Source organism: Manis pentadactyla, chromosome 3 (assembly GCF_030020395.1).
Source record: "Manis pentadactyla isolate mManPen7 chromosome 3, mManPen7.hap1, whole genome shotgun sequence".
Lineage (NCBI taxonomy): Eukaryota > Metazoa > Chordata > Mammalia > Pholidota > Manidae > Manis > Manis pentadactyla.
In genome coordinates, this window is record NC_080021.1 from 58762064 (window position 1) to 58834152 (window position 72089).

Here is a 72089-nt window from a genome sequence, read left to right on the forward strand (position 1 = left end):
TTATATGTCTGAAAATATCTTTATTTTGCCTTCACATTTGATTGATCATTTGATGGTTATAGAATCCTGTACTATTTTCTCAAGACTTTAAAGACAACACTCCATTAGCTTTTAGCATTCAGAATTACCAAAAGGAGGTCAGAGGCAATCTGATTTTCCTTCCTTTGCAGGTAAATTATTTTTACCATTGTTAGTAATTGGGGTGGGATGTTTCAAAATTTCAACATTTGTATAGGTACAGTCTTTTTCCCTTCCCTCTGTTTAGCACTCAGTTGGTTCTCTCTTATCTGCTGGCTCATGTTGCGCTGTAGTGTTAGGAGATTTTCTTCTGTTCTTTTTTTTTTTTCTGATTTCTTTTTTCCCTATACAAACTTTTCCTCCTTCAAGTAATCTGGAAAAGCTCTTAGATGGGATGTTCTCTTTGCTCCTTAATTCCAGCTCATTAGTTTGCTTTTCAACTGTAGCTATTTTGCTATTTGACTCATTTATTGAGATTACTTTTTTTATAATAACATTTAAAATTTCAAATATTTGTATTTTTTAGTATCAACTATTCTTATTTAATGATAGTGATATGCTCTCTTATCCATTTGAGAATATTACTTATTAATTAGTAATTACTTATCATTAGTTTTTGTTTCTGCTTGTTTTGTTTTATTTTAGTGCCACTATTTTATGGTATTTATTTTCCTCAAACATTTTTGATCCTCAGTAGTGTGATATTCTTCCTTTATGAACTTTTATTTCTTTTTTTATTGAGACATAAGTGAAATATGACACTATATTAGCTTTAGGTGTACAACATTTGATATTTGTATCTATTGCAAAATGATCTCCACAATAATTCTAGTTAACATCCATCACCCCATACAGTTACAGTTTTTTTTCTTGTGATGAGAACTTCTAAGATTTACTCTCTTTTTGCAACTTTCAAATAATAATACAGTATTGTGAACTACAGTCACCATATTTTATGTTGTATCCCCAGGACTTATTTATCTTATAACTGGATGTTTGTACCTTTCTGATCCCCTTCACCCATTTCTTCCACCCCAACCCCCACCTCTGGTGACCAGCAATCTGTTTTCTATTTCCATGTGTTCATTATTAAAAAAGATTTCTATGTGTGAGCTCATACAGTGTTTGTCTTTTTATGTCTGTCTTATTTCACTTAGCATAATATCCTCAAGGTCTGTCTGTGTTGTTGAAATGGCAGGAGTTCCTTTCTTTTTTTAAATACGAAGTTAGTATTCTGCATAGTGAGCCACCTAGTCTCCAGGGACACCTTGTATTGAAAAGTAGGAAATGCCTATATTAAAAATGCCCACTCTTATAGAATGTCTACTACGGAACCACATGCAACCTTCCTCATTAAAGTAGCTTGTATTCTCTTGGCTATGTTTTCATTTTGTGAAATGAATCTAACATCAAATGTAGGAAAAAAGCAGGAAAAAAGTGTTAGAAATGGGACAGTCTTTTGTAAAGAAAAAAATCTTCACCACCTCCAGTCTGTTCTACCTATTCCAGCCAAGGTGGGGGTTCTAAAATTGATATCTGAGTGGGTCACTTCTCCACTTAAAATGTTTTGGTGACTTCTCTTTGCCCTCAGGAATGAATGGATGCTTCAGGCCTCAGAGACCGGGACTAGCTGCTGCCTGAGATGGCACGACTTGTGGGCAGAATCAGAAGCGTGGCTGGTGTGATGTGTTGGGACCAGTATTGGTTTGATGGTGTACAGCTGAAAGTTTTGGTGTTAAATTTCTAAGAGTTGCCCCAAGTGGTTTTATTTGGTTTTTCACTATGGTTAGATATTAGAAAGTTTTCCATTTTTCACAGAATCTTATTTTTCTGGTCATCTAAAATGATCCTTCATATGACCTAAAGCTTAACTTCAAGCCCAAATAATTTAAAACCAAGCAGATACTATCAGACTATAAAGGAAAGAAGATGGGAACTAATGTTTACAACTGAATACATATGCCAAGCACCACACTAAATATTTTTCTCATTTGAATTCATTAATTCATTTTGGTCATTCATTCATTAACTCGCCAAAAGTGTGTGTGTGTGTGAAATACTTGCTAAATACTAGGGATTCAACAGTAAATTAGAGACTCTGCCTTAGAGGAGCTTATGCTTAAATGAGGGAAACAGCTAAGCAAACAGAAATGATAATACAGTAGTGATATATGTTAATAATGATATACATTAATAATTAACAGTTATTGAATGTTTACTGTGCTGTGTGAAGGTCTTTTATATGAGCTCATTTAATCTTCTCAGACATTATATTAAACATCTCATAGTAATGTTGTGTTACAAACCATTTTAAATCTTGGTGGCTCATACTATTCACTTGCATTTTTTTTTTTATTCAGGCTGTCAGCCAGCTGGGCTTGGCTCCAGGCTTTTGACTGGGTCCAGGTCTGCTGATGTGTCTGCACACTCCCCTTGTTACAGCTGTTCCGCTATGACATGTTTTCCTGACAGATTATAGGAGTGTAAACTGGCAAGCTTCAGCACACTAAAAACTTTTACTAATGTCAAATCCATTATTATTCTATAGGCCAAAGTATGACACACAGTCAAAGTCAACATCAGTGGGGTAGGAAGATAGACTCTGCCTCCTCTGGCAAGAGGCAAAGACACATGGAGAGAGTGAAGAATTGAAGATAATGATTCAATCAACTACAAGCATTTACTGTCATATCATCCTCAATTTGCAGGTGAGGAAATTTAAAGAAGATAAACAACTTGTCCAGGGTCAGAAGCTAGGAAGCTTGAACCCCAGGGACCAGGCCCTTGATAACTACATTATTCGCACAAGGTGCCTGGGGAGCAGCCCATAGGAGAGGTGGCTCCCAAACCAAGTGGGGCTCTTAGGGAAGGGAGGACCTGGGGCTGACCTTAGCAGTATTTGGCCAGATGAGGAGTTTCTATTTGGTTTAACAATCAAGAGGCCATTGGTCTGGCGAGAGCAGTTTCACTGGAGAGCTGAGAGCAGAAAGCAGATGGTGGTAGGTGAAGGGTACATGGGAGGTGAAGGAAGAGAAACAGCTTCTAGAAATTTGAATAAGGTGGAGATGGATAGGAAAAAATATGATGATAGGTTTAGAATAGGATACGGGATAGTGTTTCTTCTTCAAAGACCTGAGTCCTTAATGCAAACCTGAAAGTTTGCAGAGAGGCCCAGTTGGATTTGGACCTGGCCCCCAAAATATCCATCACATGCTTGCCCCTTGGCGCAAGATGGACCTCACTGGACTGAGGGGGGTGAGGAAGAGAGAACAGCTGCGTGTGCCTCCAAAAGGGAGAGAAGGGATAAATCCAATGACTGTGTGGGTGCAGTCTGGCTCAGTGTCTGTCATTCTGCTATGGGACTAACCGATATATTTATTTATGGGTATTTAGGGTGTGAAGTAACCCATTTATCATAGGCAGATTTGAAAAGACTTTCTTGGAGTACCTGCCGATTGAAATGAAATGTTAGCAAACCTCTCCCCTCCCATTTTTTCCTTCTTATCCTTTAAGACAATGCAGGTGACTTATCTTTACCAACAATATAAGCCAATGAAGAGATACGATTTGTCTCTTAGTATCTGAGATGAATAGTTCCGTTGGTTAGATAGGGCCTCCCTCCCAGCATCCTGGCTTTGATTGATCTCTCTGGCTTTAGGGCTCAAATGAATTGAAGATACGTAAGTCGCTGGAAAGCTGCTGAAACACTTTGCTTCAGACTAGGGATGATGTGGCTGGCTAGACCTGCGTGGTGATGACAAGAGTTTCAATTCATTAATACTCACTGAGAAATAACAAATAACTCAAATTCAGGGGCTTAAACTAAGAAGAGCTTCTCTCTCTCATGCTGCGTGTCTCTGGCAGATGGGGGCTGTGCTCTTCATGCCTGGTCACAGCAGCCCAGGGAAAATGGCATGGTGAGCTATGAATATGCTCTTAAGCCTCCTCCTGAAGTGACCCACGTTACTTCTTACATTTCACTGACCGAAGCAAGCCCCACAACCTTACCCAACGCCAAGCGTTGGGAACACTCAATCCCAGAAGGAAGGAAGCTGAAAATATTTAGTGAACAAAGCTCATGACGAACAAGTGGTAAAGTATCAGCATTGTCATTAGTACTGTTCACCGAATCAGTCCGTGGTCTGTGCTGCTGGCTGCCAGACCCCTTGTTGGCCCCTCAGATGCTCTCTACCTTTATTCCTCTTGCTCAGCCCCAGAGGCTGACTTCCCACACTGCACTGACTGGGGCCCTTGTTTCTGGTTTCTTGTTAGATGTGGCTGACATGAGGCCTTGGCTAGAAATTGAAGGGTGAGAGAAGAAAGATGTGGGGACATTTATTTCCCAGATCCCTCCTTGCCAGGCTGCATTTGTTAGACACTGAATTCCTCTCCTGAAAGGCATAGCCCCTGGTTAGCACCTTCTTCTACAGTTACACCTGTTTCCTGGGTCTCCAGGCCTTGGGTAGGTAGGACACAGGCTCTTCTCTGTTGGCGCAGCCTACGTGCTTCACCAGCCTCTGTTGGTTTCTTTTAATCCACATACACCATTCTGCTACAATAGAATCTTCATTAAATTCCCTTCACCTGCCCCTTTGTCATAGTGTGTCGTCTGTTTCTTCCCAGAATCTGGACTAATATGATGATCAGAGAAAACGAATGATTCCTGGATCCACAAGTTTGGTGGGCAGCATGCTGGCTCTCAAGGCTGCTCATACTTCTGGAGGGCATGTTGTCCAGCGGCCCCTGTAAATGTGGTCAAGGAGCGTGAAGGAGCAGGAAGTCTGCCCAGAGGACAGAGCCAAGAGCCGTGGCCTGGGAGCTCCTCTCTTGGGGCAGAATGGAGATAGAAGCAAGGTAAGTTCTCCATCCCGAGTGTAGAGGGCCCTCACCGTGTCTGGCCTGAATTTCTACCATCAGTGAATGCCATGTAGTCCTTATTATTTCTCTTTAGAACAAGTATGTTTATTGTGATTATCCTCTTCCCAGTTTACCATTGTACATTGAATAAGCTGGGGAAGATAACTTGTCTTTTTATTTGTTTCTGGTCAGGAGGACTCATGCTCCCACTGATTAGAGAGAATCTTATGTGCACCACCCAGACCCTGAACACTCAACTTGCTGTCATGGCCAGATAGGACCTGGGGATTTTATCTTAGGGACAGTGTGAACACTTTATGTATGTGAATATTTGGTGACCAGTAGGGTGGTAGGCATTGATGCTGTTCACCAAGCATTTCTGGCTTTCCTCCTTCTGAGCTGATGATGGGACTGTGCTTTCCTGCTCATTTCCAGTTAAAATGTGCTTGTATCACTTGCTTCAGTCACATTTTGAAATGTGATGTGCTGCTTCTGGGTCGAAGCCTTAAGAGAGCCAGTGTGTGCTTTCCTGTGCTTCCACGGTCCCTCTTCCATGGTTCCCGCCATGTTCCAGACGGAGGCAGCTCCTCTGGCCTTCAGCCCCAGAGTGAGCAGTGTTCCCAGGGACCCATGTTGGACATGTATAGCAGGAAAAGGAAATGAACCTTTGTGGTTTTATTTCACTGAGATTTTGCAGGTTTTTACTTCAGCCTGATCTCCCACTGATATTGTAGTGAAGATAATTCTAGACAGAGAGTATAGCATGTGCATGGAGGCCAGAAATTTCATGTCATCACTATGTCAGAATGAATAGCTTGGTGTCCCAGGGGAGTAATGTCCTCGAGAAAAGAGGGGGATGGTGGGGTACTTTAGTGCCATGCAGAGGAGTGCAGACTTTATTCTGTGAGCACTGGACAGACTGACCCAAGTGTAGAGGAGGCTGCAGACTGGAGCAGAGACTTGTTAGTTGGTTGTTGTGAGAGTCTAATGGAACCCAAACTAGGGCTTGGTTATGGAAGCAGAAAAGAAGCCAGAAACGAGGAACAACTTGGAGGTCAACTTAATGCCACCTGATGATTAATTGGAGGTGGGTGGTGGGGACAGTGAGGAATCCAAGATGCCCCTGGGGAAATTAATGGGAGGAGGTCGGAGCCCTTAGTTTTGCTCTGGGCTCTGTGTTTGCCTTAGCAATTTCTCAGCAAATTACCTGTTTACAAGTCAAGGATAATCATCTTGTGCAGGGTTGGAATGCAACAGGTGATTGGTGATTTGGTTGCCAAAGTCAAGGATACCACGTTTCCACTTCTCATTCTCTCCCTTGGTGGCTGTGGTGGAGTGTGGCTCTCCATACATCTTTACCTCTGTTTTTTTTTCCCTAGTAGTGTTGTAAAGGCTGGTGCTTGCCTCCAAAGAAGAAACAGTGTTGGTCAACCCTCAGTTGTTCCATGTATTTTTGAACATAGAAACAGGAGAGAAGGATAAATCTTCAAACTAATGGGATTATGTGAATTTTCTTCACAGAACATTTCTAAGTCATGTACACAATTTAAACATAAGACTGTCTTTAAAAAGAAATCTTCAAGTGGAATCAGGCTAACAAACTGGATAATTCACAAAATGGCATCATAGTTCACCTCTTATAGTGTCAGAAGCATCTTCAGATACTTTAAGCTCTCTTGAAATATTATTTTGTGTGAGAGACACCTGGTCATTGGTGCCATGATTTGAATGTCTCTTAGTCCTACGCCAGCTCCTAGATGCTTTCTTGGCATTGGTTTATTATCCTGCAAGGTGTAGTTTGTCTTCTTGGATTGCTTTTGAATAAGATTGAATGAGTTCCCCTTCACGTCCCATCTGCAGGGAAACATGTCCTGACTGAAACAGATTGGCCAGTACAGCCATCACCAAGAACTCACACCCGTGGGCCAATTTCATTTCTGTAGTGGGCCCTCTCAGGTTAGGCTGCAGATAAGCAGCATATCAGCTGGAAACGTGATAGATGTGCACCCTCTCAGGCTTCCACACAGAACTGGGGGATCAGAAACTCTGCTGTTGGGGCTCTGCAACCTGTTTTTAACAAGCCTTCCAAGTGACTATGAATATGTATGCTAAAATACTAGGGCCACTGCTCCGAGGCAGCTTCATAGACATAACCCGTCTTCCCCAGTGTGGGGAGATTTGGGACGGCCTGCTGGGGAGCTCCTGCTGAGGAGGGCAACCCTGCAAAGGGGAAGCTGTGCCCTGCAGCCAATCCCTTGCCCCTCTGTGCCTTGGTTTCTCCGCCTCAGGACCAGGCGGTGGTTGGTCAGCAGTTCCAATGTAGGGACCCGCAAAGCAGTAAGGGAGGTTTGTCAACTATTTCTAGTACATCAGGAAGCTTAATTATGTGTTTCTCCTCAATGTGCTGCAAGGACAGACCCAAACAGCCCATGTGCTAGTTCTAGGCCAAAATGAACAAGTAGACGGTGAGCTTCTCATGATCATTTTTTTTCATATTTCCAGAGCTTAGTCACAGGATCTGGCCCAATGGAAGCCCTTCAATTAATGTTTTCTGAACTAAGTTATATAAAAATCAGTATGAAAATACAACTTATTGTATGCTAATCAGAAGCTTTGACTGACTTCCCAACGGAAAGCATGGAACTCATGTTTTTAAGCCTGTTTACCAATTGTTGCAGTGTTGAGAGTCCTACAAATAAAAGATACCTGAGATAGAGACAGGTGGCCTCAACTTGGCTTGTTAATGCTCCTATGGATTAAAGCCCAGTTTACTTATTCATAAGTCTGTGTGATTTCAATTATTTATGATTTTCTGCTAAAGCTGGATGTGGTTCCTTTGGTCCTGTAGGATCCATCTGGGTCACTGACAGGGCCCTGCTGTGTCCATGTGTGCAGTATGTTTATTGGCAGTGCAAAATTCAACAGTATGGCAGGAAAATCACATTTTAACTGGCTGGGGAAGGTGTCTTGTGGCCACATGGGAGGACAGGAGGTGGTGCCAGGAACCTTCCAAGTGGTTCGAAAGGGGCTCCCTTCCCTAGAATTTTGGGTCTGAACCTATGGTATCGCCTTCAGTTCTGAATGTTCTTAAGGGGAACAGATTGAAGACCTCTCCTGCTGTGTTGGCCTGCCAGAGGGAGGCAGAAAAGAGATGCTGCCTGCTGCTACAGAAGGGAAGTGAATCAGCAGGGCCCTGGTTTCCTTCAAACTGTAATTATTGTCTCTTTGCTTATGAGATTGTCTAATCCAATGACCGCCCTTTTAAAATCTGAGCACAAAGGGGCAAGAGAACAGACCAAACCTTTATTAGTTCACAGAACTCCAATTCTTTATTAATCACAGCTTGCTCACAATGACATACAGGAAAATAGCACTAATGAAGAGTAAATATGCAGGCAGCAACCTTCAGGAGTTGGGAGTTGGGGGAGAAACGACTTCAAAACTGCGATAGGTACTTATGGTAGGTGTCTGGTGAGTCTCTTAGTTGGCACAAATGCCCTGCCTAGCCCCCTTAACTGCGCCAGTCCTTACAGATGAAGTATTGTTTTTAATAGGCAGGATTGCCTCACACTGGGGAAGAAAGACCAGCTTGAGTGAAAGTCCGCAGTGTTTTTGATTTTGTTTGCGTGTGTGTTTTAATGCAACAACCAGCTCACAGTTTCCAAGTGGAAAAATATTCAGGCTCATCATGTACTTGTACTATAGGTAAGAGCTTAAAATGAACATCATCAATCATGGCATCCACAAATAAGCCACCTGACACATTAATTCATTCCATCAAAAGAACTTAAACTAGAGAATTAAGCCCACTTCATGAAGAGCGTTTCACAGCTGCTTGAACCGTTTGGATTGGGATCTGTGTACAGCACTTTAAAAGGTTCAACAGTTTGCTTCCACCCAGAATGATCTCAGATCTGTCTTCTCATCCATCCCTTTCGAAAGACAAAACACATTTGTAGCACATAATCTAATCAAAGCAGAAGTAAATGCTATGATTGGTAGCTTTTTCTTGGCCTGGCTTTGTTGTTAGGCAGATTATGAGCGAACAAATGTGGAGGTTGATGTGGAGTCTTACTACCTGTAATCTAGGTATGATCTTACCAAGTTCACAGACTACAAAGCCATCTAGGTCATTAGGCAGTGGTGGGTTTCTAGCACCAAAGACTGTCTACTGACCTCATTTTTCTGTTGGGATGAAAAGGGCAGGCAATGGAGTTAGACATGGGGAGCTTCAAAAAGAACAGACCTAGCAAATTCATTTGAGTGGAAAGACACAACATCAAAAGCCTGTTACAGGACATGTAAGATTATGAAATAACTTGCATAATGCAATACTTGTATTTTTTAACAAAAATGTAAGTATTTACAAAATAAGATCCAAGGTATTTTTTAAACATCAAGCAAAACATTCTGCAAAGAGACCGCATTGATTTTTTTTATTTTTGATTCTGTTTTGTTTTTCATAATGAGTTCTTTTTAAACCATGTCATACATTTCCCATACTGATATCGCATGATCCATTATAATATAGGCAGGGGGATTTACTAATGGTGGGGCGTGCCATACCCTCCATCTCTTCAGCCAGACAGTTCAACCTGGAGTTCCTTGTTCCGGCGCACCTCCACAGCGTGCCTCTCCTGAAAGACAGAAGGAGAAGCGATGTCACAGGGCCTCGCCACCTGCTCTGGAGAGTCAGGCTTGCCTATCCTTCACGTACAGTGCTCTTCACTGGGAGCCACCCAGTTTGATGTCTACCTTATGGTAGGTTTTTTATTTCACAAGGAAGGAAAACATGGGACCTGGTGAGTGTCACATTACAAAAGATCTTACAAGACTTAGGAGTGTCTAAAAAAATTTAACTATTTGATTAATACTGATCAGAAGGTCATATGACTAAGAGAATTCTGAATATTATGACTGCTGTATAAATCCAGAAGAGAGCAATAAAACATCACGTTGTTGTTTTCATTTCAATGTCAGTGTTTTCCTTTTCCCTAATATTTTAAGGGCTTTATAATTGCCGACGGACCCTTTGCCAGATTAGACGCAGGAAGAAGGCTTTTTGTGTGCTTCCTACACTCAGCCTGTTAGTCAAGGCCTTTCAAAACTTGAGTCCAAATGACATTTCCACTCTTGCCCTTCACCTTTATCCTACACATACTTGATATTTGAGTTTAACAGAATTGTCCTTCCATGCCATTTTCAATGCTTGAGATTCCTAGTCTTCCATCTCCATTTGGTCAGGATCAGCAACTCACTCTTCACACTCTGTAAAGTCACTTCTTTCTTCATGAAGATTTTTGTGAGACTGCAAACTGAAAGTAGTCTCACTTTGCATTTGATCAGCTGCATAAATCTTTCCTCTTATGGGGCAATGTAGTCATTTTATTTGAACTTGTACTCTGGGCATTTCTGCTCTTGTCTTATCTGCTATATTGAGCAGATGCTTATATGTAAGCTCAGGGAGGGCCAGGGCTGTGGTTTTCTCACTTTGGTTACATTTGAAGGGTAGAGATGAGTATTTGGCACATAGCACGTGACTGGTAGATGTTTACTTATGTGACAAACTTGGTTTGGGAACTGAACTTTCTGAGGAGGGAACTGATGGAGGGAAGATGGATCCAGTACTTTTCAGCACACACTTCTGCCTGGGTTAATCAGCCCATTGTTTAGCATATCATAGGTGCACATAATTTTTTGTGAATTTAAAATTAAAAATGATAATGATTATTAGAATTCTTTACTTTTAGACTTAAGAGTATTATTTATATTGCTATTTTTTCCCCTGTAGCTTCAGAAATTTCTTGTGGCTCTATAGATTCCTTTAGTTTAGGGGCAATGACCTTGACAATCTGTAAAGTAAATCTTTTTATTAAACTCTATTAATCTCAAGGGGATTACAGGGCTCTTTGTAATACTGAGCACTTACTAGGTACTGAGTATGTTCTAGTTCTGCGTAAATACGTATTTCACTTGTATAATTCCCTTCATCCTCACACCATCCTGCGGCTCCCGTTTTACAGAGGAAGAAAGGCTAAATCACTTGCCCCAGATCCCATAACTAGCAGGAGGCGGAGCTGGGACTCAAACCTGGGCGTCCTCGCTCTATAGCTCACCCTCCTACCCACGGCCATGGAACCTCAGTGTTAGCATGAAGAGAAAATTTTATAGTTTTGTGGAAAAATGTGCCTTTTCAAATGTACGTTCTGGGAGAAAAAGGCATTTCACCATATACTTCCTTCAAAGATACAGAATTTGAGTAAGCAGGAAGTTGACTCTAGAGAAAGAGTTTATAAAAACAATTTTACTTAATTGGTTTAAATGAGCTTTTTATGTATGTTCAAAATCCATGAAGAGAAGGGAAAAAAAGCATGTATATAGAGAATCATGTCCTGTTTGGAAATGTCACAGGGGAATTAGCAGGGATGTAGCTGACTCTTCCTTCTTTTCTGTTATTAGGAGGAAAAAGATGGACAGTCTTTTTCTCATGCAGGAAGAAACCGATCAGTGAGAGCTGAGCTCTGATCATGTTTGAGAAAAGGCCCAGACCATCACTAGGCTAGAAAGAGAAAGCCTCAAGTCTAAAGATTCACACAAACTCAAACTGATAATATAACAGGAAGCATTAAAATTAGTAATATTAGGCTACTTTGGAGCAAACTTAACTCAAAATTAGTTGTAAGAAAAGGATTTTGACATAGGGAAGAACAAAAATGTAATCTGTGAGTTTGAGATAACATGAAAAATAGAGAAATTGAAATAAGTTCTGAGTTTCTAGGAAAAAATATTATTTTCAAGTATTTCAGTAAATCTATTATTCGAAAACTTTGCATTCAAAGCATCAAATATATACTCATGAAATTAAAAAGTGACTTTATATCAAAATGTGAGATAGTTGAAGATAAACATGCAGTAGGCATGTAATTTTCAACAGTTTTTTTTTTTAATCAGCAAACTTCTTGCAAATGTCAGAGACCTACAGTCCAGAGGTTACTAAGGTAGTTTTGATATTCCAAGAAAGCTCATCAAGAAGTCAAGGCTATTTTTTTGATAAAATTCATTTCGTTGGGTTTCTAATATTTGCCAGGCACTGACAGACACATAGAGGGCTAGACAGACTGTAGAAGATGTACATTTACAATGTTCTTTGCAATTTATCCCCTTCCTCCCATCAATATATGAGAAGTGCAATAAATAGCATTTTACCATTGTAACTATCCATTGATATGCAAAAATGTATGAAAGGTGTTTTTTTTTTGAAAAATTCTGATTTTCTAAGAAAATACGATTAGAGAGATTTCTATACTGGACGCCAAGAAATATGAAATCTTTTATTTTTTTTCTTTACTTTTTAATGTCCCCCTTAATGCCTCTAAGGTATCAGCAATAAACAAGTGGCTAGAACTAGATGACCTAGGGTATCAATTTCACCTATAAAATTCTGCTACATGAGTCTATTTAAATGCAAGAAGAGGTCAACATCATTAGAAATTGTTCTTTTTACTAATAACTAGGCACTTGCAATACAAAAGAGGGGTCAGGAGTGAGTTGTGAGTGTCAGGAAAGCCCATTTTCATACATCCGGATGTTGGCAGTGGTCACTGGAGTATGAACTTTCAATGCTGCTGCTAAACCTGCTTACTGGGCAGTGTTTGATGATTGACAAAGAGTTGTGGCTTTAGCTTAGTATGAAAATCTGGAATCAAAGACACATGGGTTCAAATCTTGATTCTGTGCTCTCAGAACTTAATGAACTAGGGTAATAAGATTATCTCCTTTTAGAATTGTTTGGATTGAATGCAATTGTACATGTGAAATGCCTGTCCGATAGCAAGCCATCAATAAAGGCTAGTTTTATCTCCTTTTTCCTCTCATTATTCTTCTATCAGACATGTTCAATAGTAAGTAGTTATACAAATGGCATTCATGAATCAGAATAACAAAAAAAAATGTCAGATGAGAAAAACGAAATTTTATAATAGATGAGAATTGATAGATGTTGAAATCTGTATCTAAAGAGTTATACATCATCAATATCATTCCTTAGCAAAAGAATTACAGACTCTTATTCCCTTAAGAAAAATATTTTTAACCATTTTAAGCCACATCATCTTATATAATACGGTCATAACTAAAATTATGGCTATAATGTTTCCACTTGACCTTTTCTATATTGTTAGAGTTGAAACGATCAATTACTAAAACAATGTCTCTTATTTCCTAAGTACTGTACTTTGTGATTGGGTAGGGTAAAGCAGCTGTAAAGGCTGTCTGGATATTTTCTTCTCTTAATCCTGAACACTACTGAAAGCTCCTTTGGTATTTGGTACAATATTACGAGCTGGGTAGTCTTGACATTGGCTAGTGAATAGCACAGTAGAGTTATAAAAGCAAGAAAATGTGACATGATTTGGATTAAGTGGAAAATTTAACAAGGTTCAGGAGCAGTTCCTTTCAATGACCTGCTAAGATAATTAACATTCTCCCTTTCCTCTATTATCCTACCATCTGATATTTACTAAATGTTGGGTTCCTTGAGACTAGCAGGTTTTTCCGTGTTATTTCCACATATTTTTCCTCCCACTGCTTGAGTGATATGCTTTATTGCAGTCCATAATATTTCCAAGCCTATTCACTAGCTGCATTTGAAAATTTAACTACATAATTTCATTATGTATTACAGTAATGGAAAATTGTGAGGGTGGAGAGAAGCTTTAGAAATACTTGAGAAAATAAAGTATTATTAGACATTGGGTGGACCAACTGTAAAATTCAGGGGATAGTTGTACAGATTTTACATCCGGATTGCTCTGCAGATTTCTTTAGTCCTCAGTTTTAAAGAAATTGGACTGGTGGTCATGGCTAATGTGATATAGTTGTCAATAATGGGAGGCAAACAAAGACATGGGATCCCAATTAACTGATCCATTTCTGAAAAAGGTCCTGGCTGACATCAAAAGATTGGTAATTAGATGTACATTTATGGCATTGAAGTTGTAGGTTTAATGAATGTTATGTATTGCTGTTAAAATGATTAAACCTGCTATAACAGATTTTTCAAAATTAACTTCTAACTACAGATCCTGGTTGGGTCTGATGAGAGAGCTGCTGCTATTCAGGGTTCCTAAAGGGTCAGGGAGTGAATTTTCTGCAGGATACTGTTGAGTGTGTTAGGGGAAGAAAGTCATGTTAGAGGAGGAAGAAAGTGTCTCTTTAATCCCTTCTGCAAGGCAAGAAGGGGTGTTTTCCTTTCTGTCTCTGTCTGTATTTCTTATGCTAGTGTAAGAATAAGAATGCTTTCAGCTTCACTAGAGTGTCAGTCATATTCCACAGCCTACAGTTTTGAGTCCTGGATATGATTATGTCACTCAGCTTGAGTGGCATAGGCATATGTCTTGTGGCACAGGCATTCCTCCTCCACATGGGATTCTCTTCTATACAATAAGCTGGAGTGCTGAGATGAGGTGCTATGGAAACAAAAATGGAAATGAAAAAATAGGGTGCAAAATTCTTCTTGGAAGGAAGAAAAGCATTTAAATATAATTCATGACAATATAGCAAAGCATATTTAAGAAGCCTTTAGCTAAGTGGTTTCTCAACTCAAGCTAAGTATTAGTGTCTACTGGTTAGCTTTCAAAGCAATACTGATCTCAGGGTTCCACCCTAGGCAATTAACTTAGAATCTCTTATTTTCAAGAGCTCTTCAGTAGAATCTAAAGTGCGACTGCGATTGCTTTGGGCTTTCAGTTTTAGCTAAAGGCTGTGATCTACCACAGCTGGGACTCCAAGAGGTTTGGGGGGATTTATCACTGAATGACACTGAGGATACCATCATAGGTACCATGGGAGAATATGATCTGCTTACCTGCTCAATTCTCTTAATTGAGGAGGAGAAGGGCCGAGGGCTTGGGCGTTAGGCAGATGGCTGGCAAAAGCTCATGTGGGACTGTACCACATCTCTTGGGCTACAGGTAGGGCCAGTGAGGGCTGTGAAAATGGTGGGCACTTAGTGTGTTAGTCTTGATGTAGATTAATTTTTTTACTGACTTTCTTCAGTGCTTTTGTGTTTACCATCTACATTGGCCCATATCACATACTGTTTTATTCTCTAAATTTTGCTATGTTATTTTTTGCTGGATTTTATATTGCCTGCATTGGGAAAGAGATGGCTGGTAAACACCTTTGATATTACACTCCCTTCCAGGTCACTAAGCATATAGTAAGACTCAGTAAATACTCACTGAATGATTAACACATTAATAGGTGTCATTTCAGTAGTAATCATCTTTTGATGTGGCAGATTCCAGAACAGCTTAGGCTATGTTGGCAGTTTCATACATTTTCAGCATTACTGTTATTATTGATCCTTTTTAAAATTTCTATTTAATTGCAGTAATTTCATTCAAACAAAAGGCTAGATATTGATCATAATAAAAATCTTGCTTTGTCGTATTTTAGGAAAAAGCAAAGTAGTTGTAGTATACACATACACAATACGCAAACTATTTTTTTTGGAAAAACAAAATTTTTCATCATGTCTACAACATATTGTAAAATACATCAAATGGAAGTAAATTTGGGGTTCCCTAGTAAGTATCTCCACTTTATAAAGAAGTTTACAGATCTTGGGGGACACTGACCAAAGATCCCATTAGATTTGAAAACTGTCTCTGTAACCATGGAGTATAAGGGGAAAAGTATTCCTAAAAATGATCTGAGCTGCATGATTCAGTGTGGAATAGAATACTGTCAGCTGAGATTTATGTCAGAATAGGATATAAGCTACTAATTCTCAAACCCGGCTATAAGCTGGAATCATTTGGAGAGTTAAAAAAGATTGTGGTGCCTGTGTCCCACCATTGAGATACTGCATCTTGATGTCAGGGATGTTAAACACTCCACAGGTTGATTATTTCCTGGGCAAACTGTATGTACATATGCATGTGTGTATGAATGGGGGAAGAGACTGAATCTGGGGGACAGTGGGGAAAAGTGCAGAGAGGTGCTGGGCATGGGGTGGGTGAAAATACACAGAGAAAAATAAACTGCCTGTTAAAATCTAATGTTTCTAAGTGAAAGACATATACTCTGAAAACTACAAGACACTCATGAGAGAAATTAAAGATACCAATAAATGGAAACACATCCTGTGCTCATGGATAGGAAGAATTAATATTGTCAAAATGGCCATCCTGCCTAAAGCAATCTATTGATTCAATGCAATTCCTATCAAAATACCAACAGCATTTTTCAGCGAACTAGAGCAAATAGTTCAAAATTCATATGGAACCACAAAAGACCCTGAATAGCTAAAGCAATCCTGAGAAGGAAGAATAAAGTGGGGGGAATTATACTCCCTGAGTTCAAGCTCTACTATAAAGCCACAGTAATCAAGACAATTTGGTACTGGCACAAGAACAGACCCATAGACCAATGGAACAGACTAGAGATCCCAGATATAAACCCAAGCATATATGGTCAATTAATATACGATAAAGGAGCCATGGATATACAATGGGGAAATGATAGCCTCTTCAAGAGCTGGTGTTGGCAAAACTGGACAGCTACATGTAAGAGAATGAAACTGGATTATTGTCTAACCCCATACACAAAAGTAAACTCAAAATGGACCAAAGACCTGAATATAAGTCATGAATCTATAAAACTCTTTGAAAAAAACATAGGCAAAAATCTCCTGAATATAAGCATGAGCAACTTCTTCCTGAATGCATCTTCTTGAGCAAGGGAAACAAAAGCAAAAATGAACTCATGGTACTACATTAAACTAAAAAGTTTCTGTATGGCAAAGGACACCATCAACAGAGTAAAAAGGCATCCTACAGTATGGGAGAATATATTCATAAATGACATATCCGATAAAGGGTTGACATCCAAATTATATAAAGAGCTCATGCACCTCAACAAACAAAAAGCAAATAAGCCACTTAAAAAATGGGCAGAGGAGTTGAACAGACACTTCTCCAAAGAAGAAATTCAGATGGCCAACAGGCACATGAGAAGATGCTCCACATCTCTAATCATCAGAGAAATGCAAATTAAAACCACAATGAGATATCACCTCACACCAGTTAGGATGGCCAATATCCAAAAGACAAACAACAACAAATGTTGGCGAGGATGTGGAGAAAGGGGAATCCTCCTACACTGCTGGGGGGAATGTTAAATATTTCAACCATTGTGGAAAGCAGTACGGATGTTCCTCAAAAAACTGAAAATAGAAATACCATTTGACCCAGGAATTCCACTCCTAGGAATTTACCCTAAGAATGCAGGAGCCCAGTTTGAAAAAGACATATGCACCCCTATGTTTATCGCAGCACTATTTACAATAGCCAAGAAATGGAAACAACCTAAGTGTCCATCAGTAGATGAATAGATAAAGAAGATGTGGTACATATACACAATGGAATATTATTCAGCCATAAGAAAACAAATCCTGCCATTTGCAACAATATGGATGGAGCTAGAGGGTATTATGCTCAGTGAAATAAGCCAGGAAGAGAAAGACAAGTATCAAATGATTTCACTCATCTGTGGAGTATAACAACAAAGAAAAAACTGAAGGAACAAAACAGTAGCAGACTCACAGAACCCAAGAATGGACTAACAGTTACCAAAGGCAAAGGGATAGGGGAGGATGGGTGGGAAGGGAGGGATAAGAGGGAAAAAGGGGCATTACTTTTAGCACGTATAATGTAGGGGGAGGCACGGGGAAGGCAGTTTAACACAGAGAAGACAAGTAGTGATTCTATAGCATCATACTACGCTGATGGGACCATGACTATAATGGGTTATGTGATGGGGACTTGATAATAGGGGGAGTCTAGTAACCATAATGTTGTTGTTCATGTAATTGTGCATTAATGATAGCAAAAAGAAAATGGATACATATTAAAAAATGTATATATAACGTTTCTGGAAATAGCAGTTAAAAATACAAATTTTATGAAGTCTTTTATAATTGAAATTAAGAGGGATATGCTCTAAGTGTGCATATGTAATTTCAGAAGTAATAATGTTCCTCAACTGCTAATGATATAAAATCTTGCACTGAATACTTGTCTTTGAGAATCCCGGAATAGATCAGCATGCCACATTCCCAGCAAATGCACTTGATATTTGTGGGGCTAGGCTATGAGATGAAGGGCAAGTCACAATTATCCTGAATAAAAAACGTTAGAGGTTCTTTGCTATCCATGGTCAGCACTGGTCAGCAGGAATCTCCTCAGTCTTGTAGAGAAGTACCACTTAGTGTAAATGGAGGGAGACTGATTGGCTCAAGGTCAGGGGAGTAAATTTTACTGAATGCAACTTTGCTCTCCTGCATGTCTGCAAAGAACTTGCTATGCCCCCTCCAAATTCTGACCTGACACATTTAGGTGAAGCACAATGACAGTTCTAAGAGTGGATACATAGCATAGCATACATAACATAGAACCTATAAAAGGGAAAGAGAGAATATTTCCAAAGGATCTACAGCACAGCTCATCCTGATTGACAGGAATGTTCAGGTTGGCAAGAAGAGAGGCACTGGGTACCAGAACTGGAGGGAGTGAACGTTCCCTACTCACTCTCCTTTGCTTTGGTTCCATGCAATATTATTAAACCCTAGTTTTCCATGCAGATTTTCCTACATGGAGATAGTGGGTTTCCCACTGTTCATAATCTGTTCTTTTCTGACAAATACATTTTTCCAACTGATTTATACATTTTACTATTACATTATAATTATTAAAATGTTTTATTATGTAATATTATGTTATTTATTAGTACTATCTATCTGTAAGAAATGCTGAATATTTTCCAGCATATTGGTTCTGAAGGTTTGTACAGAAGCCTTTTTATACCTTTGAAAAGCAAGCATCTACCTCCCAGAATGCACTCGCCGCTGGAACATCTGACACAATGTGAGCTTTGATGTTGGATCCCATTAGTCTACCGTGTCGCGCGCCCAGGAAGCCAGTGCTACAGTGGGAGGCCCTACCCATCGGGTTAGCTGTCCTCAGGTGCCCCAACTGGGAGTTCACCCAGTTGTGTTACACACGAATGTGCATCTGCTCAGGACTTGGTTGTGATTACCTTCTCCTGCAGACGTTCAATAATAGCAGCTAGATTAGCCTCACGGTTCTCCTTAATTTGTTCCATTTTCAGGATCAGCTTTTCCTCCGCCATTTTGCTGAAGTTGTTGTTTTCCTCCAAAGCCTTCTGAAGGACTTCTCGCTCGTGCTCCCTCTTCTCCGCCAACTGTTTCAGCACCTGGGCCTCCTGAGACTGGGGAAGAAAAACATATCCATCTTCTAATCACCCAAATGCAAACCTGGCAGAATAATGATTACTGACTTGGGAGAGCATTCTTTTCAAATGAAAAACCTCTAGCCCTGAGCACTGTTGTCCGTTCTGTGCTCATGTCGATGGCGTAGAGTTGCCTAGAGAATGTGGTTAGTTGGGAAATGTGGCTAGCTGGATTTTCAGCTGTGAATTTTTTTGAACAGACTGTCTTAGAAGAAGCATCTAACCCTTATGGAGGAATTTTTGTGTTTTAAAAATAACTTGCTACTAAGCATATATTCAGTAAAGAGGTCTGTGATTAATCATTGGATAGAAACATCCATTGAAACCTGAAGAAAATAGGTGAGGATTGGGGCATGTTTCAGTCTTTTTCCCGCCCCACTGTTCTTTGATCAGCTACAGGCTGGGTCCTGCAGTGAACTTTTCAGTTTTCACTAATCAAATAGCCCAATTCACTGTCTTATTTTATTCCACACCCGTCTCCCATTCAGGGGTCCCCATGGTTGATGACAGCTGTAGTCTTTCCCGAACTTCCTCATCTGTACCCACAGATGTCCACTGAGTGGGGCTGTTTGATAGGAAATTTCACAGTTAAGGGCACATCACTAAGAAATAAGAGGAAATGACCTTGGTCCTTCATTTCAGAAAATTCAATCTAACTAACCTTCAGTCCAGAAAAAAATTCTAGACTGAGAGAAGGCTGGGTTATTATAAAACAAGGGCGCAGTGTGATCTGAGAACTGGGGATTAGACCGGAGCCCTGGGTTTTCTAATGGACAGAAAACCATGGGGCAGTTTCAGGAAAGAAAACAAAACCAAACAAATAAAAATAAAGCACAGCAAAACTTAACTTGTCAACTGATTTTAGATTGTTTTCCTCTGTTTAGCACACATCCATCAAACATAGCTGCTGAGGGAAGGTGGCTATGTGAACATTCTGCTCAGGGTGTTAGCAGATGCTTCCCTTGCCTCTTCCCCTAGATCGGTGCTCTAATGCTGCTCTGGACAGTATCCACCTGGACTTTCATGGCCATTTGTTTCTAGGAGCCTTTTTAGGGGAATTCCTGGGGACAGTGAAAAAAGCCCCAACCTGGTATCAGACAACATGGATTTGAGTCCTCTTTGTTGAGTGTGTGGGCCATCTGGGTGCTCTGGACATGGCCTCCCTGGCAAAGGGCCACGTGCCTGCAACTCTTCACACCGTGTCAGCTCACAGCTACCATGATGGTTATCAAGAGGCAACTGTGCAATTTTTAATTTTCAGATACTCAGGTTTGGCACTTTGGTAAGTAACGTTTGAACTTAATGTTTATAATCGCATTCTTAATTTTTTTTGTGAAAGAGCCAGAGACAGGGAATAGGATTGAGATGGGAAGGGCTTGGAGTTAAAAGGGTAACATAGCAACACATACCTTTTCAAATTTCTTGCCCTGGTGTGTGTGAATAAGCTCCCCCTCAAGACCCATTATCAACAATGGAGAGGCCTCTCGCCTTACTGGAGAGCAGCATTTGTTCAGTTTGAAATTCCTCAATTAATGGCATTAGTACTTTTGCAAGCCATTGGGGCTAAATGAGATTACCCAGGATAGGTGTCAAGTGCATTTCTTTGGCATAATTAATGGGGCGAAGCAAACAGAAGGCAGTAGAGAGCATTCTCACATGAAGCCGCTGCTAAATGACAAAGACCTGCCAAACTGGCCCAGGCCACATTTCAAGGCTGCTCATCTCTGTGGTGACTTTTCTTACACCCTGGAAGACAGAATTTTATCTAACATTGTCCCAACCAATGCATTTGTGGGGCTTAATACTTATCTACATTTCAAATATTTAAAGCCAAGTCCATGGAAAAAAAACCAAACTGCAGGATATGGAGTTGATATGTCCCACTGAGGAAATATATATGGCTCCCTAGTTTGGTCTCTCCTCAAAAGTACTCAGCTCTTAAATGCTTCTGTAGAGCTAATGGCCATGGGGCTTTTACCCCAGTTGCTAAGGTCTCTGTGTTTCTATTGCTGCAGAAAGTAATATTCCTTCCTTCTTCTCTTACAACTTAGCACCCAGTGCCTGTAAATTCTCCTAAGTTCACTCCAGGGAAGAAACTGAGTCTTCATGACTACAGCTTAATCTCCCAGTGAGAGCCTCAAGGAAGAAAACCAGTTATGATTCTAACATTTCTATCAATGAGCAAAATAAGCATTTAGCTCAGAAAACTGCCCTAAAACATAACTTATGTGTGAGAATATAGACTAAAAACATATGCTATACAGAAGTGGAAGCATGTTCCTTCATTTTGGGAGAATTTCTCACTACATGGTTGGACAGGCATTCTTACTTTATTCCTTGCTTGAGCAGATAAGCAGAAAGGAATCTTGACTGTATGGACTGATAAGAAGGCTGGAGAGGTGGGATTTGCTAGCAGTTGTTAGAAATAAATTGTTTAAGGGAGATGTATCTGACCACGGAGGATCATTTCTGAATAGCATGTACCTAACAGGAGGTCACTGAAATACTGAAATGGCAAGTTGGGGCATGATAATGATCATCTGATATAATGCAAATGTCCAGGCACGGTATTTATAGAACCGACACATGCAACATGACATTCTGGGAAGCTAAGGAAGCTTCTCCAATCACATGTAATAACAGAGGCAAGTGATTGTCAAACACCCTTTCTAGTATAAACCTCCTTACTCTGAACTCAGTATCACTGAAATTATTACATGAGACGTACGTGAAGGGAAAAATAATGAGACAGGAGAAAAGTTATAGTACATCTAGGAACACTAACGTTTTCCAAAGAGGTTCATTACCATTTCTGACATTACTGAGACTAAGAGTTTAATTACTGTACAAATGAAATGGAAGATAAATTTGAGCTAAGTGGTATATAATACTCATTTTACTTTGTGTATTTCTATGAGAGTTAAGACTGTATTTTAGATGTGCTAGTTTTCCACTCATTTCTGAAATAAACATATTTCTACCCCTTTATTTCCTTGTCCCTCTTCATCATTTGAATATACACTTGCTATCAGAAGCCATTTACCAGGCATTAGGTCTCCTGTACCTACAGGGCTTTGGGTAGTAGGTCAGAGGATGTGTTTCTCATTATTGGCTTTATTGTTAACAGTGAAGAACATTGACTCAGTTAACGTCACAAATGATGTCTTGTTAAATATGACAACTGAATGTAACTGGGTAAACAAAAGGGTACAATATTCACTTTGTGTTGAAGAGTCAGAAGCATAATAAAACATTTAAAATGATTAAAACCCAAGATCTTTAGAATGAGCCCTTCTGCTAAATAAAGCCTGTGAAGCGTTTGCTGTGGTTGTCCCTAGGAAGCGAAGCCCAGGGATGCGCTTCCCCGTGGGACTGGCGCAGTGGAGGACTCTGTGGATTGTGTGTCCCATTCTCCACAGACAGAAGGCTTCCCAAAGGTGGGTGACAAACAATCCAGCCCTTGGAGTTCCTAATCCACTGCTTACAAACCACCCTGGGTTTGACTTACTTGCTGTCTACAATGTGAGATGCCAACAAACAGAAAAGATGCTATCAGGTTTGGTGACAGATGATCCACTTTTGTGCCATTTTATTAAAAATAAACAACAGTTTTTTTTTTCAGAGTTGCAGTGACTTTAGAGTTGATTGTGCCAATATTGTGAGTATGCCAATTATAGCTTGCTGGACTAGTTTGAGTAGTTCTCTTTTTAGTTTAATCTATTTTAGGGTGAGATTTTAACAGTGTCATTAAAATCCTTAAGTTTTCATCATTTTCTTGTAATATGAATTTTTTTCAAGCTAATTTCCATTGGGCTGGCCTATTTATATAGCTGTTACCTATCAAACTGTCTCTCTGGTAAGTAATATTTAATAATATTTAAATTAAATAAATAAAATTTAATATATTTATGAGATGTATCATATGGTAGTATTTCAGAATCTGTTAATGGGAAACTTCTTTATGAGGTTTATTTATGATGGTTTATCTATTTGCTAGATCATTTCTGTGAGGTCAGAAACTGGATGTGTTTCTATGTAGTAATGGCTAACTCTTTTACAGTGCATGTTATATGTCTTTATGTAGAGTAATTCTTCCAATTCTCCCAGTAACTCCACGATGTAGTAGGTTTTATTATTAGTCTCATTTTATAGATGGGCAGAATAAGTCAGAGAGAGATTAGTGACTTGCCCGAGCTCACACAACTATTAAGTGATAAACAGAGACTTTGATCATAGACATTCTCTTAATCATATGTTCTTAACCATTGTTCTTTTAAAGATGATCTTAAATCCAGAGGCTTGGCTTAAGATGACTATATAATTTTTTGTCTAAACTGGGATACTTATAAAATTGATAATAACAATAGTGATATAAAAACAGCAGGAGTAAGTGGGAGTTATCCTGGGCCAAATAGGATGTATAGTTAGCTTAGCTCTGCTGCCTTTTGGTAAATAAATGCTTGTTGCATGAATACATGGATGGCTGGATGGAGGACTAAAGTGTTCATATGATTTCACACATGTAAGTCAGTTGCAGCTGGAAACTTTGATTTCAAAATACGAGCTTCCAGCTGACCTCCTGAGATAACATGGTCTCATGGAGGTGAACGCTGATTCCCAGAGATAATCAAAGAGGGGAGAAAAAAGCTGGAAGAGGGCTGATGCCTTTTAAAACAAATTTCTTCCACCAGCTAATCAAGGAGCATTCATTCCGGTTCAAAGGAGCCTAAGGGAGGACCATCCAGCACAGTAACCAGATGGTCGGTGCGGCCGAGTGTCAACAGATGGAGGGAGGAATCGGGGAAGGCACCTAGAGAGCTCACAGAAGCGGATTCGCACCCACACGGAGATGATGCGTGGCAGCACTCCAGCTACATAAATCCAGAAGGCCCTTGCAACCCAACCCAGCCTCGGTCACTGGTTCCCACACGTGGTCCCCAAACTCCCCAGAGCAGGCCTGGTAAGGGTATTAATGGAGCAGGAGAGAGGCTCATAGCTGCTTTGTGTTTTAAAAACACTATCAGAATTCATATTTCACATTTATGTCTATATCTATCTTCATATTTACTTTGAGTTAGAATTATGTCAATTTAGTGAGGAAATGCTTATTTTATGATTATCAGAAATATTAACTGCAACTGGCATTTATAGATTCCTTTGATTATAGCCATGATAAAAGGAATTTATTAATACTTATTTAAATGGAATGTATTTGTTAGGCAGAACCTTTAAAAACTTGTACTTTATGGGAAAGGAAATAGATCCAGTGTAAAGAAAATGTTGCTGACCACTGGGATAGGCTGGACATCTGTGTATTTTTGAAAGCCTTTAGGGACTCCTCATTTCCTGTGTAATGGAATTTGAGCACTGGCTTGGCATTCAAGGCCTCCACAGTCTCTCCTCCCTACTCTCCAACTCCTATCCAAATCCACTAGCTCAAACTATGGCTCTATCCACTGCCCGGAAGGTACACTTTCTGCATTCTCACCTCTGACTCTCCTTAGCTCTTGATCCATTCTCGCAGTCTAGAATGCTTTCATGTCTCCTCTGTTTATCTAACACTATGTTTCTAGTCACCCAGCTTTTCAGAGCAGGTATTTCTCTGAAAAGATGCTGTGGTTCACATCAAGTAGTGAAATGGTTTTATTTTCCTCAGTGACCTCCCATTTCACCTCTAGTCAAATTCCTTAAAATGCTACCCTCTGACCTTAGTTCCTACCAGTCTCCCCTTGCTGCTTCTGCTTCAGCCACACTGTCCTCTGAGTTATTTCTCAAGCAGTCCTAAAACACTCCTACCTCAGGGACTTTGCATTTGCTATTCTTTTTACCTTAAATGTTCTACCCTGAGAGAAGAGTTGCATGGCTCACTCCATACCTTCATGCTTTTTTCAAAATGTTCTCATAATCAAGAGGCCTTTTCTGACCACCTCATAGCTCTTTTCACCCCAGTACTACTGATTTCCTTTGCCCTGATTAAGTATCAACTGACATATTATATATTTATTCATTTGCTATTTCTCCCCAGTTGGAATATAAGATTGATGAGGTATCTCTGGTAGCTAGGACCATGCCTGTTAAATTGTGGGTGCTCAAAAATTATCTGTTGATTGAGTGATTTCCCTTAGGCTAAGAATTCTTTGGATTGCAGAATTAGTGTAATTTCAAAAGATGTCATTTGGAAACTCATTGACTATAATTTTGTTTTAGGATGGAGGATGAAGTAAAAAGTCAAAACAAATTCTATACTGCCACTTTAGCAATTGGTTCCAGAAGTTATTTATCATTTATTTATTCATTTAAAAATATTTGTAATGCTAACTATTGCCTGAGGCACTATTAAACAAAAGCCACAACCTCCTACCTTCCTGGAGTCTATAATCTAATGGAGGGGGGCAATATAAAGTTAAATAAATATGCAAATAAATACTGGTTTACCAGTTGTGCTAAGTTTTGGGAAGGAAAAATAAACGTGGGTTCCGTGAGAGAGACTAACTGATGAAAACCGGCTTCAGAGAAGCCCCCTTCCACAGCGAGGACCTGACATGTCAACTGAGACCCTAAGAAGCCAAGGGATTTAGAAGACCCTATTATAGAAGGTCCTGAACTTTCCCTGGATTGCTTCTGATAATGTAAAGACTGAAATCATAGTATGAACATTTAAAAGAAAATCCCTGAGTTTCTATATTAATGTAATTCTTAGAGAACATATATATACCTATATATAAAGCAGAGTTGAATCTGAATAATTATCTGGTACCAGTTTGAAAGGTTAGCCTTAAGTTCCCCATGGTTAACTAGACTTTTCATGGTCTAATCATTATATGTATCTGTGCTGTCCAACTCAGTAGCCACTAGCCACATATGACTATTTTTATGTTTTTTTAATGTTTTTTCAGTGTGACTGCTAGAAAAAATTAAAATGCCTAAGTGGCTCTCATTATATTTTTATTGGACAATGTTTCTATATAGCTGCATAGATTGCTTTTTTCATTCTATTTCTATAAAAATAACCACATGGGATGTTGGTAGAGCTAAAGAAGACAATCACAAGTTGAATAGTGTAGCTAAATAATTATTCTAATTGTTAAACAACACTAGACATCTCTAGATAAAATTGTGATTCTTTATAATTTTGCCTTTCTAAAAGCCATTTCTGCTTCTTTGGATAAGAACACCTCATTTTAGGGTATTACTTTACATTTCTCCCTCCAGGGAGCTTACACCTCAACTCCTCTGCAAGTGAGTTGTAAGCATGTGATCCAGGCTGGCCAATCAGTACTGCATCCCCTTGGCCACAATGACCGGCTCAGGGTTGCAAGACAGGCCTCTGAGACTCAATTCCAGGTCTTTGGTTAAAAATATCAGGAAAGAGAAACTCTCTTTCTGCTACAGTTGCTAATTTGTGAGGAAAAGAATTTGGGACTGACTGAAACTAAACTTTCTGGTATTGAAACCACTTAGAAGCAGGAAGAGAGTGATGATAGATATAAAAAGAAAGTTTTCCAACAATATTGCTTATCTCCTGGCTCCAGCTGTTTTTCAGGATGTAACCACCCCTAGTCTTTTTAGTCACAGACCCCCTTTTTGTTTTTACTATTTGAATTGAGTTTTGGTTACATGCATGTCTTCACTGAGATCGTTACTGAGATACATGTACTTGCCGAAAGCTTTTTAAAGAGAATTAACAGTTCTTCAAGTGATCATTAATTAAGTCAGTACAACCCAATAGAATAAAATCAATTAATGATTTTTTAAATTGGCACTTTCAGTTAATTAGTTACAGTTTCTTCGAATTAAAACCTTACTACCAGGACATAATCTATATATTGATTGTTGCCTTGAGAAATTTAACAAGTAATGCCAGAAATGTGAAGGAAGCCTGATTTTCAAGGGTTCTAAAATTTAAACTTTTTCCTGGTGTCATAATGCTGGATGATGACATTTGTAAATGTCATGTTTTGGCTGTTTCTAGTTCAATTCCATTGCATAGATGTGTAATTGCTGATAATTTATAGTTGTCAGGGTGCAGGAATTTTACCAGAGTCAGTAATTAATTAACCTAGGGAGTTTTATGAGAACACACAGTTAATTTTGATCATCTTCATGTTGTTCTTTTTTTTAAATAATTTCCTCCAGATTAAATACATCACTTGTAAACACCAGCAAGGTCTTGAATTTTCATCTCTAAGTTTCAGTTTCCACTCAGTCATGGACTGTATTTTCATCAAGTCACAGCATCTCTATATGTTAACCTATGACCCATAAGATGTTAATGCTTCAATGCCTGGGTGAGAACCTAAACTGTCCTGAGTAGAGCATGCTCTCTACCTTACAGTTCTGCTAAGTTACATATATTGGCAGCAAAGTCTTGATGGACTGTGACTCTAGATAAATTAATTAGCTTTGCTATGAGAAGAAGGCTATAAATAGCAACAAAAAAAAGCTGCCCAGGATTTTTCAAAGCAACATGGGTTAGTAGCTTTTTAAATTCACATCTAGAATAACATTTATTGGTCAAATGCAATAAATACACATGTAAAGAAATGCTTGTCAGATGCCTGAAGAACTTCACTTTTTGGTGAAAATTGAAACTGTGATCAGTATGTTTCATGACATAAGTAAATTTTTTCAACCACAAGGTTAAAACAAAAAGTATTTTCTGTTTCAGAAAACTTAATCTGAGAACTTCTAATCATGGAGCCTTGTTAATTGATCCCACATGTCAATGTATATGTATGTGTGTGTGTGTATATATATATGTATACACATACACGCACACATATTACACATGTACACATTTGGGTTTGCCCTCCACTCCCTGTTAGAGAATTCAGCCTTTAAGAGAAGAACTATCTTTGTTCTCTTTGTAACTATCCACCATAGAAGCCCTTAATGTATTTGCTAACTTTTTATAGGCATCTTAATAAAACAGAAAAGTAAGTGAAGTTTCCATTGAAATTGATGTATGAATGATTACCTAAAATGACTCCATTTGGGTTGATCAGGAACATCTTGATGGGATGGATCCAATAATTACACAGTTGGTACAAATACATTCAGATCTAACTTTTGTCTCTATGTGTAGAGCCCTTGGGATTTCTGAGCACCCTCCATTTGAAATACCCTTGGCTTTTCTTAATCATGTGACTGCAGAAAATTCAAGATTTGGCAAAAGAGAAGCTCTCTAATACAAACAGGGGTCAATGGAAAAGAGAAAAAATGCCATCAAGGCTTAGAAATGGGTAGAGAAAGACACTCATAGATCCCAGAGGGGATCTTGATCTTGGAAGGACCAACTTTAAAGGCAGGTAGGGAAGCTTTGAAGAGGACAGGGGCAAGCTCCTGGCCTTTATCCTGGGGTGAACAGCACCTTGGCAGACAGTACCTCAGAGGGATGAACTCTGGTGATTTATGGTCTCAAGGAAAACCATACACTATACTTGGGGATGGGATGCAGACTCTGAGGGGGAGGAGCCATTGCTTCTGCATTCCTGCCCACACAGTTGGTACAGATATATTCAAGTCTAACTTTTTTCTCTATATAGAATCCTTAGGAGTTAAACCTAAGGTTGTGCACCCTGGATGAGGGCAGGAAGACTTTCATAATAAGGGCTCCAAGGTAGGGGGAAGGACACTAGGGTACTGAACTCTCTTAGTATCCGAGAACTTCAGTTGGAACTAGCCTGGCTCTCTGTCTGTTGAAGATCTATATGAGTTGGGATGGTGCAGGTTCTGGCATTGGTATCCTTTGGAACCTCTGCCTAAAGTGTGTGTGTGTGTGTGTGTGTGTGTGTGTGTGTGTATGAGAAAGAGAGAGAGAGACAGCGGGAGCTTGAGCTCACACTAGGGAGTGGTGGAGGGAGGGAGAAGAGAAGGAAAGGGAAGGGAAGAGATGGAAGAATATGAAAATCTTTGGCAAACTTACCTTTCTTCTTTCCTCTGCAGCCTCCAGTTTTTTCTGGATCTCCTCCAGGGACAGGTCTTTCTTCTTTGGAGAAGCTAAAGTTCGTGGGGCTTCTGAGATGGGAGATGGTGGCTTTAGGATCAGCTCAAAAGCCTGGCCAGAGGCACGTTTGTTGATTTGCTTCACTTCCATATCTGTGAAATGAATATTGGAAGAGTGTTAAGCATGCAGAGCGTGAAGCCTGGGTTCACTGAAGTGATGTGAATTCTGACGATTGAAAGGAGGACTGCTATGGTGGCAGACAGGAATAAAAGGCTGCCTGTGATCATTTGCTCTATATGTTTTGAACACACAAGACCTCTTTCTTTAGTATAATTACGGACATATTTTAACAGAATGAACACGTACAGTGTTGAGAAATTCAATAATGTCCATACAGAGTTGAATAATGGTAGATATACTTAGGAAAGAATAGCCTGAACTGATTTTAAACTAAACTTTGTTTTCTTTTTGAATAAATATGAGTTTCCCACGAAAATCAAGATTTAGATTTTTTTTTTGTGTGTGAAAATTACCATGCCTGGAGGCATTTTTAGGCTAAATGATGAGGAAAATGAAGTCCTTCAGTTCTCATGTATAATCCTGTGATTAGAAATCACAGCAGCTGTGTTAGAACCAATATAACTCTGAATGGCTGGAAACATTTGGCCAAGTCAATGCTAATGTGCAAAGCATCCTGCTGGTTCCCATTTTTCCCTTCTGTATGTTTGTTGGTCTGAGCCATCAGCATGTATAGTGTCCACCTTGGGGAGGACACTGAGAGGGGGTCTTCGAGCTGCTTGCAGGCTAATGGGGACAATGGACAAGATGATCAGATTATTGTAATATCATTGCTTCTATTTTGTTGCTACTTAGAACATCTTCCTTCAGGATACCTTAGCTATAGACAAGAGCCAGGAAGAGGGTCATTACAGTGGAGGAGGGAGGGGGCCATATCTGCTTATCTAATTCATACACTGTGTACATTTAAAAAACATTTAAATTTGTAAACTGGAGAACAGTTAGCCGTTATTTTTTTTCACCAGCAGCTTATGTGGTAAAGATAAGCAGATTATTAGACTCTAGAGTTTTAACTGTATATAATATGATTTATAATATAAAGTAATATAACATATAATATAAAACAGAGTGACAGCTAGCATCTGCTAGGACACTTATAATTACACAACCTCCAACTTAGTAATATATAATGATTAAAAAAAAATGCTCATTGGACAACTCTCAGTTTTAGAGGCATGTTCCTCATTTTGAGCCCAGCTAGCCTCCCTCTCATTTCAGCCTCCTGGTTCTCTGGACACTCTCTGCACCTTCCCAAGGTCAGGCTGTTGCCTGTGCTGCAGCGTCATTGTCCAAGTATTTGAAAACAGTTCTGAATTTCTGTTTCAAGGTTTTTTTCCCCAGGCTAAAGTTCATCAGGACCCTAAAGTGACACTCTTTTCAGGGCTTTACCACTGCATTACTCCTAACCTCAGAGTGCTCCCTAATTTATGAATGTCCCTTTTAAATTGTAGCAATCAAGATGGCCAGGTCTCCAGGACACTTCTGTCTGGAGCAGAGCAGAGAAGAAATACTACTTCTCTTGATGTGATGATACTCATTAATGTGCTTTAGCAGCTTGGTTAGTGCACTTGGAGGTTACAGTCGAGTAAAATCCCAGGTGAACAGGGACTGACCTTAGATCCTTAAATGCTAATAGACAATATAGACAAAATCAGTTCAATAAATCTATTGGAAACAATGTGGATTTTTTTCCACAAATGTTAAAAATTTTGCTGAAGGCATCCAAGTTTATACTTATTTCTTGAATACTGTTCTAAAATAATTTATGTAACCAACAAAAAAGATTCCATGAGAATGTAGGCAAATAAAAATAGCTTTTTTGGTAAAGTAGATGGGCCTTTACATGGCTTGGTTTATAGACATTAGAACCAGAGCTGCCTATATTTGTACCCATTTAGTGAGCGCCTCTTACTTGCTGTGTGATACTGAGAGAGTTAGTTAACTTCCAAGCATTCATTGCCTCATCTAAAATATGGAAATAAAAAGAGAACCTTCCTGTTAAGATTGTTGTTGACATTAATGATAAAGGATACTTGTCTGATTTCATCGAATTGAATACATTAGGTATGTGCAGTGTTTTATATGTCAGTTATGCCTCAATAAAGCTGTTTAAAAAATTAAACTGTAAAGATATTAAAATAAAAAAAAATAGGATACAAAATATAAAACATAGGCCACAGCACTTGGTGTTTATAAATACAAAAATGCCAATAATTGCTGTTATTAATTCTTATTATAATGTTTGCATTAAACACTTCAAATTATTATCTAATATAGACATACAAGGAAAGGTTAAAGACTTTGGAAATTTGAAAATTTCTACCAAGTTTGTTAGGAAGCTGTGCTTGAGCAATGTTGAATTGTCTGTTTAACTTCAGAGATTCAGCTTATACATATTCTGACTTTCTTATCCCCATCCCTTCAAATCCTCAATCAGCAGAAACTGTCAGTATTTCTCTGTCCCACCGGGACATATTTGTATAAGCTCTACTTCTGCAGTTAACCACACTGTGTTCTACCTACTGATCATTTGTATTTTGTCAGTCTCTCATGCTAGGCCCTGAGTTCCATGCCCTATTGATCTTGAAGCCTCAGTGACAACACACAGTGAGATATTAGAATCTCAGAAGAAACAGCTGAATTACTAGTCACAGCTGCAACTACCAGATTAAGGATCTGTCTGGTTTATTTGCTGACGAATGAACTTATATAAGTAGGCACTGGGCCTGCATTCTAATGAAGGTTTTGATTGGAAACTGAAACCCTTTCCCAGGAAGGACATTTCCTTATGAAACAGTTAATTATCTTTTATGATGCTTATGCCATCATATAAAACTTCAGAAGGAAAATGCCTTTGGGCCCTGGAATGGGCCTGGAAGGCACGAAGGGGTAAACTGCCACAGACCCTTCACCTAATCTTTACTTTATTTCTTTGTACATGTGGAAAAGAAAAAACAACTGTAAGTGAAGTAGCAGCAAAATATCTTAGCACTGTTTACTACACATATGACTCTGTCAAACATTTTGATTTTAAATTGACTGAATTAAGTGAGGATGATCCTGTTAACAAGAGCCACCATTTGGAGTGCTTACAAAGGGCCAGGCTCAGGGTTAAGCCTTTGACATGCACTAAACCATTTAAACCCCACAACAACTCTGGGAAGAAGATGTAGAGTTCAATAAGGCTCAGAGAATCTAGACAACTTGCCTGAGGTCCCACAGATAGTGGCAGAGCCAGGAGGAAAGAAAATGGAGTGGAATGCATTTGGATAAATCAAACTGAAAGTGTTGCACCGCAATAAAGTTCATAGCCACGCCAACTCCTTAGGGTTTTCTTTTTACATCCTCTTATCTGGGGCCTGAGTCATAAGTTCATTTTATTATTGGTACTTACTAGCTTGTTGACATGCATACATAGAATATGAGAACTTTATAAAAACTGAAATGAAGCAAAAACAGTGATGGTTACCCATGTTCTCTCTTGAGTTGCCTAAGTATAGGCATTTTCTTGCAAATTATGTTTTGCTCTAATTAGATCTTAGCATATTACGTTATTTGCAAAGAAGAGCCTTCAACATATTGTGGATGTAGATATGTTGGATGTGGCTGTTCATAGCAATCTAGCCATGTTTCTTAAGAGACATTAATGTGCTGTTATTAGCATCAAACTCACAGTGTTTTGAGCAACAGGCAATCAAATAAGACCTAATAGCTAGACACAGCAAGTCAATAGTGAGATCTACAAAATACTGATTTAACTCTATCAGCAGCTATAAGAGAGAAACAAACATATTCAAGCTTTTCCAAATGATCTAGCTAGCAGGGCTGGTTCCTGGACAGGCAACTCACCATCATAAGTGTAGATGCTGATGTTGCGAGGTTCTGGGTAAAAGCAAGAGCAGATCAGTGACAGCATGGACAGCTCCTTCATTTTTTCCTTGTAGGCTGAAATAAAAGACTCCAGGTTAGTATTTTGCATGTTTGAAATTTCCTCTTAGCTTAATTTGAATAATAATTATAGCCTCCAGCAGAATGAATATTACCAGGGACACTGCATTGCTTTCTTTAACAAAATAACCAAATGAAAGATTGAAACAGACCTCTGAAGTGTATATTCCTTATTGCAGAGGACATAATTGCACAGCATGGCAGGCTAGAGAAGTGAGGGAAAGGAAGGTAGAGAAGGGGCTAAGATCCAGCAGGAAAGAAGGGAGAGACAGGAAAGCCGGTGGAAACAGAAACCAACATGATGAGCAGAGATAGGTCCCTTCTAGAGCAAGTGCATGCAAGCCTATTGCACCTAAGTAAGATCAGGAGTTGTCCCCGGTGGTTCTGCCTGAATGGCCGCACAATCATTTGGGGATAGGCAGAGAACTTCTCAGGATAATTGTTAAGCAGATATATCCTCCAGGGACCTATGTTGCTGCTTTCTCTTCATCCCCAAGTACACTTTCTTGTATTTTCCTCTTCCCACACATACCAAAAACCTGGATCTGAGATCTGACAAGGATTGTCTTTCCCCTCTGCAAAACCCAGTTTGGATGCCCACCTTGCCAAGCACCTACTTCTTCCTTCCCTCCTCCTCTTGCCCTCCCCACGTCATTCTCCCCTTCCAGAGGCCTCCTGCCTGGGTAACTTCTGAGGGGATCTTATCACTGTTGGTCACCACTGGGACAAGTGATGGCCAGATAGAGGTGAGGAGGTGAGATCCTCTCACTGTTGACCATTAATATATTAAGAAAAATGGAAGAAAAATGATAGGTATATGGTGTACTACCTGTGAGGAAGTAAACAGATGGTGGTGGCCTAACATATTGAACCTTACAGATAAGGTTTACCTCTTGGCAGGGTCTTCTGATTGTTACTGTAGCCTGGGGGAAAGTGAGTTCCTTGGGAAGATGGGTATTCCCAGAAGTTTAGTTTGGGCATTATTGACCAATGCATTCTTTGTTGACTAACAGGAAACAGATTCCACTTGGATGCTTTAGAGCTACAGAGGATTAGACTGCGGGGGTCCTAAGAGGTCATTTAGTCAACTGTCCTCCCACCTCACCACCAATTTTCCAAATGAAACTGGCCCACGGAGGCCAAAGTCGTATGTGGTCAGTGACAAGGCTGGGGCCTCCAGATTAAAATGCAGTAAATCAGTCCAGCTCAGGGTTTCCAGGAGGCTTTCTTCTACCTTTACTTTCAGAATGAGGGTCAATGTGTTGAGAAGGATGCACATGCTCACATATTGTTGAGTCATATGCAAAGATCAAATATTGTCTTATTGCTTATGGTTCAACCTAACATACCCAGAGGGTCTCTTTAAAAGAATCTTCCTTCCTATTTAGTTTATTTCCTTAATATAAGCAACACTATTTGCCTTATGCCATGACATAATCCATTCTGAGAGATTCTATTGGGTGCCTTTGGAATTTTAGAAGGATGGAGCCATTATTTATTTGTCTTATTTATCTATTTAGTTATGATACTTATATAGGTCCACTTAAGTCTTTACATGGATGTTCAGTGTGAATCAGTTTGTCAGACAGAAACATTTGGTAGTTTAATACATTTAATTTCACGAGCTGAATAAAACCGAGGATAGCAAGGCTTTGGAGGCTGGTACCTTTCCTGTAAGATCATGCAATATGGGATCCAGAACATTTTGCAAAATTAAGCACATACTAGAAGCTCATGTTAAAGATATCAACTTTATTAAGGAGGGCCAAACCAAAAATAAAAATAAAAGATTTTCCATCTCGTAGAGAGGTAACAGATTAAAGCTGTAGAAGAACATGAATTTTCATGGAAGAGAAACTCAACATCTGTCCTCAGTTTCTTAGAAATGAAATTCAGTAGTTTTCAGTAAGACCACTGCTCTGATTAAGGCTGGTAAGTTAATGAAGGCAGTTGATGTAAAGGTGATCAGGGTCCAGCACTTTTAGAGCCCTGAGTATAAAGGATAACCACGGATGAGAAAAATGTTTGTTCTTTACTCTCCTCAGTGGCCTGGGAATAAAACCCAGTTGACTTTTGTGGGTAATTTCTTTAATGGAATCACTTTTTATTCTTTTTTTTCCCCTTTATCTAGAGGGCTGTGACTCTATACACTGCGTGAACCTCCCTGGTAGCGGCCATTGCATAGATTCTCTGGTAGAGCTGCTCTGAATCATAGGGAGCTCCTTAAAGCCAGTTGTAACCACAGCCCAGCAAACCCTGAATTTTTCCCCCCCACAGCAAAGGCATCCTCTCCATTAAAAAGGATTTCTTCTCCATCTGGTGCAGTTGCTCCAACGTTCCCCCAGGTGGCATGGCCCTTGCTATTCCTCCCCTTTCATCTCAGTCCTTCCCAAAATTTCAAGCCCAATTCATTTCATCCTTCTCAGTGTTTCTCTCTCTTAGAGGTTCTACTCCTAGTGCCTTAGATGCTACTTCATAATCATGATTATATACTCTTATACTTGATTATGTTCTGTTCAGGGTCATTCGCTACTGGTTTTTTATGTGTAATTTTTGTTTACAAAACTATAAGCTCTTTGAAGGCAAATGCTACATCTGACTTATGAAATAATTTTTAGCATAGTTCTGGGTGGAACTGAAAGCAGTTGTTCAATAAATAGTTGTTGGCTATCATGCTCATTGATTTTAAGTCAAGCTCTCTCAATTAACAAGTATTTATGATCACCATCTGTGGGCAGGAATTTCTGTGAGGCATTATGGAATTACAGAGAGATGTAAAAGGGTCCCATTCCCAAGGAACTTTCAAGTCAGCGAAGTGGAGTATATGGATATAAAAATCAATAGAAACACATGCATAATAGGTTAAATGTCAGTGGAGGCACCGATGATTGATATTAGAAATTCAGAAAAATCTCAAAGCCCTGGGGATGTCAGAAGAGGGGTCACAAACAGCTTCATGGTTAGGGTTGCCATATTTAGCAAATATAAATACAGGATGCTTAGTTAAGTTTTTATTTAAAAAATTTTTATTTTGGTATCATTAATATACAATTACATGAGCAACACTGTGGTTATTAGATTGCCCCATTATCAAATCCCCACCATATACCCCATTACAGTCACTGTCCATCAGTGTAGTAAGATGCTCTAATCCAAATATTGCATGAGACATACTAAAAATTTCCTTGCTTTTTTGAAATTCAAATTTAACTGGGAATACTGTATGGCAGCCAGAGCAAAAGGACTGGATTGTAAAGACTAAATAGTGTTGAGGAAAACAAGGAAGAAAGAAGATATATTTATTATTGTGGACAAGGAAATGGGGTTCTAAAGAGAGTATATGGAAGACTTTTATGGATAGGGCAGTGAGTTTGTGTTGGATTGTTAACTCAGTTCCAGGGGGCATCCTTCATGTCACGGTCTTTGTGAATGTCATTCTCTGTGCTCTGGGACTCCACTAAAGTGGGGTTTTCAGGAGTTACATTTTGATGGTAAGACTTCCTGGGGGTCCATTTGGTTCTAAGACTGGGTAAAATGTTTTGAATTTTTGCTCATGCTGAAGAGTTATGACTTAAAATAGTATGTTTACATTAAAACAAACATGGATATATAAATTTTTTACCAGAATGCCAGAATATCATGAGTTTTAAACCTGTGAGCTTAAGAGAAATTTAAGCTTCAGAGTCTAGTTTTGAGTCCACTTTCAGGAATATTCTTGTGGGAAAGTTTGAGAAGCACAGAGGTGGGAATGAATTGGTTAGCTGTAAGTCCTGGTTTGCCTGCACAGTTCTGGTTTAAGCATGTTAACAATATCCCCTTTTCACTTTCAAAATGCGGCCATTACAATTATCCTAGTAATAGGGAGCCATCGAACACTTGGTAAGTGGGGAGGGTTACCTGATAAAAGCCTCTTAGATTTATCTAGACATTTTGTGCAGGAAAGACGTGTTCCCAGGAGACACACTTAAGACACAACTGAATAAAGTTCGGCTCAGGAAAATGGTAGGGAGTGGCAAAGGAAAAAGAAAGGAAAGACACAACAGACTTTATGAAGGAAGAATTCATAGGCAATAATAACTGAATTTGGGGCCAAGGGCAGAGGGAAGACAGCAAGAGATCCTTATAGATGGGTGGTCAAGGGAAGCTTTCCAGAGAAAGAGTCACTAAAACTGAGTCCGGTAGGTTGGGTTGGCCTTGCAGAAAATAAGAATGTGGGTTGAGGTACTGTAAGATATATCATTTGCATAACCCTTTTTATTAACAATAAAATTTCTCAAGCAAATGTGAAGGCTATTAGAAACATGCTAATAAGATTTCACTATTGGTATTTCATACTTGAACTGATAATCACTTTCTTCATTCGTTTTTGGAAATCAGAGTGTATTAATTTTCACTATACTCCAATACCAACCAGAGTTGTATGCAAGTTTGTAAGATGTGGGTGGTAATAGGTAATTCCATATAATCTATTTCATAGTTGGTTGCATTTGCTAATAACTATGAATGTTTGCAAGTAAATGTATTTCTCTAGTGAATTCATTTAGAATTTAACCCACATGATGTATAATAATTCTATGGCAAATACCCAATTACCTAAAGATGTATGAGCAGTAATTGTTTTCCATTCTTCCAAATGGCTGCAATAAACTATGAATAATGGTCACAACTGTTATTTGTTGAACACAAACAATGCACCAGGCACAGGCCTAAGATATTTGCATGCATCTTCTCATTTAATCATCTCAGTGATGCTGAGAAAAGGTACTCTAGTAAGTCCATATTTACAGATGAAATAAAAAGAGGCAGACAGGTAGAATAACTTGCAACAGCCAATGGATTCTAAAGTGTGGAGTTTAGATTGAATGTATATCTGTCTGACTCTTATGTGTCTTGCTCTTAATGTTAAATCACTTCCTCCAAAAATCTGCTCAGGTATGTTACACATACCTTCACTGTCTACATATTGTTTTTAACAAGAAAATAAGGTGTTTTATTACTGATTTTTAAAAAAGAGAGTTCAAGACTTTTTTCTCTTCACATTTTTCTTTGGGATTTGTTCTTTAATTCCCACATGTGATTTATTGACTACATGGCTATAGGTAAGTAAAGAGATTTATAAAAAGAAAGTACACCTTATTTTTGTTTTTGACTTGTGGATTTTACTTAGGTGGTAAATACTGGTGCAGAAATGGCTACAAAACTCAGGAACAGTTTCTCAAAAGGAACTCTGAGTATATATTTATCATAGACTCTAAGCCCTTTGCTCAAACTTTCAAATATATCTTAATTTTATACACTTTGTTTCAGCAAGAAAATAATGCATGCTATTCATGACAATATACTCTATTATTTTTGAAAGGTCCAAATAATTAAAAGTAAATGGTTTAAAAATGTTCAATTTTCTACTTCACTTGGCTTGTGTGGGAACAACCATCAATATGAGGCTCTGACGATGGACTTGCGTTTTGGATGGCTCTGTTGAACCCCCAGGGTAAGCACATTCCCTTTCCTCCTTTCCTTTCTCATGTTCCCCTGTGATCATGTTAGTCTAACAGAAAATTTTCTTAGTAAGTCGCCAAATACTCAATTTGAATTCAACCTAAATTTTTTCTTTTGCAAGGTCACTGGGAAGGAACACAAGGAAAAAATCAGATAATACACAGAATGCAGGATATAGGTGCCTTGCACTGGTTTTATAGCAATTAGATCTGCATTGGTTCAGAGATTTCACTGACATTTCTTTATCTGAAGCTTGCCAGTATACAAACAGTGACTAAAAGGATCTCTTTCCTTAGGAAAAATCTGTTATTTACAGGTTCTGGTGCCTTTAGGACCTAGGAAATTGGAGTGATAGCTGTGAACTTTGTTGACAGTCCTCACTGCTGCTGCCAGAACTGCAAAGGAAAGCAGACAACAGCAGAAAACAGGGTACTTTGCTGGTTGGTTCTAAGAAGACCTGAGACTTAAACCCACGTTATTAAACAATGAACTCACACTACTCCATTGCTCTCTGAATTCTATCCTCCTGTCCACTACCTTAGTCTTCACATAGATGGGAATCAGTGACCTAAAATTTTTTTTCTTTTGGTGCCTTCTTTTCCCATGTCATAAATTAAACTCCTGATGCTCCTTCTAACTTGATTTGACCATTTGTGTGTTATTGTGTGTATGTGTGTGTATGGTATATTGTGTTTGGTAGTTTGGTTGTTTTGGGGTTCTAGAGCTCGAGGTCAGATTATTTTCTAAAAGTCAAGTCTATCATACCATTTAGAAATACTTTTACGTGGCTCCATCACTTGATTTTTTTCTTGAAGGGTGAAATCAACTAAGATGATTTTATTTGAAACACTTATATACTATATTGGCTTAATTTGGACCTTAAAAATCTTTGGTTGATGACCATGTGTTTGAAGATTCAACACTTAAATGAAAAATAAATCTCAGATTTTTAAAGATCTATTTTAACATCCAAGAAGATCACTGATATGAGGTAATGTTATAGTTATTTCTGCTATGCTGATGTAATGCTTATTGGCTTAGTATAAAAATGGATTCAGTCTACATTCATTCTACCCACCTGTTCCCCAAAGAATTATGGTTTCCTAAGATATAATGACCAGGGAGTGTTTGAGAGATTAATGTTGTGAACAGCTGAAATAGCATACTTTTTCTGTAGGAATAGATATCAAATCAAATTAAGGGACATGAAAGATCACTGCTGTACAACCCATCATTGGGTTTTACAGAGACATATGAAGCTCTTAAATTTAAATTCAATTGATTCTTGGCAAAGCCACTGTGATAAGGAAAAGAAATTGGATGACATGAATCAGTCCTTGTGATCAAAACCGTAATAAGAGCAGTAAATTGTACCAACTGGGGACCTTTACCTTTCTCGATTCCGGTTAAAGCTCCTGCTGAGTTTAATGAGAATGCCACTGCATCATGCTGGGTTTTGTTCTTTTTTTCTTTCCCCCACTAGAGAAATTCTTATAGTCTGACATGGAGATCAAACAACACAGTGGTTTACATGAGCAATGCAAGCACTTTATTTTGTTTATGTCTCAAGATTTTATCATCAAGTTAATTTTGAGTACTGAAGGATATTTCTTCTTAAGACTTCAATATATCAGGTAGTCCTAACAAGCCTAAGGTGATAGCTAGATTAAATGAGACAAAGTTAAATGAGACAATGCCAGGGTGAAGAAATGGAGCATCTGTTTATCTGGCTGAGTGGAGCTCTCACATAAAAATGACTCTTCTTTTTCCTGCCTGCCGAATGTCTTTTGAGGCTGCCATGATGTTCTCCAAATTGTCTTCAAAATGGCTTAATGTGTCAAGCAAGTGAAATCTCTCTCCATTACTTTGTAGTTTTTTTGGCTGAAGTGCAGAAAAATACTTTACATCCATTCTAATTCAACTAAATTCATTCTTCCTACATGAACTAATGATTGCATTTGTGGGGTCAATTTCTAGAATGAAGATGTTTTGGTCATCAATGACAAGGACCTTGGTTTATCACATGGCTGTCATGCATACCCTTTCTCCAGAAAATACACCCCAAATAAGCTTCTATTGCAAATAGATTTTTAGAATTAAATCTATGACTTGTGTCTTTGTATTGAATAAAGTGGTATAAGACTACATATTTAGTGAATAACCAATTATGTTCTCAGTGAAAGCAGAAACTTTCAGAAATGGAAAAATTGCAAAATAAAAAATCCCCCTGTAATATAAGACTCAGATGACTTTATCTTGTTTAATGAGCCAGTTTGTTCTCCTTGAATTGACCAGTGGTTTAGACACTGAGGATACACAATGAATTACAAGAGAATGCTACCTATTATCAAGAGATGGGGTTGCCTGTCTTCAGATAATGGAATATGCTAATTTATATAGAACACTGAGAAGAAACAGTAGGATTTAACAGAGATTTAGTGATTTGTCTGACAAGCCCTATCAGTTACACTCTGATTTAATTCAATCTGAAAGTTTGCTAAAAGTTCAAGATGTATTTCTTGAAGAGTTTGCATGTAAACTTCTGCTTCCTTGAATGGTGTAAAGTTCCAATGCACATGAGGAGCTCCTTTTGTTTTTTTGTTCTGAGTGTGTCTTACAAAATGTATACTACTTAGAATAGTAGGATCAACTGCAAATAAAGGAATTATGTGAACTTGGTGTTACTGCCAAATAATGTTAATTAAGGTTCCACTGAATAGAATCCTTATCTGGTTAGTATACAAACCATACTTATAACAGTCTCCTTAAATGTTTTCTTATGAAATTATTAAATAAATAATTAATAGAAGATAAGTATTCCAAAGGCCACAAAAGCCTCATATAGGGGCCAGCATTTTGTTTGCTTCCAAAAACCTAAGAAGAATTACAGGATCTCATTCAATGAACTTTGTAAAATGCACAGCATGTACCATTTATCTAACAGTGCCCTAAAAGTTGGATTTTCAAATCATATTCATTGGAGTTGTATTTCAGTCGTCCACTCAAAACCTGTGCAGTTTATGCTTATGTAATTGGTATAGTGAACAAAAACTGAACAGTCAGGTAATTTTTTCCCTTACTGAAAACATGTCTTGTGACTTTGCTAGTCTACTATCCTACAGTCACTTTCTGTCAAAGAGAATAGAATGAACAAAATACACATTAAAAAAAATAGAATATATAAATACTGTTAAGGTTTAGAACTATCTGATTTCAAGCAATGATTGCAGTGGTATTGTTCCTGAATACCTCTGGGAGCATGTGAGAGGAATGGGAACTTTGCTGTGAGTGTGAGGCATCGTGTTACAGCTGCCACAGTGTGATTATCCTCAGCAGCCACTTTTTAGGGAGCTGACCCAGCATGAAAGAAATCTTTCAGGTTAATCTAGTTATGCCATGAAAATTGCTTTGTTTTGGAAATAAAATGCTACGTCTAGAAGCTTTGCCACTTTAAGATTCATTTTCTGAAATAGGGTTTGTCAGATCATACACTAGAACTTGAATTAGCATTATTTTCTGCAAGGAACCTAAACCACTATATAAAGCAAGTGTATTATGCCTTAATCTTCTGCATGCTGGTCAGGTATGTGTCACCACTGTTAAAATACAAAAGACAACTTAGTCCAGGTTAAGTTTTCTAAATTTTCTTTGTTTCACATGCTTTTTTTTTTTTTTCTGGGCATTTTCTTTTAAAAGCTCTTCTAAGAAATGGTATCTTCAGTGGTGCAGTTTTGCATGCTCATGTGATGATGTGTAGTTTTGTTATTCTTTTCATGCCACAGTATCATCTTGCCATTTTTTTGTAATAAAGCAAATGGCTACAAGAGAAGATAGAGATTGAAAATTGGGTTTTAATTTATGTGAAATAGCCCTTTTAGGGCTAGAGGGTGGTGGCGGGACAGAATGTAGAAGTGAGAAAGCAGATGTAACAAATTGAAGTGATGGTAGGCTTTAAAAAATTATCAGTATCTTTCTTCAATATTTGACTGTCATGTTTCTAAATCTGGTTGTACATTTTTGATGTTGGGTAATAAAAGGAATTTATTTTGCATTGTGTGGCATTTTTCTTTTTCTTTTCTGAGATCTGGGAAGTCTTTATCTTCTCTTCCAGAGCATTTGGAGCAGACTTAAAAAGGTGGTCACATATATTTTAGTCCTCTTGGCAAGCCAATTCCTCTGCCTGTGAAGACCAGTGACTCAGGTATAGAACAAAGTTCTTGGGGTGCATCCAGCACCGTTACCTGCTGCTGCTCCAGCTGACCGATACAATACATGTACTCCGTACTACTCCCACAATTACACATTTTCATGAAGAATGGCATTTTTCTTTTACTTTACAAAATTCTGGAATGTGGTAAGACTCAAGTGAAACTGTGATCTTGCAAAGCAGCACGAGTCCAAATTACTCCCATGTTACAGGTAGGAAAATAAGTATTAGATGGTGACTGGATTATATGACACTTGAGGTCTTTTCAGAATTTAAGATTGTTTTACTTGAGTAAGTAATTTAACCTTTCTGGACCTTTTTTTCACCTATAATTGGTATCTCCAAGCTCTGGAATTGTTATGATTCTACAAATTAATTTAGCAAATTTTGTCTTAAATGCAGTAACTTTCCCATTGCATATAAATTCACCTTTTTTTGTTTGTTTTCCTTTAAAGAAAGTAAGGGCTTGCTTTGTCAACCTTCCTTTAAACAAATTATTTTAAAGTGTTACATTTTAAAGAAAAGGAAAACTTACTCTTGATATTTCTGCTTTGCTAATTGCTTTCTTTTTCCAAATCCTCATATTCGATAATATTTATATGATAGATGTAAAATATTGTGATAGGTAATGTACTTCATAAGGCAATTCAGGTTTTGAATTTCAAATCATCAGACTATGAAGGCAAGTTTCACTTTTTCACATACAACATGAAAGATTTATTTTTGGCTTTACCTATAGTTTTTTCACTGTTAGGCAGAATAAGTGATGCATAAAAAATCTAAGCTTTCTGACTGCCATCTGGAACTCTTGAATTCATGACACTCATTCTTAAGATAAGAGAAGAATTGTGTGTTGGCATACTGGCTGAGTTAGATTGGAATAACCTATGCATTTTATTTTATTTGCAGCAGCAAGTTCCATATGACTTGGTCATATACAGTCCCAATTAAAAACACTGAAGGCAAAATGGAATCAAATGTTTGATCTGCCTAGATAAAGATGAATTGGAATTTGGCATATAAATTGCTGATATTATAAAAAAATCACAACTTGGTCCTATGTAACACATAAAGACACAATGTTTCCTCTCTTTTATGGCCTATTTTCCCTAGATTTATTCAGCCTAAATATTACCCATAAAAAAGTGGCATGCTTTGGAATATTGCTCACATCTTCAAAACATTTGCTAGTAATAATAGGTAGAGCAGGACAGAGGATCTGTGTACTACCATGCGGTGACGATTCACAAATGTCTCCACAGGTGTGACTCACTCAGTTCCACAACCACAAGGCTGGGTTTGTATCTTCCTAACAACAGAAGTGAATCAAACTTAATGGCTTCCAATCCAAGGACCTTTGAGTTTCTTCTCCTTTCAAAGACATTGTATTTTTCTGTCTTGTTTCACACGGTTTAGTCCTTATTCTTCTGATGTTTTGCTTGCTGCTGTTTCTTACCAACTATATTTAAGCTTCTTAAGGTTGAGGGAAGGTGTCACATCTAATGTTTTCATTATACCGGCCCCATGTAAGGGCATGTGTGGCAGTTTCTGTGTTCTCTAAATGCTTGTCCATTGGGTGCTGGGCAGGTTGGGGCTGCCATTAGTTGCAAATACCTGCTGAATCTGTCAGTGGCCCAACTGGCTTCTCCATTGAAACTAGGTAGAGTGGGGCTTAAAAGTGCAGATGTTGGGGCCAGATTGAGCTTAGCTTTTCTCTCCTCTAAATTTACTAGCTTCATTTTATGCTACAGAAAGGTATTTCTGTGTATTTTGAAGTAGCCTACTGCTCTCACATAGCCCTTATTCCAAAGCTGTAGCTATTTGATAGTTTCAAAATGGTACTAGTTGGGATGGAATTATTGTTTGGTTCCCAGGAGAAATTTAAGAAAGCCCTCCCACCTCTAGCCTTCATGATGTCAACTTCACAACAGTAGGTAATCAACTTTCTCTATTCAAGCAGAAAAAGGAGGCAAGGAAATGTTTGCTCTATCTTTATATGTCCCCCTCCAACCCCAATACTGACTAAAGGTGAATGTTTACCCTGGGAGTTAAGAATATGAATAGGAGCTGAAGACTTATGAGATGTTTTCATCCTTAGGTAGTTTATTAAACACTGTGAGCATGAGTTTATTTATCCACACCACAGAGATAGGATATTGTTCTAAGGATTGAATCAGGTTGAAAAACTGATAGAAGATTGTCAGTATCTAAGATTGATCTTTTCTAAATTGATCTGTATTCGAGTGACCTTTTGAAGTTTTACTGGGCTTGGGCTAGTGTAGTGGGGTGACACCTTGTTTCTCATAATGCTGCCAACTTCTCTTATCTTATCTGTACCTCATCAAGTCATCAAACACAATCAGGGCTCCTACTATGTCCAAGGAAGGCTGTATATATATATATATATATATATATATATATATATATAGATAGATAGATAGATAGATAGATAGATAGATAGATAGATAGATAGATAGATAGATATAGGGGTTAACCAGGTGGGCTCTGGGGTGAGACTGATTTGTCTTAAATACTGACCCTACTATCTATTGGCTGTGTGATGTTTCCTCTCTCCCTTTCTCACCTGTGAAAATGGAGATAATAATTCCTATAAGGTGCCTGGCATGGTCACAGAACTCAACAAAGGAAGTATTCAATACATGTTAGCCAATAGTATTATTACTGCCAGTCACAGAACGGCTGTAGGGGAGACACAGTAAATGAAATTTGGATATAAGAAAAGAATGTCTGTAGCAAAACAGAAAGTTAAAACACAGCTTACAGTGAGGATGCTGGATGCAGTGGATAGAGTGCTAGATTTGAAAGCTAGCTCTGTCCTGAATGTTTGTGACCTGCAGCAAATATCTTAAATTCTCTTGGCTTTTGTCTTCCTTTCCTGTCAAATGGGGGTAATGAAACCTGCTTCTGGGTTGCCATAAAAAACTAAGTGGGAAAAAGCAGAAGGAAGACATGTGACGTGTAGATGGCTCATGCATACAGTAGGGAAACAGAAGTGATGAGGAAGTTGATAGCAAAAATATGCTAGATGATATATGGCTAAACCCAGATTTATTGTTAGACAATAAACCAATAAGAATTCACAGGAAAGAAAGAAAGATCAAGGAAAGCTAGATTCCAGGTTAACTTGGAAAGCCTGTTGCTGTTTGTTTCAAGAGCAAATCCTTTCTCAGAAGTAATTCTGAGAAATCCTATTTGACTTCTCAGCTGATTATCCTCACCCTATGTATTTGCCATTCACTTCTAAAATGCACCCAAAGTGATGAAATGTGTAGTTTTCTGAACAGAGTAACTTCATGGCTATTTGCTATTTGTCAGGAGTGACAAATCCCTTTGTAATAAATTTAAATGGTAGGCTTTCATTCTTTTCAGCTATGTAAGTAGGACACAAAGTCCAGTGTTCTCTGCCAAGTTACATTTATTTTTTGCATTTCTTTTCTTGGATAAATTGTAACAGTTTGCTGCAATTCATAACCACGACAGACTGCAACAATGTACACTGGTTGTTTTTTGAAACGTCAGTTTAAATTTCAGCAAATGGAGTCCAATTCTTTCAAAAATGCTTATTCCAGTTATTTCTTCAATGTTAGTCCTGAACTTAGAAAAATTTTCATCCTAAAAACTGTCACTTTCTTTTCTTTGTTCTACTACCAACCTTTTTAAAGCCAAGGTTTTTAACAGAAGAAATGTGATTATTTTCTACCTTTGTGTTTTAGCTCAATATTTCAGAACTTTGTTAGGTTTCCTTAAACTGAGGAAATGCCTAAATTTTCTGTAAAACTGAACTCTCCTATCCAGTGGGATGTATTATGAACTTGTGAGGATTTAAATTGTTGAAATGCTTTCATATAAAGCTTCTCCTTTGTCATTATTCTACATTTATGAGAAGGCAGGAGTCTATCTTATCATCTGTTTTTTATGGCCTATAAATGTGAAATATGTTGAGTATTTTTACATGTATATTGTTATAATCAGCAGTATCTAATTTGAAAAAGAACTATACTAATAAATGTAAGCATATGTTTCTGTTAATATGCCTATTTGAAAAAAGGCTATACTTACAAATTACATTTCTATTAATATGTCTGCAGTTATGTCATAAATAAAATTCCTAGTTTATGTACCATACATTTATATAAATTGATATTTTGGAAGCAAAACAAAATACTTAGATTGCTCTTTTATATTAGTACTCAATTATCCTTCCTCAGGCCTTGGTTAAGTCAGATGAATTTTAATTTGATGTCTCAGGATATTTTTATTACTCTAATAATTACATTCTGCTAACACCTTAGAGATTTTTACTAATTGGTACCTGAAGCACTATTGATTGAAAAGGTGTTACTTTCATGAATGACTCTAAGTATCCATACCCTTTTCCCTACCATCTAAGGAATATTATCTGTACTGTTTGGTTATAGTATCTTTGTTGTGCTCATCTACGAATGGTTGGAGAGGAGGGAGGCCAAACTAATCCGGAGAAGAAAGTACCTGGAGTTATCCCTGAAAGAAAAGATCTAGCTGAAGGAAGGGTGTTGAAAATGGAGGTAGGACAGCAGGAAAGTGATAATAACAACCACAATAATAAGTGGGAGCTAGAGGGTTAGACTGGAGAGGTAAGGACTAGAGATTGTATAAAAACCAAGTCATGGGGTATCTGGATGAAATGGAGTGGTTAATAAGATTTTAAAGAATGAGAAATTCTGTATGGGTGTGTGTGGTGTGATGTAATTCCCCCTTTCCTGCTCTTCAAGAGACCTCAGTGTGGACTTCACATTTTAATGCTTCTGGAATTGTTTATTTCTACTGAATATGACATTTTATGTTGATGAGCCTTACTGGGTAGGCAAGAAGGGTCAATTTATTGAAGTTATATAATGTATTTGAAGTTTGGTGAGATATGAAATAATAATAAGGAGACATGATGAGAAACATATGCAAGAGAAGTATACTTTTAACTCTGGCATTACTCAGAATGCATTTGTTTTGGACGTATACTGTATTTTCTGTCATAAAATATACCAGCTCTCCCTCTACCATAAAGTATTAGTGAGTAGTGATCATTTCCTAGATTCCAAGTAATTTCTAATAGATTTGTAAGTATATGTAGAAATCACAAAGTATAAGAATTTAGATACTTACTTTAGATCATTATTTTTATTTAGTATTTTTGTCATGTATTTAGAAGGTCAGAGAAGGAGATTAATCTTTCATTACAAAGTGCTTAACATTCAATTGCTTACTTAATTCTCTTAATAACCATATGACTTAGGTGCCATTATTTTCCCCATTTCATTACTGAGAAAACTGGTATGTAAATGATAATTTGCTCAACGATTATCAGATGTGAATAGCGGAGAAAGGTTCAGTACCATGCCATATACCCAGCCCACCTCTAATCCGCGAGTTCTCTCTTACACATGACAGTAATATTCCCCCACCTAATCTTTTTTGGAGGGGGCTGAACTCACAGTACTGTTTTTAATTTTCAAGGATTTTGTATTCTTTTAAGTTCCATGGAGGTTGCATTTCTTACTATGCAGAGCTTTTCCCTTTTGTTTTTAACTTGTGGAGGCAGCTTTAAAATAAGCTTTCCGCTTAAAAATTTAAAAATTTGGGTTTGGGCTGCTTTGTCTATACTGAGCTTGCACAGTTGCTTGGGGGGCAGACTCACAGTATAGAGATTATAGAGATGGTGCTGGCAAGAGGCAAACATGGAGCCAGATGAGAACTTTGTACTGAGCTTTACCTCTGGTTTGTCAACCCTCTCACATATTCTTTATCTATGTGCTGAGGTACCCCTGCTTTACGTGACACTTCTCTTAGCTTGGCGGCTGTCATCCTGGGCCACTATTCACCATCCTTCTCTTAAAGAAGGTCAGGTTGGGGAACAGTTGAAAAGGGATTGACTGTACTAAAACTTTGGGTGAGTCTGTTGCCTCTTCCCAGACAGTGTTTATTTAAGAAGAATTTTAAATTCTTAGGTGGTTAATAAGATTTTAAAGAATGAGAAATTCTTTAAACTTAGATGGGATCTAAGCATAGCCCTTTAAAATATCAGAGAGTATTGTCTGAGGAATTCACTCAACATTTTATGTCAATTTTTATTATTTAGGAAGTATTTTTAAAAAATCAAATGACTCAGTTTCTGACATGCTCCTTTTTCCCTCTTTACTCATCCTAAATGCATGTGCAATGGTATTTTCATGAATAAAATATCCAGTTATTCTATCTAATGACAATTAAAAAATGCAACCTCTTGCATTTACATACTATTTGACAGATACTAATCACTTTCACATTCATTTCCTCCATTCTGAAAACACCCCTCTCAAATAAAGACAAGGTGCTGAATTAGAGGAATGGAGAGGAAAGGTAACCTGACCAAGGTTGGTTAGCTGAGAGTAAAGACTAGAACTCAGGGCTTCAGAATCCTGCTCCTGGGCTCTTCCTGCAATACAGCACCTGCAGGGCTGCTGGGCGTTGGGGTCTCTGCTGCTTTGAGTCCACACTGAGAGCTGGTGAGAGGGGGAAAGTTTAACTGCCTGGTACCCCACTGGGTCCTGGCATTAGGTTTAATCCTAGTGTGGTTCTTGACCAGCAGCATAAGCACCACCTGGAAGCTTGTTAGAAATGCAGATTCACAGGGCTCACCTCAGAATGAAGGAATCAGAACCCTGGAGGTGGGATCTGAGGTTCCCAAGTACTGCTGGTGCTCGGTAAGCTTGAGTAATAGATGCCTGGCTGGACTGGCTGAGAGAAATCAGTTAAACATTTAAACTTTGCATCCTTTGGGTGGATCACAGTACTTCCTAATTGATGTTCTTAGTCTATCATCATGTACTGTCTTGTAACATTGTGGGGTAGTGTAATAAAATTGTTAAAGTGGTGGAAACTTCTATTTATAAATTACTATTATTGGTATTCACTTTTTTTGTATGAACAGGTCATTTTCTTCAAAAGACCAAATTCCCCAAGGCTAAGGACCATGCTTGTGTATATTTCACAATACTTAGCACAGGCTTCAGAAGAGATTTGGTGCTTGAATCTATTTTATTTTAATTAATGCCATGGAGTATTAATGACTTTGGACTGAAGGCAATATGCTTAGTATGTGGCTCTCCTCACTTGTGTATATTTGATTACAGGACAGTGGAGTAAGTGCTAAATTTTATTAGTTTATTTTTTGTTTTATATAATATATAGATATAATATATAGCATACTATGTATTATAGTGCCTCACAGCACTATTCTACCTAACATATATTTAATATCATATATCTATCCATATATTATATCTTTGTTAGACCTATATTCTAGCCCTGGTTCTGAAGCTCAACACCTGTGAACTTCACTAAGTAAATTCTTTGAGCTTCAATTTACTCCTTTTAAACAGAGTACAATGTATAGGAAGCCCATCTTATAAGTAATTATATGAAGATTAAAATGGATGGAGCAGGTGAATATTTTTTAAGAACCGCAAGGTCCAATATAGGTAGATCATGATATCTAATTTTTTTGAACATTTTTCAATTTTCTATGTTTGCTTTTTTTTTTTACTATGAATGGAAAAAGTAGGTCAGAAGAAGAATGAAAAGATGATTTTAAAAGTGAAACAGTAGTCTTGGATCATGTAATCTGTGCATCCAAAGACCAGAATTGGCTCTGGCAAATTTCCATGTGTTTGAACGATGATAATGACAAGGATGCTACCCGGTGCTTCTGAGGTACAGCTGTTTTAAGACTTCAATCACAACTACGGATACTAGTTCTGGGGATAAAAAAGAACTCTCCTGTAGCAAAGACAGCTGTGTTTTGAAGCAGGGTTCCAAAGCAGGCCATAGTAAGGCTAGCCTCAGTTCAGCTGCCTGAGACGGCTGACACCTCTTCCTGTGAGGGTCTGGGAATGATAACAAGTGACGTCTTGCTGAGATTCTCTGGTCTCAGTTTAGCAACAGTCAGTATAGTATAAGTTCTAGCTTTATCCTGTGAGTTAGGTTTCTATCACTAGGAAGCCCAAACTGAAAGATTATTATTAAGTTTACTGTGAGCAGGTCTGTTGGATGAAAATTAAACTTTATGGCTGAAGTTTGTAGAAAAACATCTTCCAATGCGGAAGTGGAATCTAATAAAAAGTTAAACTTTAAAATACGCTCTTGTAATAAAGTATTTGTGGGACTAAGTTTAGGTAAACTTCATCCACTTCTTTGTATCCTGACATACAGACATACAATTGAAAGAGTGACATATTCATGTTACTGATTATTATACTAAGTGCTTGTACTAATCGATGAGGTACAAACTCTGATATCAAAAGTACCTTTGTTCTGGAAGAATAAGTGCTAAATAAGCACTGTTACAGTAATTGCCTTATGATTTTGGTTTAAAAAAATCAGTTTCAGACAATATTATTTTTAATGTGCTATGTAATAACTATAAGTATGTATTTCTGATTAGAAAAAAAGTTTGAGATCTTGTAATTTTTCAAAGTATTAGATATGTTCATCTGGAGGCCAACAAAATTACAGGTGAGAAAAACCTTAAAATTTTTGTTACAGTTTTATAGTATAATGTATGGCTTTTTCTCTTAAGCACAATTCCTAGAGAAGCTGTATTTCCAGATGACTAGTAAAATGATTGCTGAAATGCATTAATTAACCTTTACATTCACATAAAAGTGTTTTGTGAGAATAAATGTACACAAAATGTCACCTTTAATCATGACTAATAAAAATGGGTTACATAAACACAGGTTTTACTACTGCAAATGTTTCCTTGACAAATGATAGGACCTGATTCTTTCATTAAAAGATAATTTAAAATGTTTCACTAGGGATTCAGAACTTTCCCACAGATCCTTCCTGCCTGCCTGTTTAAATAAAATGAAGACAGTCTTGAAGTAATAGCTAATAATGATATTAAATATGGATGCCTGGGCTGTATATCTTTTAGTTCTAGATTTATTTTATAAAACAAATAGGAAAATTAAGTACCTAGGGTCTGTGGAAGTTATTAAAGATCCATTTTAAAATGTGCTAACCATGATGGTACTGGTTCGATTAAAAATTTTTTTCTCCAAACTGCTCGTCATTGTGTCCACTCCAGAAGTCCCTGCTGCTCCGCTAGCTGAGCCTTCAGAGCACTGTGGGCTCCATACACTACAGCCCCCAAGGTCTCATCCTTCTTTCCCCAAAAAACCTAAACGATGGCTGTTATTTTAATAGGTCCCTGGTTAGCTGTTAAAACTAGTCATCAATTTGAATGTCTTTCTTGTTTAGGTGCATCTGAGTGCTAAGAAAGGATAAGAGCATCACAGGTGTGTTAAACAAAATGGCTGTATCACCGGTTTGCCCTCCCTGGTGGAAAGATGGAGGAGATATGAGTGCAGCTGGGTAAAGGCGCAGATTCTGGAGCCAGATGGCCCAGGCCCATATTCTGAATCTGACTAACTTTGTGACTTTGGGTAAGTCACTTCACCTCTCTGTGCCCCAGTTTCTTATCTGTAACAGTACCTACTTTTTAAGATTATTAGATAACTACTGTAACTAATAGGTGTAAAGTGCTTCATGCCTACATGTTACATATGCTATATAAGGTTAAATCAATATATAAAAGTCACTCCCTACTGACTCTCTGAAGTTGATGTCTATGCTAGAAAAATGATTCTTGAAAGAAAGCAATGTTATGGGAAAACTGCTCATTGAAGGGCTGGTTAAGAAATTTTTTGGCTCAATCTTAAAGGTCCTCAAGTTTAGATTTCTGTTCTCTCCAAGCGAGGTATATACACAGCCCCACAACAGATGGCTAGGACCAAATGTCTGAGGCATCCATTGCTTTCCCAATGTTGTCCTAGCATGCCCCCCCTTTTTTTAATGTACCAGTAGTTTGCAAAAATAGCAAGTTTCCTAGCTTTTGAAAGACCTGAAACGAACAGTTAAAAGCAACAGCAACAAGGAATGGGTTGACCTTGAGGCTTAATCTGATTTCATGCTGAGTAACGGTATATTTTACCACCTCTGGGGCCAGTTTTAGTGGGCAGTACGTTTTTAGTGCCCTGTTAGGGAAACGTTATATTTCTAATTTGAGATATTTCATGAATAGTATCACTGTTCCAGAAATGTGGCAATGTTTGCATGGTCAACCACCAACTGCTGGGGAGGCCTGACAGATGGTATCTTTGATGATATCACTTGAAGACCTGCTTTTTCCTCTCGGTTGACTTTTTAGAAAGTTAGTATCGAATAATGGGGGTCCTTCATTGGCTTAAGGAAGCAGAATGCACACACATAATCTCTTTTCAAATATACAGCCACACTTGAAAAATTATTAATTATTTTCTCATGTGGTATCCAGGAAGAAACTCTCTGTTAGAATAATTTGGAAGTCATAAGTATGGATATATAGAAATATTGAAAGGCAATTTTAGTGTTGTTCAATCCTCTTATAATTTCCTCAGTATATGGAGTATTTACAGTGAATTAGCTGTATGGTAAGTGGGGTTGCAGGCTTTTGCAAATTATCTCCACGACTAGAAGACTCTGAGGTGAATGTTTTTGTTCTGCACATTGCTTTGTAAATAGCCATAAGCTCACAATACTGATTTATCATCCTTCTTAAGTGTGCTACAAGCCACATTCACTTTTTCTTAGACACACACACACACACACACACAAATTCTCACTTTCCACATATCTTTTGAAGGTTTTCTGTTAAGTCCAGCAATATGAATAAATGTTTAAACATACAATTAGGAAAGTCATAGCATAGAACACACAACTCCCAGAAGAAGAGAATACTGAAGTGTATGAATTCAGAAATATTTCATAAGGACTGTCATGCATTTAAAAATGTCAAGACCAGAGCTTATTATGAAAGGAACATGTATATCACAATTTTATGTTTCTAAAACTGATGTGTTTGATGGTTAGAATCAGCATTGTTTGGGAACCTGTTAAGAATGCAGAATATCTGGCCTCAACCAGACCTGCTGTATAAGAATTTGCACTTTAGTGAAAATCACAGGTAATTCATCCTCAAAGTTTGAGGAACAAAATAATATAAAACTATTAATATTTTATAGATGGATTATACTTACACAGAATATGAGGAAAATGATTCCCTAACAATGCAAACATGAAAAAAAATCCACTTTTGGTGACCCTAAGAATTAGTTTATGCTTGTCTTAATTTTTAAATTTAAAGAACAGTGCCACATTGTATTTACATTTTACCTACGAACCTGAAAGCTCCCTAAAGGTGGACACTGACATTCAGGTCTGTCCCTAACATTAAGCACATTTTAAATAAATGAATAAGTAAACAATGTTTTTGTTTAATTTATTCCTTTATTTAAACATTAGAATATTCTGTTCCTAAGTAGTTTTGTTATTACTACTGCTCATTTTCTCCTATTTATCCATTACAAACCCGCAAAAGTAACATAAATTACATTATAATAACAATGTACTGAAATGAGAAAGTAAAATAACAGAATAATTAGCCAGGGCCCACACCTACTTTCAGATCATGAAGATCACTCATTTCATTTCATCTCCTTGACAAGGTGGACAAACCCTTTCACCCACTCAGGTAAAGTCTGGCATAACTTATCTAATAAGCAATTGAATGTTCCAGATAAAATTTTTCTTTTAGCTAAATAGTATGAAACTGAGTTTAAATCAATCACTACTTCTTTAGAGAACTTGATTGCCCTCTAGTGGGGTGAGAAGTTAATGCAGACTCCAAGGTTTTCCAATTGAGAGAACCAGGCTTGGTTCTGGAAACATTTGGGTCATCGGCTAATTTGGTATTTTTCTTTTTGTCTAGAAAATTTCTTGCATGTTTTCATACAAGGTTACAAGTTCTTTGACAACATAAGAATGTGTGTTTTTTCCAAGACCAAAAAGGAAATTGGTTTAAGCTGGAGATTAGTAGTTTAGGGCGGCCACACCCAGAGCAGGTAGCCACGGGCTGGGAGGCCGACTTCTTCCTACTTTGGGTGAGCAGCGAGCTAGTGGGGTGGAGTGGGACATACAGTCAGTCCTACATAGAGCAAACAACAACGGTGATTGATGAATCAGGAATTTTCCTGAAGATGGCCTGGATTCATCAATGACAAAACTCCTCAAATATGTAGCTGATTCATCTTCCATTTCATTTTTAATTGTACAGATTTAACTTAAAATTCTGCTTAATAGAAACTACTAGATAGTCACAAAATTTAACTCTTTTGACCCCAAATTATCAAATAAAAACAATTTTATTGTGTTAATCAGCTTTATGGCACTCTGAGAGGACACTTCTTGAATCAGAGGAAAACATAGTCTTTTGCAGTATTTTCATCACTGAGAACAAGCTACTTGACAGGGGACATATTGTGCCAAATGATCAGATGGTCATTCCACAATCTATCCATTAATGACTAAAAAAAACCCCAGAAACTAAGTAAAAGTGTTTTTAATGCAACAAATAAAATCCTGCTAAAAATGTTAATAAGGGCAGAAGCACTTGGTCCAATAAAAATACTTCTTACTCCTTAGAATAAAATAATTTACTATAAGTCACATCTCAAAACTATAGTGAAAACTGACTAAATTCTAAATTTTAATATTACAAACCATCTAACCTTAATTATTTTAAATACACTTTCAGAGAATTAAATACACTTTCAGATGTCAGTCAAACATCACTAGGTATAGTAATTTATACCATCTGCATTGGACCACACTGGGTCACATAAAGCTTACTGCAGGCTCAGCTTACCTCCTATGAGCTATAGACATATATGTAAGACTGATAAGCTATGCTCTTTCAGTTTTATCCTGAAATCCTGAGCAAATCCTCATCTTTTCACTTCATATATCCATTTAGAAAGTGCCCACTTCATTAGAGAAGATAATGAGGAATATGCACCTAGTACAATCATGCTGAATGATTGTTTAATGAATCAGGAAAAAGCTCCTGCCCTGGTGATTAATTGATCATGCTTTGCAACTGGAATGATTTCAAAATCCATTATTTTAATATTGCAGAGGTTGTGCTTCTTTTCGTGATTTCCAAATGCAGCTTACTCATGCCATTTGGGGTGGGATTTTTATTAATGGGATGGTGGCTACGATTTGACAATCCATGTTTCTGTGCAGAATTGAGACGGTATCAATAATCAGCAATTGGGAGAACAGTTTCGCAAAAAGAAGTTAAAATTTTGTGCATAAACTGTATTTATATAATTACAGATATAACCTTATGGAATACATAGTGAAGATCATAACATCTCAATTATATATTTATATTTTCAACCATCGCAACAACAAACAATTCTCTGCGGAGAATTTTCAGCAATCTTTGACACACATGCCCTGCCCTTAGCAAGCGCCTATACATATATCCGACCCACATGAACATACAGAATCCTGACAGGAATCAAAAATACATTGCTTTATAGGGTAAAATGAATGACCGGACAGCGAATTCTTTTAGGGGGTAGGTAGGGAAGAGTAGGAGAAAGAAAAGTGAGTGCAACAAGGGATAATAATCCTTAATCAAATGCAGTCAACCTTTTGAATAAGGCCATTGGGTTATGAAATAAAAAAAAATAATGAAATGATTTAAATAACAATGCTGCGGCTGAGTTTGTAGCCGCCCTTGTGCTGCAGAAACCTCTCGGTGGAGGTTAGAGCGCAGACCGAGATCTCCCCCATCTCCCATTCTCAGAGCCTCTCTGGATTTGCGGGTGAATTGTGAATTGTGGAAAGCGGGGGTAGCTCAGGACACTGCGCAGAAACCGGTCTCCCGGGCTGCACCCGCGGGGGCGAGCGCCCAGCTCCTGGAGGAGAACGCAGGGTGCGGCGCGGGCCCTGCAGGGCTGGCTGCGCTCCACGCGCGGGCTCGCCAAGGGCGCCCCCAGCCGGCCAGCGGCTGACTGGTCCCAGCCCCAGCCGGGAGGGGTGGGGCCGAGCTGCGCCTAGCTGGAGGAGCGAGGGTCCCTCCTAGCGAGACTAGCCAGAGGGTCTCCACCCCAGGAAATCACAGAGAATATAGCCGGGGCCAGGGGCTCGGCTGTGGGAAAATAGTCCTGAGCTTCATGGGCTATGGGTGGGCGAGGGGAGAAAAACCCTCCCGACAGCCTCGGGGAAAGGGTCACCTCTGCGGTCCTGCGGCCGGCTGGGGTGGGGCCGCGCCTTTGTGTGGCCAGGCGGGGCTCGAACAAGCCTTTCTGCAGAGACGCCGCTTGGCTGGGAGGGCTTCCACTTGGTGCGGGGACTCAGGGCAACGGCGGTCTGCATACATCGTGGGGGTGTCAGGTCGTTCTGGACTGCGGGGCTGCAAAAAGGGGCTCTAAGACTGCAAACCTCTCCCCAGCCCCCTTTCCTCTCCAAGTGCCGGCGCTCCGCACGGAGGGTGTGGCAGGGCGGAGCTGTCCAAAGAGCCCTCTCCGCTGCTTTTTCCCTTCTTCGCTTCCCGCACCGGGTCCCGGGGGAGGGGTGCGTCCAGCCGCCACGGACCGTGAGCCCTTTCCTACTTGTCCACCCAAGGGGTCACCGAGCGCCGGAACCTTGGGGACTCGAGGCGCAAGACCAATTGGGGATGGAGGCCGTGGATCTGAAATCTCCTTCGGTCTGTGTCTCGACTGTTACAGGTTGAGCCTATGAAAATTGCCGGTATTTGGCCCCGCCTGACCTATAAAACGGTATTTCACGTGGCTTAATTTAAGACCTTGGCCTCTTTTGTATCTGTGTTATTATATGTACACCTAGGCCCCATAAGCTTTTCCCCAAAATGAGTTCAAAGAGACCTTTATCTGAGTCTAGTCTAATTACCCTATGTAATGTGGTTTCGAAAAGAAAAATGTTAACCCACTCCCCACCCTCCCCCCCACCCCGCAAAACGGAACAATGAGGCCAGGGTGGAGAAGGCGGGGGCAATGGTCAGGTCTCACTCGGAAGCCGAGGCTGGGAGTCAGAGGCGCGGAGCGCGGGGCGTGGCGCTGGGGTCCCCCAGGGCTGGGCTCTGGGTGTCGCTTGGCGCTCCCCACTCGGCCCTCATTCGGCAGAAGCCGCTGCGCCGGGCGTGGGGGAGGAGTGAGGGCGCCGGCGCGGCTCCGCACAGGGTGGGGCGGTCCGCATTGTGCGCCCAGCGCTGCAGGTGCCTCCCCCACCGCTTCCCCCCGGGACCGCTGGTCCTCACACAAAGAAACCCCACCCCAGCGCCTGCGAAACCGCTGTCCACCCCTCCCCACCGTGCTTCCCCGCCCCTGCAGCTGCCCACCCTCGCCCTCCGTGCCCTCCCTTTCCCTAAAACAAAGGAGCATAGCCCCCCACACCCCGACACCGCGCCCCAGAACTAGCGGTTCCTCCGACGACACAATGCCGTAAAATCTGCCCCGTTCTCCACCACCCCCGACCCCGTCTCCACCCATCTTCAAACAGCCTAGATGGGACGGCTTTGACTTTGCATTTTTCTTTTCCCTTTTTTCCACCACTCCCTACTCTTCCCCGTTTTTTTTTTTAACTAAAGAAATAAAGGACGTTACAAAGCACTTTCCAAAATGTCCCTTAACTCCATTTAAGGCAAACAGTAAAGGTAGTTCCCTCTCCTTAAGACTGAGCCCTAATTTTAAATACAGAAACAATAAAATCCTTACCCCCCACCCACCCACGAAGGCAACTTACCTGTTACTATCTTTCAAAAGAAATTCTTAGCTTTAGATTTCCAAGGTCTCCCCACTTTGCCCTGCCTAAACCCCCAGAGCCTCCTTCGTCCTTCCTGGCTCCTGTGTTACCATTAATGGCTTTTTCTCTAAAAAATATTTCCGAATGCCTTCAAAGCTCTAAAAGAGGTGAGAGGTGGGCTCCAGGTCGAGCCGAGGTAGAACGAGGCGCGATGCCTTACCCATTGCTGTTTTAGCCATTGTAGGGATGTGCAGGTGCCGAGCAGTAGCGAAGGCGGAAGGGTCCAGCTACAGCAGCGGAGAGAGCGAGAGAGAAGACTGGATAAGGCACTGAGTCTGCAGAGTGGGACCGTGCGAGAGAAAGAGCAAGAGGCAGGAGCCCATGAATAATTATCACTCAGAAGCTCAAGCAGATTGGCTCTCAAGGTCCCCTGACACGGCTCCCGCAGAGTCAGAATCTCCAAGCATTAAATATTGATCGGCCAATGGTGCTGGAGTACAAAGTACCAGAATGCAGTTTGAAATGGAAATCAGTCCTTTCCTGGCAGCTCCCCCCGTTTTGGGGGCCTGATAGTACAGTCCAAGTGGAGTGGAGCCTTAGCCCAGCAGCCTCCCAGGAGCAAAGAACTGGGCTGTGCCTACCTGGGAGCCGGGAGGCTAGACTTTGTGCACATGTTTCATTGAACAAATAGACATAAAAAAGGGAAAGGAATTCAGAGACCTGAGAAGTCTTCACGACGTGCTGACTGTTGGAAATATCTGTTTAAACATTGTGGTTTTACTTGTTCATGTTTTCTCTTTCACCTTTGGCCTGTCTTTGGAAGACTCTAGTCTCCCAGGGTGACCCCGTGTCTGGGTATCGTGGGAGCTTGGAGCAGAGCTGCTCGTTGTCCTTTGTTCCCCCAGCACCGCTGGATTCATGTCTTCGGATTCTTAAGGATTTCTCAGCAGAGTGAGACCTGGTGTTTTCTACTCTTTGTACAGAAAGAAGGGACTGCTTGGGTTGCTCGAGAATAGGGACAAGTATTTACATTGTCCTGGGGACCTTGTGGAAGACAGATGAGAGTCAACCTCCGGTGCCTTTGTTCTGTCCATCTGGTAACAGGGAAGAAACAGGTTTACAGGTTGGCTTGAGCATTGGAGGATCCATAGCATAGATGGGCAATGCCATGCTGCCCTGGAGATGTGGGCTTACATGGATTGAAACCTCCCTTTGCAGGGCACAAAGGAGAACCGTTTACAGTGAAAGCTTAGTGAGGATGAAAAGTAAGATGTGGAGCATGTTTTTTGGGGGGATCCAGAGACTCCATTGATATAGGCCAAGGAAAGGTATGAAGTTGCAGGTTGGACAATGTGGTATGTGAGCATCTCTTAAACCAGGTACAAAAAGTGACTTTCCATTGCAGACAAAACATTCATTAATTCATTCTTTCTCAGATGACTCATGTAAATATTCATTGAATGTCTATCATGTGCCATGCTTTGAGGAGATAGCAGTGAGAAAGATACACAGACTTGTTTTCAAAGAACTTTCAGTCAGTGTTACTTTAATACTTCTGTGACTTCTCTCTGATCTAGAGCCATTCAGAAACTGGTTTTTGACATTTGAGATAGGCAAAGAATCACTAATTCCATTGCATTCAAAAGCTAACAGAGAAACACATTGTTGAAATCATGAATGCATGAAACCCTGGAAAAAATTTAATCTTATAGAAATGATTAGGATTATTCTCATGAATGAGCAAGTTCTTAGCACTTTCTGTCAAACCACATTTCAAAGTTTCTTTCTAGCCTCATGAATGACATGGTTTTGAATGCATAAAACCATTTGAAAAATAACAGGGCACTCTCCTTGGTGCTGAAATCAATTTCTTCACCTCCAATTAACTTGTGAGGCATTTTAACCCCATGGATGTCTTGTGGAATGATAGAAAACTGCTGGAACTAGAGCAATTTTGACTTGCTGAATCATAGGAATAATAAAAGATAAAGTGGAGATCAATAAAATTATTTCTTGAACAGGGAGGTTAGAAATTATTTTTCCTGTCATTGTACAGGTCTGTGATTATGACACAGCAAGAAAGCAATATGAAAGTTGTCAATGTCTGGAAATAAGTTACCATTTTCTCCCTCTCTATGGGAATTTCCCACTTTAAGTAAGAGAGCTAATTTTCTTTCAGTGGAGTAGTTACCAGTCATGAGGAGTAATCTTAAAGTATTCCTCTTCTTTTCACCATACCCTTTCCCCTCAGGCAATGTGTCATGTCTATAGATTCTTTACCTGCCTTGGAGAACAAGGTCCCTAAGTCATGGCATTAATGTCTTTAATAATTACCACTGGCAGCTGAACTAGATCTATTGCACTTTTGATCACTATGAGTAAAACACAACACATTCTACAGTCTGATCTCTCATTTTCTGGTGAACATTATTTAATGATGGATAGGAATGTGAGAAGAAGGTCAGTATACACAGAAGCAAGTGTTAGATATATGACTCCTATTTCTGACTTTTTGGGTACTAGCTACCAAACCTCAGTTATGTATAATTTTCAAATAATGTCGATCAGGGAGAAGGTGGGCTCATACGATTTATTATAGAACACAAAGATAGCAGGCTATCATCAACTGGCTAAAAAATGATTGAATAAATTCAAAGATCTGACTTATAATGAATGAATTGTTTTTTCTTTTCTTTTAACATACCAATGTCACTTGTGGCCTGAGAGAGTACATAAAAAATAAGAACAAAAAAATAATCTCATGTTCAATAGTTTATTCATTATTCATTCATTTGTACAGCTAATTCATTCATCCAACAAATATTTATTTAATGAAATTTCAGGCTTTTATATTATGAAATCAGCTTAATTCCTTAATGTCTAAAAACATAAAATAAAATGAGTGAAAATGAACCGTCACTTCTTTAAGAAAATGTTATTAATTTTGGAGGATGAATATTTCCTATATATCAGAGTGCTTTTGGTTGCAAATAGAAATAACAACCCAACTGACTCTGAAAATTAAAGGGGATTTGTCAGTTTGTCTAACTACAGAGGCAGAGTGGGCTTCAGAGTCCTGGTGATGAGAATCAGCTTTCCTTGAAGCAAATGGTTTTGATGGGAATGGGTGGATACCTAAAGAAAGTAATAGATACTAGGTCTGTGCAATGTTAAATATGGGCACTAATATCTATCTTGCAGGATTTGGGATAGACTGAGGAGTTATCGTGTCTAAACTGCCTAAATCATCACAGATATTTAATAAGTCATAGCTACCCTGTGTATAGTTTCTAATGCATTTAAACGTTTTAAGGGGAGGCACTGAGTAGTGTATATCTTTATATCCTTTTTAGTACTTGGCTTCATGATTCACATATTTGAGAGTCAATAAACACTTGTGAAACAAGAACAACAAAAATAAAACACTATTGAAAATAATTCAAGATTGAACCCAGGGAAGCCACAGTGATGCTTCCAGCCACCCTACTTTGTTTAGCTTGAGCTGGGAGAGGGTCCTGAGCTGTTTGCCATAGTTTATTTGTATCCTGCCCCATTTCCAAAGCACATAGATGGACAGAGTTCATGTCAGTAGAAGACTGTTATTAATTTTATTTTTTTAATCTTTAACAGCAGCAAGAGGAAGTTGTAGAAATCAAAGATGTGCTAACAGAGGTTCTAATTACTGTGGGTTACAGTGTATTGTGTGTCATCTCTGTAAGGAGGCCTGAGGTGTTGATTTCTTTCCAAACTGGAGAGAAACAGTTGCTTTGAAGGATTTGCTGATGTCATCTAATGGAGTCACAGGATTATTGTGCTATTAATAATCAAGTGTCTGGGAAAGAGTCTTAAAGTCATTACTAAAAGTTATGAAATATGAAAAATATTGTTCGAGTTTGAATGATCATTTTGATCTGACCTCAGTTGATTACAAAGGAAGTTCGTGGGATTAAAAAAAGCCATATAATTTTTTAGGTGGTTGGAAATACAGTTATAACTGAAGATATCTACAGTTCCACCTAAAATAGTAACACATGAAAAAATAGTTAATTAACTAACATTTTGATTATTTTGCCATATTTAAACCCTTATAGGCTAATGGAAATTAAAATAAAAAAGATCATATGGCTTTTAATAGAACTCTCCAATGTAGTTGACTTAAAAGGAAAGGCATTCCAAGGAGGGAGAGTGAGTGTTCCTTATTAACAACAAAATCTATATCATTTAGGAATTTTCCAAAGTATTGGTTGTTTCTGCAGTGGTGAATGAGCATATCTTATTATTTTCTTCTTAGATCAGTTATTTAAAAATGAAGAATGCTTCATTAATTATTATCTCCCTTTTTGTGCCTAGGGTTTTCTTTATGTCTAAAAGGGACTTGGACATACTAATAATTAGTTTAATTTACCCAGAAGCAAAGTGACTTATTGAAATTAGTAAGTCCTATTGATGGTTTTATGATTGAACTTTTCTGGAAATGAACTTGCTCTAATCATAAGGACTTTATATAAATTAAATAAGTTGAACCTTTATATTGAATTGGTATGTTAAAAAACTATTTGCTACCTTGGCAATAACTACTGTAACTCTTTAATTCTTTCTGTGATTTGATTTACAGCTGGGGTCCAAGAAGAACATTAGCTGGACACCACTGAAGCTGGGAAGCTGATTCCCCTTGGGATTCCACTCAGCATTTTAGTTTACAACACTCAAGTGAGAATGCAATGGAGACAATACTGAATGAAGTGTCTGGAAGAGTAACCTAGAAGTGTGACTCAGTACGTTTATCACACAGGCCCTATTTTATTTTATTTTTTAAACAGAAGCCCACTCTGAGCATTGTGCTTGCTATACATACAGTTAACATTAGTTGCCTAAGAACTTTGTTTATTTTAGATCACAGCTGGAAGGAAGAGGAGGAGGAATTAGGGACAAAACAGCAGAAGCATTTTATTATACTGCCTTCCAGGGATATTTTCCCATTAATCATTTATTAACTCATTCTCTGATCCTGTGAACTTCCCCAACTCCTGTCCTGCTTTATCATCAAATGGAATTGAATTAATAGATGCAGACAGTATTTTTAAAAAGCTATCTCATAAAAAAATCCAACTTGACATTAACATTAGCCTTGAGCTCAACTATAGACAATAGATTCTCATTCTATTTTTTCTCATCTTGATGAACTTCTCCATTTTTTTTCAATTACTTCTTCAATCAGAGGCTAAGTAATTACACCAAAATTTTCAGGAGCTCAGTTCAGCAACAAAGGAGCAATTTGCAGACTAGGCAGCAAATGCTGCCTATTGTGGCAGAAAAGAAATTGCTAATAAATCTGCTTCTTAGAATGTGCAGGAAATGTCCTCTTTTAGAAAGAGGATTCCAAAACCTTGTGCATGCATGTTATATGAAATATTCATATCAAAATGTGAGAATATTATACTTGAATTTTTGTGATGAACTATTTCAAATGGACACAAAGGGAGATGAAACAGTGAACGTACATTAATCAAATTAAAAAATTATCAAGATTTCCTGTTTCTATTCTTTTTCTTTCTTTTTTTAAATCTTTGCTGAAATCTTTAAGAGGAAATCCCAGATATTATTTAAAATTCTTACATACGTAAGTATCTCTAAAAACTATGAAACTTTTTTTACGGAGATGGAATTCTACTATTACACTTACCTTAATAATAATAATTCTTAATAATAATAGTAGAATCTAGTACCTGGTCCAAAATCACATTTTCATGATTTTCTCAAAAATGTCTTTTTATAGTTTCTTTGTTTGTAGTGGGACCCAATAAGGTCCACACATTCTATTCAGTTTTACATTTCTCAAATCACTTAACCGTCTGGAGCAGACCTCACTTCATTTTTAAATTTCTTGCCATTAAGTTATTACAGAAACTGGGTCAATCGCCCTCTGAACTTTTCACATTCTGGGTGTGACTGTGTGCTTCCATGTGGTCACTTAACTTGCTTCCATGTTTCTTGTAAATGGAAGTAACTTTTTGAGTCTTGATTAGATTTAGGATCATCTCATCAAAGAGTAGCTCAGATATATTTAGTTCAGTTAAAAGCATGGCTGATATGTGCACACATGTGATAGAGACCAATCATGGAACCAAAGCAAAGAAGGATTTATGAAAGCAAAACCACATCCATATGAGGAAAAATGAAATGCTATTTTTTTTGTCCATGGGCAAGCTGATCGATCAGTTAAAACTTATCAGGGGAACATTTTCCTTGAAGCAGATTGGCATTTGTCAAGGACTGGTAGATATCAGGAGAGGCAACTTAAGTTATTTATTGGTTTTCTGAGAAATCCTATGACTTAGGTTGACATGGTTTATCTCGGAGTATGGCTATGGCTGGACTTTTGGCTGGACTTTTGTGGAATACTCTGTTGGGGGGCAGTTGTGTATTTTCCTTGGTTCATATCCTTGCTGCAACAAACAAAGAATTGAAGGACAGAGACACAGTAGTGAAGCAGAATAAAAGTTTTATTTAAATTTTCTTAAAGAGAGAAAAAGTGCACACAACCTCAGGGAGGAGAGAGGCCCTGAAAGGTTTAAATTTTATTTAAAGAGAGCAAGTGCACACTTGGAGAAAGGGGAGTGTGAGCTACCTTATAGAAGAGGCACGCTGAAAGGTTGAGATAAATTTTTAAGGCTATGCACTTAGAAAGTGCAGGCAGCTTCAGAGAGAGGAGTGCACTGAAAGGTTGGGAAAGACTTTTACTAAAGTTACACAGTTAGGAAGTGTGGGCGACCTCAGAGAGAGGAGTGCACTGAAAGATTTAGGGTCTGGGGTTTTATAGGAGGTTGAGGATTTTCAGGAAAGCGACAAAGGGCCAGGTGTGCACCTGCCAGATGGTCTCAGAATGTTCATCTTTGATAAGACATTAAGTTTCTTTTTTTTTTTTAACTTAACACAAGAAATATACTGTTTTGATTCCTTTCCAGGATATCAACTTCTGTCTGAAAGCATATCTATCAAGACTGTCTACCCTGCCTCCAAGGTGGGCTGAACCACTGTCCGTTTGATTAAAATGCAACCTTAGCTTTAAGATAGAATTCTTCCTGAATAAGCTGGGCCTTTGAGCAGGCTAAAGTAAATCTTACAATGGTATGTTCTAATTGGCACAGTGAAAACATAGGCTATGCTGAGATACTTCTCTTTATGTAGGGAGTATTCAAACTTCTAGGCCAAGCTGCTCCTGGCCTTCTGAGCTTTCTCTTTTTAACTTGTTAACTCTTTGAGTCCCTTCTAGTAGGTTCTACTGGCCTTATTCTCTTTCCACTCTGCTCATATCTATTTTGCTGCCTAACAACTCCTCCTTAGTTAAACTAAGAGTGGGCCAATTTTTCTATTATAATAAATTTTCCTCCTTTTGGTCAAAGTCAGCTGAGTCAGCTGTTATGGCTTCAGCCCTTTTGATACAACACCATTAGCTAGGTGCCAGCCTGGCATAGCGGCAGTGCAATAATTTTTAAACACCTGTATTTCATTAGTAGAAAAGGCAAGGTATATAAGGACAATCATAAATACCAAAAGAAATATTTGGAATCCCACTTTCCATCTTGTTTTTAATTGGCCTAGAACCATGCAGGAGTATAAGTCCCATGGATCAGTTTGGCCAACCTTAAAAACTTTTTTTTCCCTTTCAGATAAATGACTCCACTTTTCCTGAAGTGTTTATCCAGGCATTAGTTATTGTATTGACTTAGTACTTGGTTGGCCTGTAAATAGTCAGGGACAATTTTATTAGCTGGGACTATTCTAGCCAACAATTTTATTCAGGTTGGGTAGATTTCTAAAGCTTAAGCTCTTTTGCCATTTGGCTATACAGTCAGTTATAAATTCTGGATCATACATTTCAGTTCGAGGAAGAAATCCTCCTGATATTTGGTGTTTTGGATCTTTTCTGATAAATTTCCATGTTAGGCTTCCCACCAAAAATATCAGATGCAGAGGGATTTGTTTTGAATCCTACCAAGGCAGTACGACCTTCACAAAGTGTAGGTCCCATTTTGATGTTACTAGCATGGGAAGCCCATCTAATTATATAGGAAAAATAATCCCTTGGGTGTACATTGAGAGGACATAAAGATAATCATTTAGTACCAGTTGCTGCCTGACTGTAACTGGTCTAATTTCAGAGAATAAACATTCTTGGGAGATTTAAACAAATCATGCAATGGTTCTGAATTGGTTTATGACAAAATAGTTGAATCACAGTTTGCATTATTAGTCACCTATCTGTTCCAATTCTTGACATCTTATGGGTGACTCTGAGACTCTGGATATCTAAGTAACAGCAGTAATTGTGGGAGGTCTATAGTTAAATTGAAGAATAAGTGTTAGATGTGTTTAGGTTAATACTTTTTAGAAGAATCTGGGCCATATAAAAAATTCTACAATTGCCAATTTTGGCAGCTGTGGGAATTGCCTATTTATTTCTGTAAATTTCATACTTCTGGATTATATTCTAATGGAATGGATAATCAGATTGTAAAATTCTTGGTACATTTACATTGGGAAGTATAAATCTATGGATTGTATGTTTTGGAGTTTAAGAGCAGCATTAGTGGTTTGAAACACATGTAATGGTCCTTTTCAATGTAGTTCTAAAACTGACTTTCACTGGTGTCATTTCCTATATGATAAGTCAACTGACTGTATATTATATAGGGGTGTGTTCAATGCTATATCTCTAGGAAATGCAGTTTGCACCTGTTGTCTAAGACTCTATATATATTCAAAATATATTTTGAAAACACTTGACAAGATCAGGATGAAATAAAGTTGGTAAGCAAAAAAAGTGAGAGGTTATGGAGATTTTGTGATATAGATTTCATAATAACTAAGGCTAGGGTAGAAATTTAGGATAAGAAAGATTGAATTCTTTTGTAAATATTAACTGTTCTGATTTTAAATACTATTAGTTCATAACTTTTAAACACAGTGCCTTGATTACATACCCTAAGTTTAAAGACAGCAAAACTGCAAAACAAACAAAACCCCAAATAACAATAACAATAAAAACACTCAAATCCCCCCAAAAAACGTCTTGAACTTTGAACACTCTTAAGTGTTTCTTGTTTGTATAGTATGTTGTGGAAATTCTGGAACCATTTTGTATATAGAGTAGGACTTATGACCTACACTTTGTGAAGGTCATACTGCCTTTGTAGGATTCAAAACAAATCCCTCTGAGTAAATATGATCTGATTGTTGGGAGCCAGGCTTGTCTCTGTGGGAGAAAGGAGATGCAAATATGAAAGGGAGGAAAGAATATTGTGGTATTAGACTGGGGTTAGACATGAAGAATTTGTAGTATAAAAGTATATACACATTTACATAAATTATTTAAAATATACCATCTTTATAGTAAAAGTCATTATTTCTTAGTTCTGTCCCCTGAAAGAGCCTAGAAGCAATTACACTCTGGTTCAATGCACACAGCTAGCACCCAGAGTTAGGGTTTGAAATATCATTCCCCACCGAAAGGAACTAGGGAAGAATGATCTTGTCAATGTATCATGTAGTCAGCATGGGGAACCATCTACACAGAAAAAAAACTCTTTAAGGGTGCATCAGGGGACATAAATTTATTGATATAATTGTAGAGAACAAACACTCCAGGTTGATTTAAACAAACCATGTTTAATGGTTTCTGAATAGCTTAGATACTTGGTTGACTCCAGGGCTGGTACAGAGAAGATTCAAGGTGAGTCTGAAGCACCACATTGTGTCAGAAAGTAAGGAAATTTAAAAAAATAATGGACATTGTAAAAAGGAAACAGGGATCAGCCCGAAGAGATCTTTATGAACAAATGTCAGACAATTTAGCCATCAACATAAATATAGCAGTAATGGGAGAGAACTCATTAAATAATAAGAATCCATGAGTCTACACGGATGCTAAGTAAATAAGTGGGAGAGAAGGAAAAGCTCTTCTTTATCATAGAATGTTATGTAGTAAATACAGAAGGAAAGGTGGAGCTGGAAAAAAAATCACCGTTCTGCAAATACTGGAGTGATAATTGACTTAGGCAAGAATCATTAAAAATTGCTAGTATTATAAGGTGAAAGTTTGATGGGAGACAGATAATTAAACTGTCTCAGAGTGTTTCACCACAAATTATCTGTTAATTACAAAGGGCATACTGATGATTTTACTTGGAGAAACCTCGTGGAAGCTATCTGAACCAAGTGACCAAAGTTAACATCACTGGTAATATGATAAACAAATATATTGTGCCCCTTTGTGTGGTACACTAAAGACACAGCATCGGTGACTTGGTATTCCTGCCAAACATGCAAAACATCAGAAAGCCCAGATTGATGGAGAGCCCATTAAACAACTAGCTTGTATTCTTAAAAGATACCAATATCATAAAGGCAAAGAGTGGAGAAATTGCTAGAGATAAACTGAAGAGATATGACAACTAATTGCAATGGGTGATCTTGGGTTGGATTCTGGATCAAGAACAAAAATTATACAAAGGACATGATTAGTATGTTAAAGGAGATGATTAGTATATCATGATATTATATCAATATTGGGTTTTCTGAATTTGATGACTATACTGTGGTTACAGAAGAGAATGTTTTTATTCTTAGGCAATAAACACAAGAGTTTTAGGAATAAAGTATTATGATACCTGCAACCAACTTTCAAATGGTGCAGCATTAGTAATAATTATTCTATTACTTATATGAATATATACACTATATGGAGAGAGGGAGAGAAAGGAGACAGAAATAAAGCAAATGTGCAAAATGTTAGTAATTAGTGGATATATGTAGAGTACACAAGAATTAATTTAGCTGTTCTTGCAACTTCCCTGGAAATTTGGATTTTTTAAAAATAAAAATACAAAACATTAAATATATTATTAATTCATTTGACCTCCTCAGGGCTTTGAGGCTGATAGTTCAGTGAGAGTCTGTCTGAAAGGAAGAATCTTGTATAGTTCAGTAAGCATCCTAACCTATAAAAAGGGTAATAACACAAAATATACAAATTTTCCCCCCAAAAGTTAGAATAACAGACTTTGAGCAAGGAAAGTTTCAACTTTACCAGAACATTTAAAAATTATTACTAAAACCTACTTAAACCTTTGTGACTTGGGCAATGAAATGAAATCCATTTGTAAATGTTCAAATTATACTTGAGGTGGGGTGGTGAGTCATGCCCTATCTCTGAATCTTTTCCTGGGTTAAGATAAGTACAGGAAAGGCAGGATTTGGTCACCTGTTGAGTCTCTCAGGGGAAATTTCCCTGACAGTATTACGAACATTTGTGTTGGGAAGGAAGGAACTTGGCTCGGTGTCGCAGGGAAGTCACATATAGGGAGATGAGAATCCAAAGTCAAGAAAGCAAAGAAAGTTTTAATGCACTCTGCAGAGTCACAGAGTGGGCCCGCCTAAGGTGAGACAGGCCCGGATGCTCACTCTGAGGCTTCTTTTATGTGGTTTTGGCAGGGCAGAGAGGTCCTTGATTGACAGCTCTTAGGTCTCTAAGCTTGTTCTGATGGGTGAAATGAAGACATGGGCTGTGCTGTGCCTGTGCCTCTGATGTTTCTTATGTAGGGAGACCCTGGACATTTCCTGAGTTGCTCTTGGATCCTGTGGCTTCATCTGATTAACTCTTTGAGTCATTTCTGGTTCTCTGGCTCTATCTGATCAACTCCCTTAGTCATTTTTGGGAGACCCTCTCTCCTTTTCATCCTGCTTATTTCTGTCTTTCTGCCTAACATTCCCCTCTCATGCAGTTGGGACCCAAATCACTGGGATGAGGGACAATGACCACTCTGGCCACTTCCTGCTAGTGAGAGACGGTGGGGTCATTTGGGTTCCTTCGCTTGCTGAGTGTTGGGATGGTGGAGATTAGGACAGTAAGGGTGCCCATCTAGGGGTCCCAGGAAGATGGCTGGTTCATCAGTTGGTAAGGGTTTGAATCCTCATGACAACAGGACTTGGGCCTTGATGGACTTTAGTCTGGAAGAAACAAATTTATTTAAGATATTTAATAAGCATGATAAAAACAGTAGGGCTAGGGAAAGCATCAGTAGGGGTCCTGCTACAGGAAGAACCAGGATGCCCAACTCCAGATTTGGGACCAGTTGTCCCAGGATTCTGATAGTTGTTGTCGGATAGTGGAGGCACTGTCAGTAAACTTTAAGACAGTGTCTCTAACTATGCCAGATTGGCTAGCGTGAAAACAACATTCTTCATCTAGAAAGAGGCATAAGCCTTCTTTTTCAGCAGTCAAAAGGTCCAATCCTCTTCTGTGTGCATTGTTACTCTATACAGAGTGTATTAAAACTTACTTTGCTTTTTTGAGTTTGGTTCCTCGTCTCACTGTATCTGACTTCCTTGAGACGCCAAGCCGAGTTCCTTCCTTTCTAACATTTGGACCAATTTGCCTTTGCCATTGTGGGTGCTTGATGTAGCATGTGTACACTCTAACAAATGTTCTATACAAACTAATCTTCATCACACATGCTGCTTCTGGGAGCCCCACAAAGCTGCAGTCATGAGCAACTTCAAATTCATATCTATTATTGGCAAAGATGTTAATATAAAAATTTAAATAAGGTAGCTGCTATAAACAGAGTGCCCAGCACAAAATATACATTGTTATTTTTAAGATATACTTCATCAATAAATAATACATCAGGGTTTCCAGGAGGAGAACATTGGTTGAGCAGGGGTGGGTCATTTTGGACAAGTATTAATTTTAACATTTTATCCAGCTTTTTTGAGATATAATTGACATGTAACATTATGTAAACTTAACATGTACAGTGTGTTGATTTGATACACTTAACATATTATTGCAAAATGGGTGCAAAAAACACCCTTATGTGTTAACTAACCCCTCTTACAGGCCACCTAATTACCATTTCTTTTTGTCCTATCAAAAACCAAACTCTGCATACTGTATAAAACAGGAGAAAGATGAGCATTTTGTAAGGCTTTTGACCTACAGGCTGGCAAACTCAAGGCTACCAAGTATGAGAGCAATGAGTCTCGAGTTACTCACAGATTCAGGGGTTTTTATGGGTAAATTTGGAAGTTATTTGGCTTTACCAGCTGATTTTTTGCCCTCTGGTCTTCCCTCTTGGACTCAATTAACCGAATCAGGAAAACGAGAAAGAGATGGTGTTGAACAGACTTGTTGTTTGGGGACTGGCTGCTGCCCTCTGCGAAGAGTTGTAAATTCCTGTAACCTTATGTTGAACTTCCTTTATGCACCTGTGTTGACCGTGTCTATTTTGTGCCTGACATAAGTGACCCTTTTAGTTTGTTCTACAGTGATGAAAACACTTAAGACCTGCTCTCTTAGCAACTTTAAAATATGTAATAGAGTATTAGACAACTGTTAAACAGTCATGGAATTCATCTTTTCCAGGAAGTGAAAGTAAGGTAGTTGGATTTAGTCTGGGTCAGCATTTAACTACTATATGGGAGTCAAATAAAGTAGAATTTTGCAGGTGGCAATCAGGCTGACTGAGAAGT

The 72089-nt window shown here is 38.5% G+C and overlaps 1 protein-coding gene across 1 annotated transcript; it reads right to left on the reverse strand.

The window, feature by feature from the left end:
- Window positions 1-8177: 8177 nt before the first annotated feature.
- Window positions 8178-58984, reverse strand: STMN2 (stathmin 2). The gene is made up of 5 exons (XM_036887517.2): window positions 58777-58984; window positions 33062-33157; window positions 29114-29286; window positions 18976-19167; window positions 8178-9512 (listed from the first exon to the last, which is right to left on the reverse strand). The coding sequence occupies exons 1-5, from the start codon at window positions 58793-58795 to the stop codon at window positions 9453-9455; spliced, it is 540 nt and encodes a 179-aa protein (XP_036743412.1). The 5' UTR covers window positions 58796-58984; the 3' UTR covers window positions 8178-9452.
- Window positions 58985-72089: the final 13105 nt, after the last annotated feature.

What these genes read in the sequence shown, in the direction of transcription:
- STMN2 (XM_036887517.2), bottom strand. An exon ending in CAGCATCTACACTTATGATG is followed by an intron (nt 29,287 to 33,061) that starts GTGAGTTGCCTG and finishes TTCATTTCACAG; the next exon opens with ATATGGAAGTGAAGCAAATC. An exon ending in TTGAACGTCTGCAGGAGAAG is followed by an intron (nt 9,513 to 18,975) that starts GTAATCACAACC and finishes TCTGTCTTTCAG; the next exon opens with GAGAGGCACGCTGTGGAGGT.